Genomic DNA, 72,089 nt, shown 5'->3' on the forward strand with positions numbered 1-72,089 from the left:
CGAGTGGATGGGACACCGCGAGTTTTAGAAAAAAACTCGCTTCCATGGTTTGGTGAATTCGACATCTCGTATGTACCCTTTGTTGCACGGAGCGTTCAATCGGGTAGATGGAGCATGAATTCCCAAAGGGTTATGTCCATATGTAGAACACATATGGGTTTCAGAAAAGTGAGAAAAAATTCAATCAGGAAGTAGGATCGAGCAAACAATACGAAAAACTGGTCGAAATTAGAACGCATATTTCTGGCTCGGTATTGGGGGGAATTGGCGCCAGCAATCAGAGACTGGCGCCAGCTTTTAACTGTAGCGCCTGGAACCAATACTGGCGTTTGGCGCTACGGCTAAAATGCTGACGCCAAGCTCTGGCCTCTTGCGCTACTTCCCACATGCCTCAGCAGCTTTCTGTGCTCGATAAAATTTTCCAGTTTCGCGCGGTGTTATTTCGGTCCTAGTTGTGAAAGATATTTCTCAAATTTCCTACGCGTAAAATCCTATGTTTTTAACTCATTACGGATGGTCTTTCCTATGAGATCTTTTTTATGCATATGACAATAATGTTAATCAAAATTACGCACATGAAATACTTAGAACTTTTTGAGTCTCATCCACTCATTCTAAATCATTGCCGAAACAAATTCAGGAATTAAAATAGAAATCCTCCCCAGCAGAGTCGCCAAAAACTGTAGGGAATAAATTCAAGCGTTAACCCCATGCTTGAACCCCACTGTGATCATACACTAAAGTACGGTGGCGTCCAAAAGGGAAGAAGATAGAGCAAAAGAGTCGACAACAAGTTTTAGGAACTTGTAAACCGTTCACAGGGTGAAGGTTACACCCCTTAACAATCCAAGAGATCGTCAACTCCATAAGGTCTAGAACCAAATAAGGGTTCGGGGATGAAGGTACAAATCCAACCTAAAAGAGATTGAACCTGCCCTAATAATAGGCCTCTACTTTATTCTGATCGTATTCATGTGCGCTTTCTAATTAACATACAATCAATAGGATTAACCCAAAACCTGTTTATCTATGTTGGTTGAATTTAAATGCACAAATAAATCTATTATTGGCGATCACTTGAATTATAATCATATTAACCCTAAACAAGATTATTAATTATCTCATTAAGCGTGATTACAAGTATAGATTCCCTTTAAACATGCATAAAAGGTGTGATCAAGCAATAAATATAAATAAGCATCAAGCAACATAATAAATAATAAATAATGATCATGACAATAAAATTATAATCATCATAATAACAATATATTAATCATAATAATAATCATGTTCATGTTAATATTAAAGCATAATAAAAATAGCAAGACCCTAGGCATGATACTAACAAGATTAATAACCAACCCTAGTATGTCACTAAACAATAAAAATCAAAGCTTTAACCCTAACATGATACTAACAATCATAAATATTAGGAAGATCATAGGAAGCATCGCAGGAATCATATTTAATATAAAAATTACCCTAGAAATGATACTAGGAATCATAATAACAATTTAAACATGATTTCTACATCATAATATCAATTAATCAATTAAAATACTTACTTTGATGCCTCGTACGTCATTCTAATAACAAAATACACGCGTTAGTAAATTTAAGGAAAATAATAATCAAAACAATTAAATTAAATAATTGAAATAGAGATTTGGGACCAAACCCTCAGAAATTAAAACCTTTCACGTCTAGGGCGAAGGCAACTTTGAATATGGCTAGGCGTATCTAAGTCTTGAGGATGCGGAATTTTGTATTTGAGAAAAGGCTAGATTAGAAAAAGAGAGAGAGAGAGAGAATAATCAAGAAAATCTTGATGAGAGTTGGTGAATGAAAACGGTGTTTTTACGACGTTATTTATAGAGAAAATCAGCCAAAAAGATAAAATTAACAAAATAGAGCATTGGCGCAACTGAAACAGAGCTGGCGTTAACATTAGGCTATTGGCGCCAAGCGCCAAAACTAACGCCAGGCGCCAATGCTGGCGCCAGGCACTACAACTGGCGTTTGGTGCTGATTTCAGAAATTCACGCGTTTTTGTTTTTATCATAACTTTTGATCCGAAATTTCAAATAGGGCATATAATATGTCGTTAAAAAGCTCTTAAAGTCTACTTTCTAACCTAATTAGAATCAGATTAAAATACTTTGTAGATCAAAAGATATGGCCAAAATAGTGGAAGGGTGTCAGTTTTGGATAAAGTTTCATGTGTCATTCATATCTTTTTCGTTATAACTCGGATTTAACATTATAATATATCATTGGAAAGATAATTTCAAGATCTATCCAACCATATAAAATTTGAATAAATATTATGAGACACGAAAATAAAATCTGAATATATTCCACTTCGTACAAAACAAGGATTCTTAAAAGAAGTAGTTTTATTCAATTTCAAACTCTTTAAAACATAATTATCAATCCTAACTCCATTAGGATTTAAAAGAACCTCCTAGAGTATTATAAAAGACTATAGTCAATCCTAATAGCTTTAGGAATGATAGTTAATAATAGGCCCTCCTCTAGATCATTGGGCCGCATATAAAAACCAAATCGGGCCCAGTTTAGTATTTTGGCCATAACTTCCTCGATATTCATCGGAATTGGGCTTATAATATATCGTTGGAAAGGTCTTTTCAAACCCCATCCAACTACACCATTATCGGATCCTTATGATGGACCAACCAAACTGGATTGACTATTTTCTTAAAATAAGTTTTCAAAAACTGAGAGAAGAGAAAAGAATTAAAACAATCCGCAACACTAAACTTTCCACACTTTCACTTCATTCGATTATGATTCGACGTGAAAGGTACTCATCACTGGGTTTGGTTTTGGGGAGACACAAATGGGTGTCTACACTTCGGTTAAAACAAAATTTGTAATCTCTCAACACACCCCTATACCATGCATAGAGTAAGTCGAGGGTCGAACCACTAGGAATGGTAGGTGAATGCTAATGTCAAAGCTAAGCTATTTCGAAGCAATGAAGATAGGTTTGTCTATTCTACCAATCAAACAATCGAAATGGAATCGAATTTATCAAGCACTAGGGTATGGATCCACATAAACTCGTACTTAATTTAACTAATTAGGATTGGAGATGACTAAGGCAAGTCATGCAAGGGAAAATCAATTAAGTAATCAAGATAATATGGTAGGCTAATCTCCTAGAGGTCAAACTAGCGCCAAATACGAGAGACTCTAACTAGGAAACTTGCAAACCTACTCAATCGACAAATGTAAGCCACAAATCAATTTTCCGTATCAATGCAATGTGAACCTACAATGCAATCTAGTGTGAGAAATTAGGTTGATCACTCCTAAATTAAACACACACATGCACATAATCAATCAACCAATTTAATCACAACATCAACTCCAACAATTTCCCCCAATTAGCATAAATCCATTACTCATATATGCTTCACCATTTCCCTAGAAAGAATACTACTCACTATTCATGAAAATCAATATCTAAAATAAACTAAACGACAAATTCATCATCATCATATTAATAAAAAATAAACCAATTCAAAAGTCAATCAACTTGAACAATTAACAAAGAAATTGAGTTCAATACTAAGTTTGCATTAAAGTAAAGTAATCCATACAAACTTGCTACAATTCAATGGAGAAAACACTTGGAATCATCAATCTTCAATCATCAATCAAGAACTACTCTCTCTACAAACTAGAGTTTCTCTCTCTAAAACACTAACCTAATTCTATTCTAATTTCTGAAAAATTAAACTCCCTCTAAAAATAAAAAGAAAATCTATATATAGTAAAACTAACTAAGAGAAATTAGTTAGATCGTCCCCAAATAAACCCGTACAGGCGCGGCCAACTATAAGAGAAAGCGCAGCCGCGCAAATCTGGGTATGGAACATAGACCCATACAGGCGCGCTCGCGCCCGAGAGAGGCGCGCCCGCGCCACCAGGTCTTGCGGCCCCGCCACAGCTGCGCGCGACCGCGCTTGGGAACCGAGCAGCCTTCTTCCCTATCATGCCGATACTCCTCGTGCGTTCCACATGCCGCTCTTGATAAACATGTTTGTGGGTTCAACACTAGAAATCATGCCCCCATGGGCTTGAATGCAAAACTCAAGGACTTTAGGAACTTACACTTCTCCATGCTTGAGCTTCAAATGGAGAACATTAGACATCCTAATCAATGCCAAACATGGGAAGATGCCTCGGAAAACTTGAATTAACGACCTTAACCTTAAAAATTAAGGAAAACAAGCAAATAAAAGAGAAAATAACAAAATAAACCAAGAAATGCATAAAGAAAGAAATCCAACTAAGAAAATGCAAACTAAAAGAAATAAAGAGTAAAGTAAGGAAAAGCTATGTAAAAGAGCTACAGAATGACATGAAATTCACCATAAAAAGAACCAAATGAGTTCCATAAATGACATTCATCAAATTCCCCCCAGCTAAACTTTTGCTCGTCCTCGAGCAAAACAAAGCAAGAAAGAATAAGGATAAAAGACTTATTAAAAAAGAAAAAGAAAGACATAAGACGAGAATATACACCAAGACTCACTAACGTAGGAATCACGGTTGTTTTTAGCTACAACAAGCCCTTTAAAACCTAAAGTCGCCTATGAGGACGAGTGAGGTCTCTTAAAGGTTTCCTAAGAGCTTAACCTGTAACTCTCCACCAACATACATGAAGAAAACAACAAAAGGAAAGTAAAAGAAAGAAAAACAAAATTGAAACCTTTACGAATTGGACTTTACAAAATGTGAAGGGTTATATAGGTACTACGCAGCGGAAAAAAATGAATCATATTCATACAGTACCTAATCCCAAGATCTAATTCATAACACATAAAGAACATATAATTGTACCTTTGAAGCGTGATTCCACGTGCGATCGAGCAAGAACAATGGGAGATAAAGAACCTCAACCGTGATTCCTCTACTTGTTCCACGGGCACATATTAAGACCTCCACTAATGCTAGTTAGTTCTAATTGAACCATTCAATTAACCTTCTACGGAGAAGAGAGAGCAACAAAACACCACGAACCACCACACGCGCCACCAAGGGTGGCCGGCCGTACGGACGAGGGGAGGAGAGAGATAGCCGTGAGATAGAGAGAGGAATTAGGGTAGTGGATTGGTTGCCTTGATGTCAAAATACACTTTGTGTGAATTATGACTTCTTTCTAGAAACCCTAGGCATGGATCTTATTTATAGATCTCATCTCTAAATAAGAGCTTATGTCAAAAGCCCAAAACCTAATTCCACTCTAACTATGCTAGCCCAATCCATTTCATGATTATTTAATTTCTCATGAGGCCCATTAATGTGCCTCTTACTTGCTTAGCCGAATACCCTTGTTGTGTGACCTCATAGTATCCATTCTAGTAGGCTTTGGACTATTTGACTAGCCCAAAGATCATTGATCATAATCTAGCAACAGATAATGACGACCCAAAAGAACGAACTTATTATCTCCATAGTAGTGATCCTTGATATATTTAGTAATTACACTTATCGAAGACACAATTCCTTCAAAATGATCACATTTCAAATGGATAAACATCTTTCTTATGCAAATAGGGGTATGCACGTTTCAAGATATCCAGGTTGATTGAAACATAGAGTATGCTAAGCATAGAGAACTAGTTATCACAATTCACCTTCATCCCGTTCGATCTTACCGTGTTCTTCCTATAATCTCAAATCACCCTCTAATGAGCACCTCAATAGCTCTTCGAAGGAGCCGGAAACGAACACATTTTTCGGCTACACGACATCTTGACTATACATCCCCTCTCTTTAGGCTTTAACTCATAATGCCCTCCCTTGAAATTTGACTCAAACTCTAGGTCGAAAGGTCTTTCCCAATGGTTGTAACGTAAAAGCAAAAGGTTAGGGGTAGGCTAAAATTTTAAAATTTGGTGGTACACCTAGGTCATGAAGCAACGATTGGCCAAATATCAACACCAAAACCGAGATGTCACCAAAAAAAAATAAACTACCACCCCCAAGCTTATTCAAAGATATATCTAATAGCAACTATACAAAAAGCGTAAACGCTTCTCCCCTAGCTAAAAGGAAGAATTGTCCTCAATGCTTGAAGAGGAAAAGAGTCACATCAAAATATTTTTTGAATTTTCTCATTTTCAATTCTTTTTCAATGTTTATTTTCAATTTTTTCAAAGCAAATGTTTCTTTAACTTAGGACGGCTTTTACAATTTTGTATTTATTAAGTCCTTGCCTTTTTTACACTTAGGACGGCCTTTTCCATCAATCATTTGCCATTATTCACGAAATATTCTCAAAACACAAGCATTCTTATAAAAGGAACCAATAACCCTACTTATATACCACAAACTCCAAAAACATGGCCATATGCTTCACAAATACCAAAAACGGAACAAAAAGAAACAAAAGGCTCAAAATTCTAAAGATGTGGCTTGAAAAGAAGGGAAAAGGCTCAGATGGTTAGCAAGAAGGAAAATGGAAACCCAATGAACTAAAAGAAGAAAATTATCCTAGAAATGAAAAATTATCACCCCAAAAAGATGCCTTTGTGTAGGGAATATTTCAAGCGTTACCCCTAGCTTGAACCCCAGTGTGATCATAAACTAAAGTATGGTGGCGTTTAAAGGGAAAGAAGATAGAGCAAAAGAGTCGCCAACAAGTTTTTTAAGGAACTTGTAAACCGTTCACGAGGTGAAGGTTACACCCCTTAACGATCCAAGAGATCGTTAATTCCAATAGGACTTGAACCATGACTGATAGTTCGGGGATGAAGGTATAAATCCAACCTAAAAGAGATTGAACCTGCCCTAATAATAGGCCTCTACTTTATTCTGATCGAATTCATGTGCGCTTTCTGACTAACATGCAATCAATAGGATTAACCATAAACCTGTTTATCTATGTTGGTTGAATATTAATGCACAAATAAATCTATTATTGGCGATCACTTGAATAATAATCAAATTAACCCTAAATAAGATTAATAATTATCTTATTAAGCGTGATTACAAGTACAAATTCCCTTTAACCATGCATAAAAGGTGTGATCAAGCAATAACAATAAATATCAAGCAACATAATAATAATCAATAATAATAATTAAAATAATCATAATCATCGTAATCATGTTAAAGCATAATAATAGAAAGATCCTAGGCATGATACTAGCAAGATTAATGACAAGCCCTAGCATGTTATTAAACATTAAAAATCAAAGCTTTAACTCTAACATGATACTAGGAAAGACGATAAAAGGCATCATAGAAATCATAATTGTCATATTTGATATCAAAATTATACTTGTTACCCTAAACATGACATTAGGAATCATAATAATAACCTAGACATGATTTCTATATCATAATAAAAATGTAAACAATTAAAGCACTTACTTGGATGCCTCGTATCTCTTTCTAATAACAAAATTCACACGTTAGTAACTACAAGGAAAATAATAAACAACAATTAAATTAAATAATTGAAATAAAGATTTGGGACCATACCCTCAGAAATTAAACCTTTCACGTCTAGGGCGAAGGCAACTTCGAATAAGGCTAGGTGTATCTAGGTCTTGCGAGTGCGGAATTTTGTATTTTGAGAAAAGGCTAGTTTAGAAATAAGAGAGAGAGAATCAAGAATTTCATGATGAGAGTTGGTCAATGAAAACAGAGTTTTTAGAAGGCTATTTATAGAGAAAATCAGCCAAAAAGATAAAAAATCGAAATAGAGTTCTGACGCGCAAAACGAGGTTAGCGCCAGATGCTGACATTAGCGCAAGGCGCCAAGCTTAGCGTCAGGCGCTAATGCTGGCGTTTGGCGCTAACTTAATTATTGACGCGTTTTCTAAAAATCAGATAGAAATTGACCGTACAGGAGGATAAAATCGTATTTTCCTCAAAAACATTCTTTTATTCTGATTAAAACTCTAAAAAGTCAACAAAAGTCAATTTATCAATGCCAATTGAATTAGGAATGAAAAGAACCTTCTAGAAGAATCTAGAAGACTAAAACCATTCCTAATTGCATTAGGAATGATAAATCCATATTAAGCCATCCTCTAGATCATTGGGCCGCATATAAGGCTTAAACTAGGCTTAGTTCAGTAATTTGGCCATAACTTCCTCAATATTCATCGAAATTGGGCTTATAATATATCGTTGGAAAGCTCTTTTCAAGCCCTATCCAGCTACACTACTATTAGACCATATCATGGACCAACCAAACTGGATTGGTTGTTTTCGTAAAATAGGTTTTCAAAAACAGAGAGAAGAGAAAAGAAATTAAAACTATCCGCAACACTAGACTTTCTACACTTTCACTTCATTCGATTACGATTCGACGTGTAAGGTACTCATCAGTAGGTTTGGTTTTGGGGAGACACAAATGGGTGTCTACACTTTGTCATCCCTAGATGGTTCTGTCTCGTGTTTGAGAATTATGAGTCAAGATTCAAGATTAGGTACGCAATAGTCAAGGATCCATGCCACTCATGTAAAATATGTAGAAGGCTTGAAAAATGATAAATCTCACATGGATGTAGCAAAAACTCACTATAGGTGTCAAATTAATCATAGGAAGCAACTACCAACATGCCACAAACAAGTAGAATCCAGTTTCATGCTCCTCCTAGTTCTAACACATGTTACCTTAGCATACATCTATCTTAGAGTCAACCAAGCATATTCTAAAACTATGCATACCCATACTATTTAGGAAGATATTCATTGAAAAGAAAAACTCGGTTGTAAATAGTCCAATTCAAAAGAAAAACAAAAAGTGTCAAATAAAGCCTCAAAACATACTAAAATCCAAACACAAAAGAAAGAAAAATAAAAGATAAGAAGGGAGAAAAAGAAAAACATAGATAAAGGAAAAGAAGGAAAATAAAGAATAGAACGAATATGCATGTTAAACATGTAATTCCCAATCAACAAACAAGTGATCAAATGACAACATCGCCAATGATCCCAAACACTCTAGGTGTTAAAAGCATCCATCCTCGAACCATTAAACTTTTCCTAAAACTAATCCTAAATTATGCATCCAAGAAAATAAAAGGGAAAAAAGAAAATTCAGAAAGATCTCAACAGGTATTCCAAGCAATGCGAAAGAGTAAGAAAGAAAGAAAACGCAAACCGTCAGGATACTCCAAGAGCAAATGCAAGGATAACATACCAAGAGAGAAAAATAAAGCTATATATAGAAAAAAAAATTGTTAATAACGTCCATACGAAATCAAACAGCATGATAGGTGGCAGAAATGATCAGAGAGGCAGAGACGGAGAATCATAGAGCAGAGAGTAAAATCAGCCATTTAGAGAGCAATCAATCACTGGGAAGACAAAAATCAAGAGCTAGATCATCAATATATCATCAGCAGTAGAAATCAACAGACAGATAACAAAACCAAGAAACATCAGCAGAATACTATCGCAGGGAACAGTCAGCAGCGTAAATCATCAGCTAAGAAAAACACCAAGTGTGAGATAAAGCCAAAGTGAACCATAAAAGCAAAGGGGGGACAAAAGAAGCGCAACAGACATAAGAATATTCCCCCAAGCTAAAAATGAGCTACCCCCCAAGATAAAACCAAGCTACAAGCTGGCAAAGAAACAAAAGAACAACACACAAGCATAAAAGGGAGGGTAGCTAATATGGTATCACTCGGCACTATGGTAAGGGGTAGAATGAGCACTCCCCTCACCGACATCAGAAGAAACCATGCTAGAAACATTATCCAGGAGCATAGGGCCCTTACCCTTTAACATCCTCGCCTTCTCGGCTCTATCCCTAGAAAAAAGGTGGGATCAATCATCAAGGACCGGCTCACCCGATATCCCCTAACGGCCAAAAGTCTCAGGAGAGGGAAAAGGGTTAGGGTTCGTCGGATCGTAAGTAAAATCACACCCTCTCGGCCTCTTATAATCGTAAGAGGTTGGGGAGGTCCCCGTAATGGCATGCAACATAGACAATCAATAGTAGAAATAGTAGAAGATATGGTTCTTGTCAAGGATGTACCTCCCGGGGATGAAGAGGGAGCAAGAGGAAGATAAGGATTATGCCGGAGGTTACGCAACGGAGCTCTCTTGAGGGCTTGATCAATCGACACCTTGTTAGGTCTCCATAGAAGAGGGGTGTCCACACATCTAACCATAGCCTCGGGGTGAGGGATGGGGCACCAATCCGTAGTCCTAGTAACCTTCTAAATGTAAAAGTTTGTTTTGGTGGTGTGCTCCAAAAAACGTTAATTTATCATGGGATAGATGCTTAAGAAGTGGTAAGGAGCTTTCTACCTTTTATCATGGATTGGGACAAGCGACTCGAGCATTGCTTTATACTTCTTGTTGAGAGAAAGAATCAAAATGGTAATCATACCCCCTAATTGGATAATTCCGGAGAGATGGACACCATCTCTTGTATCAATGAAACGGTCAAGAAAATGCGTAGTGAAGTCAATGACCGCTACCTCCTCTTCAAATGGCTTATCCACTAGCCATAACCAACTCAACTCCTCTCGACAAATAGTACCAAGGGACTCCTTGGAGAAGAAAGCATATGTAAGAAATCGGCTAATATACCTCAAGGCCGCATGAATAATGACGCCGCTTTTGAATATTGAGGACTATATGAGTCCTCGATAGAAATATGCCTCCACCACTTGAAATCACAATAATTGTTATCACGTTGCAAAGCATCAAATGCCAAATACACAAGTGGGACATCCTCACTAGGAGTTGGAAACTTGAAAACCTCATTAAATTGGGAATGAGGCACCGAATGATCATTGTTGAAAACTTGAAAAGAAATTCTTCGAGAAGTTTCACCTTCCAAATCTTCCTCAAGGACCTCAAGTGAAGAGAGGAATTCGAAAGTAATCCTAGAGTAGGTGGGAGCATGAAGGCTTAAGAATTCCTCTAACCCCAAGTTTCGAGCCAATTTCTCACATCATCTTCGATACCCAACGAAGTAGATGCCGACGAATCATAGAATCTAGTAGAAAAAAGTGTCTGAGTTGAAAGCTTGGAAAATCTCTCCCAATGCTCTTCCTTTATGAGCTTAATTTCATAAGTGTCTTTGATGTGGGAAGGAGGAGGAACCACCTCCCTATAGGTAGAACATCTAGCCCTCTTAGCTCGACGGAGAGGAACCATTCTACACACATAATTGAAAAATTCTCTAGTGAGTAAGGACCATGAGCCACAAGTAACAACACTCCAAACCATCATCAAATACAAACTATGCACATTAACATTTCCGTATCAATATAATCAAACTATAATTCCAATAAAGGTGGTGCCAAAATTACAGTATTGTCAAGCAAAATCATCAAACACAAGTTCATAGAATCACCAAAATTTCATCATTAACACAACAGATGAAGGAGATAGTAGGGAATATGGATACAATAATGAGGCTATAACCAAATCAATCTAAACACTCATGAACAACCAAGGTAGAAAATTTATTATAAGTATTAATAGAAATGAAGAAATCATACCTTAGATTGATGAGAGTTTACAAAGAAATGGACACAAAGCACTAAGAAACAGAATTATGCCAAATTGCAAGCAACAAACCCCAAACCAAAGGGGTACCCAAAAATCCAACTTTAGGAAAGAGAAAATCACAATAAAAGTGTTAGAGTAGGGATTAAGAGTAATAAGCAACTAGATGAAGTAAAAAATTGTGAAATTTCAGTAGTAAAATAATGAAGGAAAATGGTTATGATGCTTGAACAATAACCAAGTGAAAATGAAATGAAAAGAAGTGAGAGAAAAAGAGATAAGGTCGGTGCGTTTAAGGAGCAACAATAGGGGTTGCGCGGCCGCGCCATAGTCGTGCGCGCGCAACGCCCTTCTGGGTACACGATCTTCCGAATCCCTCCTCGTGAGCACATCAGTGAGTACAAGGGAAATGATCATGACGAAGGTTGGGGAAAGCAGTTTCTAAACCCTAATAATGTGGGTTCAACACTAGATTTTCATGAACCCACCTTTTGAACCCACCAAACTTCAATTTTTTAAGCATACTTCCAATTCATCAACTTAAGCACTCTCTCTTCAAAATAGGCACCAAAATTATTGTAAATCCAATAAAAACCACCTAAAGACACAATCAAGAAAAGAAATCAAATGAGAATAGAAACAACAAAAAGAAAACAAAAATCAAGGAAATAGAGAAAATGGTTAGAAACTCGGGTTGCCTCCCGAAAAGCGCTTGTTTAATTTGATTAGCTTGACGTTCTCTATCCTTCAAGGTGGATCAAAAAAAGTCATATCATGAACAACCCCCACAAAAACTCCATCAGGGTAGCGCTTGAGCCTATGACCATTGACATTGAAAGTTCTTGAAAAATCCAAAGGAGATATTTCAACCACATCATTAAGAAAAACCTCTTGAACAACAAAAGGCCCACTCCAACGAGACATTAGCTTCCCGGGAAAAAATATCATCCTAGAATTGTAAAGAATGACCTTGTCTCCAACATTGAACTCCTTCTTCTCAATAAGTTTATCATGCACTTCCTTAGTGCGAGTCTTGTACATGCTTGCACAATCATAATCATCCAATCGAATTTCTTCCAACTCATGGAGATCAAGCCAACATTGCTCACCTGCACTTGCCAAATCGAAATTAATTTTCTTGATAGCACAATGAGTACAATGCTCAAGTTTGACCGGAAGATGACAAGACTTCCCAAAAACCAAGCGGTAAGATGTAGTGCCAATAGGAGTTTTAAAAGCCATTCTATATGCCCACAAGGCTTCATCTAGCTTATCCGACCAATCCTTCCTATTTCTTGCGACCGTCATCTCAAGAATCAATTTGATTTGACGGTTAGACACTTCGACTTGCCCACTAGTTTGAGGGTGATAGGGGAGCCCGAAACGTTGAGTAACTCCATGTTTCTTCTACATCTTGCGGAAGGCGCTATGCACAAAATGAGATCCATTATCACTTATAACAGCCTTTGGGATGCCAAACCGTGGGAAAATTATCTTCTTGAACATCTTCATTACTACCTTATGGTCATTTTGTAGGTGAGGCAATAGCTTCCACCCATTTTGACACATAATCGACGACAACAAGGATATATTGATTCCCATATGAAGTAGGAAAAGGACCCATGAAATCGATTCCTCATACATCAAAAATTTCCAACTCTAGAATGGGTTGTTAGGGCTTTTCGTTTCTCTTTGAAATGTTTCCAGTCCTTTGGCATCGGTCTCAACACTTGACAAACTCCCTAACATTTTTGAAGAGATTTGGCCACCATAGTCCGCATTGGAGCACCTTCGAAGCTGTTTTTGAGACACACATGTGACCCCCACTCGGATCTGAGTGGCACATCTTCAACACACTAGGAAACTCCTTATTTGGAACACATATCCTCAACAACCCATCAACACCCCTTTTATACAAAATCGGTTCATCCCAAACATAATGCCTAATCTCCATTTTGAGCTTCTTTCTTCGATTCTTAGAAAATGAAGGAGGAAATTCCCCACAAGCAAGATAGTTCACCAAATCAGCAAACCATGGGAGTTCCTTCACATCTATAGCATACAAAGAATCATCTAACATTCTATCTTCAATGGGAGACCCATGATCTTGAACTTGTAAATCCTCAAGCCTAGATAGATGATCCGCTACTACATTCTCCGCTCCTTTCTTATCTTTAATTTCAAGGTCAAAAGTTTGAAGCTCTAACACCCAACGAATTAGTCTTGGCTTTGATTCCTTCTTCTGAAAAAGGTATTTTAGGGTCGCATAATCGGTGAACACAATTGTTTTGGACCCTAACAAATAGAAACAAAATTTTTCAAAGGAATGAACAATAGGCAAGAACTCCTTCTCCGTTGTAGTGTAATTACGTTGAGCTCCATTTAGAGTCTTGGACATATAATAAATCACTTGAAGTTTCTTATTAAGTTTTTGACCTAAAAATCCTCCAATAGCCGTATCACTTGCATCATACATCAACTCAAATGACAAATCCCATCTTGGATCTTGAACAATTGGAGTGGAGATTAGAGCTTTCTTCAACTTATTGAATGCCTCTAAACACTTGTCATCGAATACAAACTCGACATCCTTTAGAAGAAGATCATTGAGGGGCTTTAAAATGAGTGAAAAATCTGTAATGAATCTTCTATAGAACCCGACATGGCCCAAAAATGATCTCACACCTTTTACATTAACCGGAGCTGGAAACTTTTCGATAACCTCAATCTTTGCCCTGTCAACCTCTATGCCCTTGTGGGAAATTTTGTGCCCAAGGACTATTCCTTCTTCAACCATGAAATGACATTTTTCCCAATTTAACACCAAGCTCACTTTCTCACATCTTGCCAAACACTTTTTAAGAATTTTGAGGCATGCTTCAAAGGAAACCCCACCTACGGAAAAATCATCCATAAATACCTTCATCTCCTCCTCCAACATATCTCCAAAGATATTCATCATACACCGTTGGAAAGTGGCAAAAGCATTACTAAGGTCGAATGACATTCTCCTATAGTCAAAGGTACCATAAGGACAAGTAAAAGTAGTTTTCTCTTGGTCATCGGGATAAATAAAGATTTGAAAAAATCCCTAGTAAACATCAAGGAAACAATAGTACTTTGGCCTCGTTAGTCTTTCAGTATTTGATCAATGAAAGAAAGGGGGAAGTGATATTTCTTGGTGGATGTGTTTAGACGTCTATAGTTTATACACATCTGCCAACCGGTGACTGTCCTTGTTGGAATAAGCTCATCTTTTTCATTCTTGACGACGGTCATGCCTCCCTTCTTAGGAACGACATGAACGGGTGAGACCCATCTAGATCTTGAGATGGGGAACATGATTCCCGCATCTAGAAGCTTAGTAATCTCTTTCTTTACTACCTCCCCAATTTGGGGATTAAATTTCCATTGTCGTTCAATATAAGGAAGGGCACCCTCCTTAAGGGTTATGTGGTGCGTACATAAAGTGAGGCTTATGCCTTTGAGGTCATCAATGATATAACCCAAAGCATCTTGGTGCTTTCTCAAAACACCGCATAACGCTTGAGCTTGGCTTTCACTCAAAGATGCGCTAACAATCACGGGGTAAGTAGAATATGGGCCAAAGAATTCATACCTAAGGTGTGATGGTAAAGGTTTGAGCTCTACCATAGGAACACCTTTACCTTCCTTGGTCGAAGCTGCTTGCAAAGCCTCTTGGCTTGAAATTTTCATGCAAATTTGCTCATCACTTCCTTCAACACTCCCATCTAACAAGTTCTTAAACACAGCCATGTCCTTTGCTAAGAGCACCTATCTTTCCTTGTTCAACAAAACACACTCAAGAGGATCATTAGTTGTGAGCAAGTGCTCATGCATTGAATGTACAAGATTATCTAAAATTTTAACTCCCATGCAATTCTCATGAGATGAAGAAGGATATTTCATACTTTCATTCAAATAAAATTCAACTCCCTCATCTCCAATTTTAAGTGAAATCTTAGAACTTTTGACATCAATCAAAGCACCCAAAGTAGCAAGAAATGGTCTTCCAAGAATAATAGAAATTTTATAATCCTCATCTATGTCAAGGACCACAAAATCTATCGGAATGATGAACTTTCCTACCCTTAAGGGAACATCCTCTACCTTGCCCCTTGGGATCCTAATTGATCTATTGGCTAATTGCAAGGTAATGTTGGTAGATAAAAGTTCTCCCTTCTCTAGTCTTTGATATACCGAGTATGGCATAACGCTAACACTAGCTCTTAAATCACACAAGGCATTATCAATTTGCATTTTATAAATAGCCCAAGGGATAGAAAAGTTTTCGGGATCCTTCAACTTGTGTGGGATTTTGTTTATTATGATTGCACTACAATTCTCGGTCAAGTTAACCGTTTCCGCCACATCACATGTTCTTTTTCCACTCAAAATCTTCTTAAGGAACTTTGCATAATTTGTCATTTTTTCTATCACAACGGTAAAAGGAAGAGTAAGATGAAGTTGTCTAAGCATCTCTATAAATTTCCCGAATTGCTCGTCTAACTTGTGCCTATTAAACTTTTGGGGATAAGGGAGCTTAGGCTTGTAAACTTCTCTTTATCTCTCTTTCACCTTCTCACCTTGTTCCTTATTGACTTCCTCAACTAGAGTATTCTCATCTCCCTCATTCCCAATTTGGCCATTGCTAGGACTATTTTTAGCATCACTCTTCTTAGAGATTTCACTCTTAAGGATCCTACCACTTCTAGTCACAATAGCATTCATAGGGATCTTAAGATCTAAGCTTGGTGAAGTCAAAGAAGAAAGATTTGTAAATTCCTTAAACTCACTAGCCAATTGAGAAATTTGGGTCTCCAACCCCTTATGGCAAGTTAACATGTCATTGAATTTCTCATTTCTTAGGGTCATGTAGGTGTCCAACAATTTGGCTTGCTTCTCTATGACACCCTCCAAGAAACTCCTAGAGGAAAATGATTGATCATACAAATTATCACTATGCTCTTGGGTATTCGGGATAAATCCAAGTGGGGCAACTCTTTGAACATTCGATTAGAAATTTCCCCTACTTTGATTGTTCCAATTACCTCTACATTTATTTTGGCCACTATCGTGATTATGGTTACCATAACCTTGGTAATAGTCCCCATATCCTTGGCCATGACTTTGACCATTATAACTATGGTTGTTATAGCTACCACAATTCCCTTGGATTCCATGTTTTCTATAACCGCCATTTTGGTTATAATTATCATAGTTCATTTGGTTGTGATAATTCCTACTTAATTCCAACATTCCTTTGAGTATCAAATCTAGGTCCAACATTGTTATTAGCAACTAAGTTCACATATTTATTCTCACTCCCAACATATTCATTACAAGGAACATTAGGGCAAATAGAAGCATCATTGTCATTCATTCCACACAAATCACAAAACCAACATTCTCTAACCATGCAACAAGAAGAAGGAAGATAGTTAGAGGAAGAAGAAGTACCTCTCCCTTAATTTGGGAGGGAAGAATTGGTGCTTGTGAGGTTGCGCTGTCGAGCTTATACTTGATACAAACTACCTCCTTTCCTAAATCCGAAATTTGAGTCGATAAATTATTGATAGCATTGAGTTGTTCCATTGAGCATCCTATTGTACTACTCATGTTTATCGACTCCTTCTCACCATCTTGACATTCCATGTAGTTTCTAACTACATCCTCAATGATACCTACAACCTCTTCCTCGGTCTTATTCATGATTGGGCCTCCGGCTCCGGCATCTAGACTTGCCCCCCTTCAGAACTCAAACCGCCATAAAAAATTAGAATGATTAGGTAAGTGGGGATCCCATGGTGAGGACACTCACGTTGATACTCTTTGTATCTCTCCCATGCTTCATAAAGGCTTTCACTAGATTTTTGCTTGAAACCTTGAATCAAAGCTCTTGCCTCCGCCGTTTTCTTTTGAGGGAAGGAACGGGAAAGGAATTCCTTGGTGACTTCATCCCAAGCTCTCAAAGAATTAGGCTTCACTTCCTTATCTATCAACTCTTGAGCTCTTCAAATTAGAGAAAAAGGAAATAGCTTAAGCCTTATGAATTCTTGAGCTACCCCGTTCACCTTGATTATGTTGTAATATTACTCGAATTCTTTAAGATGATTTAGGGGGCTCTCATTCACTCCTCCATTATATTGCTGCCTTTCAATCAAAGTTACCATTGCAGGTTTGATTTCAAAGTCACTATCCGGGATCAATAATGGAGCAATCCCGCTCTCATCCTAGTACCCAATTCCTTCAATATAACCCTTGGGATATCTCCCATGTTAACTTGCATACACAAACTCAAAGGTAAGTATTAGTAACGTGAAACGGCTACAAATGTAGCCAAATGAGAAAAATCTTTTTGTATTTTAAAATTTTAGTGAAATAGACTCAACAACAATAACAAACATCTACGCCATTCCCCGGTAACAACACCATTTTTTATCTAAGGCAAAGACTAGGTCGTTGAAAACTAATGTACCCTCGGTCAAAACAAAATTTGTAATCTCTCAACACACCCCTATACCAAGCATAGAGTAAGTCGAGGGTCGAACCACTAGGAATAGGAGGTGAATGCTAATGTCAAAGCTAAGTTATTTCGAAGCAATGAAGTGAGGTGTGTCTATTCTACCAATCAAACAATCGAAATGAAATCGAATTTATCAAGCACCAGGGAATGGATCCACATAAACTCGTAATTAATTCAACTAATTGGGATAGGAGATGACAAAGTCAAGTGTTGCGAGGGAAAATCAATTAAGCAATCAAGAGAGTATGGTAGGCTAATCTCCTAGAGGTCAAACTAGCGCCAACTACGAGAGACTCTAGCTAGGAAACTTGCAAACCTACTCAATCGACAAATGTAAGCCACAAATCAATTTTCCGTATGAATGTGAACCTACAATGCAATCTAGTGTGAAAAATTAGGTTGATCACTCCTAAATTAAACACACACATGCACATAATCAATCAACCAATTTAATCACAACATCAACTCCACCAATTACCCCCAATTCGCATAAATCCATTACTCATATATTCTTCACCATTTCCCTAGCAAGAAAACTACTCACTATTCATGGAAATCAATCTCAATACTAAACTAAACGTCAAATTCATCATCATGATATTAATAAAAAATAAACCAATTCAAAAATCAATAAACTTGAACAATTAACAAAGAAATTGAGATCAAAACTAAGATTGCATTAAAGTAAAGAAATTCATACAAACTTGCTTTAATTCAATGGAGAAAACACTTGGAATCATTAATCTTCAATCATCAATCAAGAACTTCTCTCTCTATTAACTAGAGTTTCTCTCTTTAAAAAACTAACCTAATTCTATTCTAATTTCTGAAAAATTGAACTCTCTCTAAAAATAGAGTGAAAATCTATATTTAGTAAAACTAACTAAGAGAAAGTAGTTAGATCATCCCCAAATAAACCCGTACAGGAGCGGCCAACTATAAGAGAGAGCGGGACATCACAAATCTGGGTACGGAACAGAGACCCATATAGGCGCGCCCGCGCCTGGGAACAGGGCAACCTTCTTCCCTATCATGCTGATGTTCCTCGTGCGTTCTACATAATGCTCTTGATAAACATGGGACCTTGCAGTTTCTAAACTCCATGTTTATGGGTTCAACACTAGAAATCATGCCCCCACGGCTTGAATGCACAACTTAAGGACTTTAGGAACTTACACTTCTCCATGCTTGAGCTTCAAATGGAGAACATTAGACATCCTAATAAATGTCAAACTTGGGAAGAGGCCTCGAGAAACTTGGATAACGACCTTAACCTGAAAAATAAAGGAAAACAAGCAAATAAAAGAGAAAATAACAAAATAAACCAAGAAATGTATAAAGAAAGAAATCCAACTAAGAAAATGAAAATAAAAGAAATAAAGAATAAAATAAGGAAAAGCTAAGTAAAAGAGCTATAGAATAACATGAAATTCACCCTAAAAAGAACCGAATGAGTGCCATAAATGTTACTCATTAATATCAAGTCATGTTCCTAGCAAAAGGCACACAAACATTTCTATGAGAGAAAATCTAATCCAAAAAGAAAAGAAAATAAAAGCAATAAAGCACGGGTTACTTATCGAGAAAGGCTTGCTTAAGGTCCAAGCTTGACCGCTCTAGAAAATAATATTGCAACGAACACAAGATCTTGTCAAATGCACTACTACAAATTTGAGAAGATAGTAAGTATGCACATGACAAAATGAAGGTATGCAAAAAGCTTAGTGCACACCTTGCATACCTACGAGGAGAGAGATGCCAAGAGAAAGAAGAAGAATCAAAGGAAATTCAACAAAATAAGAAAAAGAAGAAGAAGAAAAAGAAGAAGAAGGAGGCAAACTCTTCTAAAAATGTTTTTCGGTGGCAACATCACCCTTTTATTTAATGGAATACGAATGAGGGACATGTAAATTATCATAGACAAGAGGGTGCCCCAATAGGCTTATGAATAAAAGAAGGGAGGGACATAGGAATGTAGGGGATATGGTTAAATCTTCTTGAAAAAGGGACATGAGAAGAGGGAATAGGGGCTATGGTCTCACAAATGAACTCTTCCTCACCACCATGCCTCACATCACCAATAAGAGCATGAAAATCAATCATAGAATCCTTAAAAGAAGAACACTCATGATCTTCATCTCCCTCAAACATCCAACTTCCAAGAGGACTAATTAATCCCCTCCATCGCAACAATGAACAACAACTCCCGCAACTTCCTTAAAGCCTAAAGTCTCAAAACCTTGCATATATGAGAGGATGAAAATTCATTTCAAAATCATCTCTCTCCCATGAAGCGTGCTGAATGAACTCATTCAAAAGGCTATGGGTTTTCTTTTGACTCTCAAAGAACTTATGGGACATAACCTCAAACGAATCTAAATACTTATGGAAAGAAGAATCACAATCATGCATAAGAGACTCATCAAGATGGGAAGGATGGTTAGGGTTTTAGAAATTAAGACTTTCTTCACTCTCAACTTCTTCACCATCACTCAAATGCTCGCCAATAAGATCCTCGCACTCTCTTGGTTGCTCAAAATCATCCTCATCATCTTCAACACACATATTAGGTTTAGAATTTTCAAAAACAAGCATCAAAGATGGCAATTGGCTTTCTAGCTCACCACCTCTCTCCTTCTTTCCTCCTCAAAACGATCATCACTCGCTTTCATCATCTCCAATTGACTTCTCATAGAGTTAAGAATTGACTCATTACTAGGCCAAATCTCATTACTAAGCTCAATATGCCTAATTTGAGTTTCAAAAATAACAATAAGAGATTCAAAAGGTGTAGAAGATTGAGGTTCAACAAGAAAAGAAGAAATACAACCAAGATTGAAAGAATCAACATGAAAATCATGAGCATATTTATCACATTGAGGAGTGGGGGGACAATCAAACACATGAGATTCATTATTACGGGAACAAAGCACATCACAAGAAGGCATCGTAAAAAAAATGAAGAAAATTGAAACATACCATTAGCATCAACTTGATTATGCACTTCATCATCATGAACAAAAGAGGAAATAGAGTTGAAATCATTTGTCCTAGGTTCACTCATGGGATTATTTGACAATTCATGGGAATTCATGCTATATAAGAAAAATTAAGACATTGCACATCAACATTAGAATCATGATTACTCTAATCATATACATCCCAAGCAAACCAAACATACAAATCCCAAGCATCTTGAATTAACAATGCTCTAAATTCACCATTATGCGTGTATTCAACTTCATTCCTATTTTTCACATTCAAACCAAAATAACAAATCTCACCAGCTTCCCAAAGATTACAACAATAGTCTAAAAATCCCTTAAGTCTATTGAAATATTCACAAAAAGACTTATTATATCATATTGAGGAAATGAGAGACATGCCATTTTATTTTAACAAAAAAAACAAAAATAAAATAAAAGAAAAGTATATACAAAGACCTAGACTTGAGCAATAAAAAACACTCAAACATACACACCGTTCCCTGGCAACGACGCCATTTTGATGAGGAGAAAAGACTAGGTCGTTGACTAATCCTCCCTAAGTAAAACTAAATTTATAAACACTGAACAAACCTACATACAAGTATAGAGGTAATTCAAGGGTCGAACCCAAAGGAACTGTAATGTTCAAGCACTTTCATTTTGGGCGCCGAAGGTAGGTGGAAGTCGAAGGTGAAGAAGGAACACTACAACTAACAAACAAACAACGAAGGAAATAAATACTAGGAATGTGGATCAACAAGTAATCATAACAATTGCATGAACTTGGGACAAACTTGCCAATCAATGGTTGTGAAGACTAATGATAAGAGCAATCAATTGGAATCAAAGCGATATCTCCTTGTCATTTAGCTAGATGTTTCCTCGAATAACAAAGTAAGAGAATCACAATACAAACCAATCAATAATTGCAATTCCTAAATCAATTGTTCGTGTCATTAGCAAATACAATGCAATGTAGGATAATTCTCAAGGCCTAATCAAAGTATACACATGAAAACTTCCATTAATCACTTTAATCTAAACAATCAATCAACACAATTTCCAAATTAATCACAATGAATCAATCAAACAAGTATCACCCCATTCCTAGCGAAACAACTACTCAATAATCATCATCTATAAAAAATAATCTTAATAAATCAAGAATCAACAAAATATCAAGAACAATTATACTAATCAAGATCAAACATCAAAATTAAACCAAACAAGCATAAAATTAAACAAAGCAATAAAATGAGATAGTGTAAGAAATGCCCATTGATAATAGAGAAGATCTTCAATACAATTGTCACCCTTGTATTATCAATCTCTCACATCACCATTAAAATTCCTCACTTTCTCTCTCTAAATTTACTCCTGAACTAACCCTTAAACTAGAAAGAGAAACTCTCAACTGAGCTAAAATTATGTCTCAAACCTCCTACAAAAATCGGGTAAAGAAGGTATTTATAAAGGTGCGGAAAAGAGATCGAGCGAAGCCGGAAAGTAGGGGACGAGTGCCCGCGCGGGTAGAGTCGCGCTCCCGCGCCCGCGCTAATGGGCTGCACGCCGGCTCAAAACTGGGTTTCTTTCGACTTTCTTTGCCGCTATGGGCGCTCGATAATGAGCCAATGATCTCGGATGATGCATGATGATAGAGGCAGTAGCTAGGAGCTCTTTTGTGGGTTTGACACCACTTCTTCATGGGAGTACGGCTCGAGAGCGTAAGAACTAGAACTTGGAGCATCAACTTCCTTGCATCTTGAGCTTCCTCAATGTTATGAGCCTACTACACAAGCATCTTCCAATCTTATAACCAGAACAAGAAGAACAAGCAAGGATGGGAGAAAATCCAAGAGTGGTGTTGAAGGAATTGGGGATTTTGGGTTCATATAGATTTGAAAGTGGGATTGCTACACCTACAACACCGGTGAATGACTTCAAAATAAGGCCGACAATGATCACTTTGATAGAGAGGCGACAATTTAGTGGGGCTAAACATGAAAGACCGCTAAACAATCTAAAAGAGTTTGAAAAATATTGCAACACTATCAAAGTTAATGGAATTTCCCGCGCTTTTTCCCTTTTCTCTCATAGGGCGTGCCTTGGAATGGTTAGAAAAGTGTAGACACCCAAATGTGTCTCCCCAAAACCAAACCCAGTGATGAATACCTTTCAAGTCAATTTATTATCGAACAAAGTGAAAGTGTGAAAAGTGTATTGATGAGGATGTTATTATTAAAATTTTTCTCTTTCTTTTTTCAAAGATATTTCTTTTCTTACTCTATTTATAAAAAATAGCCCGTCCAATTTGGTTTGTCCACGATAAGGGTCCAATAATAGTGTAGTTGATTGGGCTCGAAAAGTGCTTTCCAACGATATATTATAAGCCCAATTTCGATGAATTATAAGAAAGTTATGGATTAAATTAAATTAGGCCTAATGATTTTAAACGTGGCCCAATGATCTAGAGGAGGGCCTATTAATTATTATTCCTAAAGTGATTAGGATTGATTTCAATATTATAGGAATATCTAGAAGGTTTTATTTAATTCTAATAAGGTACTTAGGATGTCTTTTGTTAGGGTCCTAATTGAAATTGATGTCACAAAGCCTATCCCTAATTTGGTATTTATATAAAGCCCTTCAAAGGAAATGTTGGAGCTTAAGGTAGTGTATGAGTAGGCTCCACCCTTTTTCTCTAAGTGCAATAAGATTATCCATGACTACTTTTCCAAGCCTGTGCCTGCGGGTTCTAAGCAGCCTCAGCCTAAGCAACCTGATGCTGCAGCACCTAAATAGAAGCAAGTCTGGGTTCCTAAGCCTAGTCAAGTTCCTACTTATGTTGTTGTTGCTACTGATGTTTCTGTTCATGGGCAGCCTGTAATCACCGTAAATGTTCATACTTCCCAGAACAACTCTGATGAGGGATGGAGAGTAGTTGGAAGAAAGACAAAACGTCAGCAAACAAGAGTTAATCAGCCTGTTGCTACTTCTAATGTTTTTATTACTTTATTTGCAAGTGAGACAGAGGGTGCAAGTGGTTTCATTGTTAATCCAAGAGGGAGTGAGGTTAATCCCCCTCTAGTTCCATGATTATCTTTATCTGTAATGTTAGAGGCCTAAATGAGCCTAGTATGGTGGCTTTTGTAAAGAAGTTGCTTCATTCTCATTCAGTTAATTTTGTTGGGTTTCTTGAAACTATAGTCAAATTTAAAAATGTCCATAGTTTTCAAACGAAGTTTGGTCCTGCTTGGTCTTGGACTTGCAATTATGACTGTTCTCCTAAAGGGAGGATTTGGATTGGTTGGAATGCAGATAGAGTTATTGTCAATGTTTTGAAGGTTCATGAGCAATTCATTCATTGCACTGTCCTTAATAAGGACCTTTCTACTCAAATTCAGCTCACTATTACCTATGGTCTTTCACTCTATCCATGATAGGCTTCCCATGTGGGAGGGTATAAAAAATATCTTTATTTAGCATTCTCCTTGGCTATGTTCTGGTGATTTTAACTCTGTTCTTAGTTCCTCGGACAGGCTTCATGGTAATGATATTACTGAGTATGAGACTAGGGATTTTTAGAGTTTTATTGATGATTTTGCTCTCACCGAGATAAAGAGCAAGAGAGCTTTCTATTCTTGGTGAAATAAGGCTCACTCTGGTCCTAGAACTCTTTCTAGGATTGATAAAGTCTTTGGTAATCAAGCTTGGTTGGACTCCCATGGTCTACCTGGCTCCTTCCTTATCATATCATAATCTAGTTCTTCTAGATATTTGTCCTGCTTCTACAGGAAAGGGTAGGCCCTTTAGATTCTTGAGCTGTATAGCTGAGCACTGTGATTTTCTTGATACTGTTTCCCAAGCCTGGTGTTCTGGTGGTTCTGTCTGGCAGAAACTAAAAATTGTGAAATCTAGTATCAAGTCCCTGAATAACAAGCATTTTAGTAATAATGGTGAGAAAATTGATCAAGCTCATGTTACCCTTGCTGAGATTCAGAATTTAAATGCTTAGTATACTGATGACTTGGAGTGATATATTAGAGAATCTGATGCTATTAAGGTTGTCAAGCACTGTAATGTTCTCAGTTGTGAAAACTAGGAAAGCAAGGAATATAATTGATTCTATCTTTGATTCTAATCAGGTGTTTCTTAAGGATACTGATGCTATTTCTCAAGAGATAATTTCTTTCTATAAGTCCCTTTTAGGGACTAAGGCTTCTTGGCTTCCTTCTTTTGACCTTGTTACTATGAGAAGAGCTAAGCAGCATAGTATTGATGCTCAGATTTACCTTATTCAGCCTGTTTGTCATGCTGAAATTGATGATGCTCTTAATGGTATTAATAACACTAAGGCTCCTGGTATTGATTGGCTTTAACTCCTTTTTCTTGAAGAGAGCTTGGCATATTGTGAAAGATGATATCTATTCTAGTGTTGTTGATTTATTTACTAAGGGAACTTTTCCTAAGCAATGGAACTGTACAACTTTTACTCTTGTTCCTAAAGTCCCTAATGCTTCTCATGTAAAGGATTTTAGGCCTATAGCTTGTTGTACTGTTGTTTATAAGCTTATCTCGAAGATTATCACTACTATACTTGCTATTGTTATTGGTGAGGTCATTAATGATGCTCAAGCAGGTTTCATTCTAGGCAAGCATATTCGAGATAACATCCTCATTGCAATTGAGTTGATCAAGGGTTATGATCACAAATTTATTTCCCTTAGATGTATGGTCAAGGTGGATCTAAAGAAACCTTGTGACTTAATTGAATGAGGATTCTTGATTGCTGTTATGCAGGAGCTTGGTTAAGACAAGGTGATCCTATGTCTCCTTTCCTTTATGCTATAAGCATTGAGTACCTTTCCAGATGCCTTTATGAGCTTAGGCTAGCTCCAGATTTCAATTTCCATCCTAGATATGAAAAACTAAGCGTAACTCACATGATGTTTGTTGATGATTTATTAATGTTTTCTAGAGCTGATAGTATTTCTGTTAATCTTCTCTTTCAAGATTTTTCTAAATTCTCAGAAGCTTTAGGCTTTTCTACTAATCTTTATAAAAGTGAATTCTACTTTGGTGGGATTTCTGCTGAAGTTGAGACTGAGCTTAGAGAGCTTCTAGGAGTCTCTCAAGGATATATTCCTTTTAGATATCTTGGAGTCCCCCTTTCTTCTAAGAAGCTTACAATTGCCCAATGTAGGCCTCTAGTGGAGAAAGTGACTACAAGGATTCAAGGGTTGATGGATAAACACGTCTTATGCTGAGAGACTCCAATTGGTTAAAAGTGTTTTGTTTGGAATTCATACTTATTAGGCTTAAATTTTCATTTTTCCAAAGAAAATTTTAAAAGAGATTGAGGATAGGTTGAGATGTTTTCTTTGGACTGGCTCCTCTGCTCTTGCGAGGAAATCTTTGGTTGCTTGGAACTATGTTTGCCTTCCTGAGGTTTGTGGTCGCTGGAATTTTCTTTCCCTCCCTGAGTGGAACAAAGCTGTTGTCACTAAATTGCATTAGGATATTACTCACAAGGTTGATAATAATGTTTGGGTGAAATAGGTGCATATTTACTATTTCAAGCATAGAGACTGTTGGACTACCCCTATCCCTACTAAGTCTTCTTGGTTTTTGAAGAAAATTTTGAGTTGCAGAGACATTGTGAATGATCAAGGGGGATGTGATGCCTTAATTCAAGGCAATAAAATGAAAATTAGGAAGCTTTATGCTGCTATCAGACCTCAAGTCCGTAAGGTTCCTGGAAAAGGGTTGTTTGCCACAATTTGGCAACCCCTAAGAATGTGTTTATCCTGTGGTTATCCATGTCAAACAAACTAGTCACAAAGGATAGATTGATGCTAATGCACATCTTATGTGATCCTAAGTGCTTTCTTTGCTTGAAAGATAATGAGAGTGTAAAGCATTTGTTCTTTGAGTGTGAATATTCAAGGCAAGTTTGGAGCAAAATTCTAAGCATCTTGCAGATTACTAAACCTGTTTAGAGTTTTGATGATGAAATTGAGTGGTTAAAGAGAATCTGTAGAAGTTCTAGAGTAAAAAAAAAGGTGATCCAAGTTGCTTTCACTGAAACAGTTTACAATATTTGGATCTTGAGGAATTCTGTTTTGTTTACTAGGAGATGTAAGTCTGTTGAAGCTGCAGCTAGGGATATCATCTTCCACACTGCCTGCAGATGCCCTGCTGGTAACAAGTATTTGATTATATAATAGTCTGATGTCTGCTAGTTTGTCTGTTTTTCTTCTCTGTAGTTATTTCTGGGTTTGATAGTTTCTATTTTGGCAGTCTTAGTGCTTTACTAGTTTTTGCAGTTTTGCCTTTTTGTATTTTTGGTGTTTTTACCCTGCTGTCTAGCCCTTCTGCTTGTTCTCTGCAATTGATTTAAGGGGGGACTTGTTGGGTCATTTGTTTGTGCTGTTTTCTTTTTGCTAGATGTTCTGTCTTTTGTTTGCAGTTGCAGGCCTGCCTGCTATGTTGTTTCTTTGCTGTTGGTATCTGTTCTGGTCCTGGCTTCCAAAACCCTTCCTAGAAGGTGGCTGTGAGTCCAGGTTGTTGACGCAGGTTGAGACTAGGTCGTTGAAACTAACCCCTACCCAAGGCCAAACAAAATTTGTAAACACTCAACACACCCCTACACAAGTATAATGGTAAGTTGAGGGTCGAACCCATAGGAATGGTGGGCGATTATCTATTTTTTATGGTTAAGCTATTCCGAATTGTAATGATTGGGTGTGAATGTTATGCTGGGACAAAGAAGACTAATAAACAAGAAGAAATCAAGTCTAATAAACACTAGGGCTAGGATCCACATGTAATCATAACGGATTCAACTAATTGGGAGGTCAAATTGACTAAGTCAAGCAATGTGAGTGAAAATCAATCATGAAACCAAAAGAGCATATCAAGTTATTCTCCTAGAGGTCTAACTAGCGTCAACTATGATATACTCTAGCTAGGAAACATCACAAGACGCCTTAGTCGTGTAAATGCAAGCCACAAATCAATGGTCCGCATCAATGTGAACTTACAATGCAATCTAGTACAACAATCAAAGTTAGCTACTCTTTAATTAACCACACACATGCACATGATCATCAAACAATTTAATCACATAGTTAACTCCACCAATTTTCCCCAATTAGCTTTAATCCATTACTCATACATGCTTCACCATTACCCTAACATGCTATCTACTCACTAACCATTGAAATTAAGATCAAAACAACACTAAGCAACAAATTCATCATGATCAAATCAAACAAGCTAAAATCAAACACAAATCAATCAATCTTCAATCAAACTTGAACATTCAACAAACAATTGAAATCAAACTAAAGATCAAACTAAATATTTCATTAAAGAAAAGGAAATCTTACAAACTTGATCAAAGATCTAAAGAAATGGAGAAAGCTTCAATCATCAACAATCCACTATGAAATTCTCTCTCTAAAAACCTAGAGTTTCTCTCTCTAAAAATCTCTCTAATTTGATCAAAAACTAATTCTAATTATATTCTAATCCTTCTCTCTCTAAAAATAGAAGGAAAGACTATATATAAGAATGATACAAAAGAAGAAGTAGTTAGATCGTCCTAAAAGAAATCCCGGAAGGTGCGGTCGCATCAAGGGATAGGCGCGGCTGCGGGAAAAAGAGTACGGAACTGGGGCAAGAAGAGGTGCGCCTGCACCACCATATGGTGTGCCCGGACCATCCTGGTGCGCGGTCGCACTTGAAAGCAGGACACTTCCTCTCATTCTCCGTCCAAGCTCACCCTCGTGGGCTCGTCTTTATGATGATGATGAACACCAAGGAAGGCTGTCTTGAAGGGGCCATTTTGGTGGGTTCATGGCAAAGATGACGCCCCCACCGCATACCTGCACCGATCTCTTGACTCGCCCTTTGCGTTCCTTCACACTTGAAGCTCCGAAAGGCGAACATGAGGCATCCAAATTGATGAGAAATATGAGAGGAAGGCTCGAGAATCCTTGGAAACACGATCATAACCTAAAAACAAACGAAAAAAAACAAATAAAAAGGAAAAAGAACAAATAAACAAAGAATTGCACAAAACAAGGAAACTAACTATGGAAAGCACAAACTAACCAAATAAAGAACAAAATTAAGGAAAGCTAAGGAAAAGGGCTATAAAATAGTATGAAAATCATCCTAAAAGAGGTGAAATGAGTGCCATAAATGACACTCATCAAATTACCCCAAGCTAAACTTTTGCTCGTCCTCGAGCAAAACAAAGCAAGAAAGAATAAGGATGAAAGACTTATTCAAAAGAAAAAAAAAACCCAAAATGAGAATATACACTAAGACTCACTGTCGTAGGAATCACGGTTGCTTTTTGCTACAACAAGCCATTTTAAACCCCTAGATCGCCCTAGAGGACAAGTAACGCTCTCGTAAGGGTATCCTAAGAGTTTACCCATAACTCTCCCCCAACATCCAAGAGGAAAAACCATGAAAAGAAAAGAAAAAGGGAAAAAGGGAAAATAAAACCTTTGCAAAATGGACTTACAAAGAGACTACAATGCAAATGAATGTAAATCTTTCTCAAGTAGTCAAGGTACGCACGTTCCAAGATATCCAAGGTTGATTGAAACATAAGGTATCCTAAGCATAGGAACTAGACATCAAAATCCACGTTCATCCCAATCGATCTTACCGCGTTCTCCTCACTAGTCTCAAATCTCCCCTTAGCGAGCATCCCAATGATTCCTCGAAGGAACCGGAAAAAGAGATTTATTTAGGCTACTCGACATCTTGACTATGCATCCCCTTTCCTCAGGCAATAACTCATGATTCTCTCCCCCGAATAATGACTCAACTTCTAGGTCAAAAGGGCTTTTCCAAAGGTTGTAACATAAGGGCATAAAGGGTGAAGGTAGGCTAAAATTTTAAATTTGGTGGTTTTCCTAAAAGTGAAGCAAAAAACGGGCCCTTTCTTAGAATCACAATCAAGTAATCACCAATCCAAACAAAAATACGTACACCCCCAAGCTTATTCAAAGGTATACTCACAAGAATATGTACAAAAGGCGTAAATTCCTCTCCCCTAAGATTAAATGAATCATTATCCTCAATGCTTAGAAGGAGAAAAGAATACATCAAAATATTTTTGAAATTTTCACTTTTTCAATTTTTATTGTTTTTTTATATGCTTTGTCCTTGCCTTTTTCCAACTTAGGACGGCTTTTTAAATATTGCACTTATTTGTCCATGCCTTTTATAATGTAGGACGGCTTTTACTCATACTCATTTTCCATTATTCACAAAGAAGATATAATCATAAGCTTGCATCAAGGGAACCACATATCCCAACTATATCACCACAAACTTCTTCAAGAATGATCAATTGCTTCACAAAAACAAGAAAAGAAAGAAAATGAAACAAAAGGCCAAAGATCTAAAGATGTGGCTTGAATAGAAGGAAATAGGCTCAAATGGTTGCAAGAAGGCAAATGTAAACCCAAAAACAAATATTAAACAAACTATCCTAAAAGTGAAAAATACCACCCTGAAAAAGGTTCCTTTGTCCTCCCTAGATAGCTCGGTCTCGGGTATAAGAATCATAAATCAAGCTTTATAGATTAGGTTTGCAATAGTCAAGGGTCCACGCCGCTCATACAAAATAGGTTGAAGGCTTGAAAAACGATGAACCTCACATGGATGTAGCAAAAACTCACTAGTGGTGTCAAATCGACTATAGGGAGCAACTACCAAGCATGCCACAAACAAGTAGAATCCGGCTTCATGATCCTCCTAGTTCAAACCGACTATCCTAGCATACACCTATCATAGAGTCAACCAAACATAGTCTCAAACTGTGCATACCTTTACTACCTAGGAAGAAAGTCATGCAAAAGACAAAGTCAAATGTACAAAGTCCAACTCATAAGGAAAACAAAAATAGTGAAAAATAAGCCTCAAAATCAAACCACAAACCAAAACGAGGACAACGGAAAATAAAAGAAAAGAAAAATAAGAAAAACGAAAAAGAAAAGGAAAGTCATAGATAAAGGAAGAATAGGAGAAATGGAGAAAATAACTAGAAAGCAAGTTAAACACATATATCTCAATCGACATACAAGTGATCGAATGTCATTATCGTCATCGATCTCAAACACATTACGTGTTAACAAGCAATCAACCTTGAACCGTTCAACTTCCCCTAAACTAAACCTAATCTATGCATCCAAAGAAAAATAAAGAGGAAAATTAGAATGGTCTCACCGGGCTATCTATGCTTAGCATAATAAAGAAAGGCGATAGAATGAACCACCTTCGTTACATTCCAAGATCGTAAGCATCTTCATAGAGCCATGTGAGAACAAGAAAAGCAAAAGAAGCTATAAACAAAGAAAATGGTTAGTAACTTCAAAACCAAAAAGAGAAAAAAAAGGAAGCTACAAAGTAACACTAAGTAACCAACTAAACTAATAACTAATTAAAAGACACTAGACTACAAAATATGGATTCAAAGGGATTTGGATCCAAAGGTTTTGGATAAATGAAATTTGATGACCTATGGAAGAAGGTTGGTGCGGTTTTGAGGGAATGAGGGTGATGGGGGTAGAAGGTAGAAGGAGGAAATAAGGGGAAATGAAAGAAGAAAGAAGGAAGGAGAAGATAAGGGGGCATGGCAGTGGGTGCGGCCATTGGTGGGTACACAAATAATGATGATGATAAACACCAACATAGGCAGTAGAAAAACCCCTATTTAGTTAGTTTAAAATCCCAAAATAATAATAGCACCATATGAACCCACCGAAAACAAACTTCCTTCAACTTTTAAAGCTCAAAATTCCCTATCTTACCTCACTAAAAATCTTACCCTTTTACCACAAATTTTGATGATATCGAGTGTAATCACATCAAAAACCGCAAAACACCTTATCATTCCTCATGCTCACCTGATGAAGTCCAATCCCAAGATTCCAACCTATAAATCCAAACAAGTAGAAAAGTGAAAGAAAATAAAGTAAAAGAAGGGAAAATAGGAAAATTCAAAATCAAAAAGAAAAGTTAGAGATCTCCTGGTTGCCTCCCGGGAAGCTCTTGCTTATGGTCCTAAGCTCGACCCTTTCTCCAAATCATGGAGGGTCAAAGAAAACCTTCTTCAAAGTGGCGGAAAGAGCAAATTTCTCCTCAACTTCTAGCAACTTCTCGTTGTTGCTTGATGAGACATCATTCAATAACTCCTCAAAAGCAAGCTTCTCTTTCCATAATCTCATTCTCTTTCTCTTTTTCCTAGAAGCTCGTGCTCTTTTCTTTGCATTGTTCTTCTTTGTAAATGGTTTCACACCATCCCCACTCTTGGGGTCATCGTCCTCCTCTTGAGGGTAGAGCTCAAACCAATGAGGAATGTCAATTTCCTCCTCGTCCATAAGCTTGGGAAGCTTAGTTTTCTTTTCATTAACATTCTTGCAATCACAACTCAAAAGCACATCATCACAATTCTCAAGAACATCGTTATTTGAAGAATCAATCATGCATACATTATCAATGGGGTGAGGGGAATTAACACACATAATCCCTTTCATAAAAGACAAAGACTCATGCATTGGTTTTAGCTCAAAACTTTCCTCATTCTTACCAACTCTAAAGGTAATACGAAGTCCTTTCACATCTATTAAGGCTCCCGAGGTGGCTAAGAAAGGTCTTCCTAAGATGATAAGGATTTGATCATCTTCCGCAATCTCAAGCACAATGAAATCAACGGGAATGGTGAACTCTCCTATCTTGAGAGGAACATCCTCAACTCTCCCCTTTGGAAACTTAATAGACCGATCGGCCAATTGAAGGGTCATGTTGGATGGAAGGAGCTCACCTAGCTTAAGTTTCTTAAAAACGAAAGATCACAAAGAGCATTTTGGAACAATTTTCCTTTGATTTTGCAAGGTACGGAGAAATTTCCTGGATCTTTCAACTTTTGGGGTAAGTCATTATGAATAAAGGCACTACAACACTCCCCCAAATTCACCAGTTCCACCATATTGCAATCTCTCTTACCGCTCAAAATTTCATTAAGAAACTTAGCATAGTTTGACGACATTTGTTCTACCACATCGGTGAAAGGAAGAGTAAGATGAAGTTGCTTAAGCATCTCGATGAATTTCCCAAATTGCTCATCCAATTTATACCTATTGTGATTTTGGGGGTAAGGAAGTCTAGTTTTGTAAAGCTCATATTTATTCCGCTCTTTCTCCTTAGGCTTATCATTGGAATCCTCACTCATCTTCCTAGGCTCTTCATGCTTATTCCCTTCACTCGAATCATTCTCCTTTTCACTCTCCTTACTCTTCCTAGGAACACTCTCTTTAAGGACCTTATCACTCCTAGTGGTCATAGCACACATCGGTTCCCTAGAGTCAACTTCTTGTGAGGGTAAAGAAAGAGGACTAGCACAATCTATCAAAGGGATGGCTAGTTCATTGATTTGGTTCTCAAGCATCTTTCCATGAGTAAATATGACCTCAAACATTTTGTTACAAGACAATGTGAATTCATTCAACTTCTCGGATTGAGCCATCATGAAATTCTCTAGCTTATTCAATTGGGATTGTTGAGCATAGAAATCATCACCTTGGCTTTGAGTCGTTGGAGTAATTTGGGGTGGGGTACCTCTTTGAACATCATTTTGAAAATCTCCCCTAATTTGATTACTCCAATTACCCTTACCATGATTTTGGCCAGAATTTTGATTATGGTTACCATAACCTTGGTTATGATCCCCATATTCTTAGCCATGGCTTTGATCATTACAACAAAAGTTATTATGGTTACCACAAAATTCTTGGGTCACATGGTTACCATAACCACTATTTTGGTTATAATTATCATAGCTCCCATGATTGTGATAATTCCTATTCCTAACATTCTTTCGAGCATTAAATCTAGGTCCAAAATCATTATTATCAACACAATTCACATGCACATTCTCATATCCATCATATCTATCACAAGGAACATTGGGGCAATTAGAAACATTATAATCATTCTTTCCACATAAATCATAAACCAAGCATTCTCTTATCATGCAACAAGAAGAAAAAAGGGGGTTGCATTAGGAAGATGTAACTCTCTCATTAAATTAGGAGGGAAGACTAGAAGCATGTGAAGGACTCTCGAGCTTGGCCTTGAGAGAAATTACCTCCTTTACTAACTCCGAGACCAATGTGGACAAATTGTTGACGACATTAGATTGATCGATTGAGCCACTTGTGCTTGTCGATTCCCTCTCTACATCATGCCAATCCATGTAATTCATTACCACATCATCTATTACATCCACAACCTCTTCTTCCGTTTTGTTCATAATCGGCCCTCCGGCTCCGGCATCAAGGCTCGATCTACCTTGAGAACTCAAACCACCATAGAAAATTTGTATGACTTGATAGGTGGGAATTCCGTGGTGAGGGCATTCCCTTTGGTAATCCTTGTACCTCTCCCATGCTTCATAGAGATTCTCTCTTGGCAATTGCTTGAAACTTTGGATTAAGGCACTAGCCTCCGCCGTTTTCTTTGGTGGGTAGAAGCGAGACAAGAAAGATTTTGTGACTTCATCCCACGTCCTAAAGGACCTTGGCTTTACCTCCTTGTCCAACCACTCTAAAGCTCTTACAATAAGAGAGAAGGGAAACAACTTGAGTCTTATATATTCTTGAGCAACTCCGTCTACCATAATTGTATTACAATACTTCTCAAAATCCTTGAGATGGTTGAGAGGATTTTCACTTGTTGTACCACCATATTGTTTCCTCTCAATCAAGATGACCGTAGCCGGTTTTATTTCAAAATCACCATCCGGGATCAATAATGGAGCGATCCCGCTCTCATACTTGTAAGCGCCCGGCGTGCCCAACTCCTTGAACGTCACTCTATGAGCTTCTCCCATGTTCACTTGCAACAAATCTCAAACAAAATTATTAGTAGCACGGCTACAAGTGTAGCCCAAAGGAAAATCTTTTTGTGTTTTTGAATTAAGTGGAATAGACTCAACAACAATATACAATCACAACACCATTCCCCGGCAACGGCACCATTTTGACGCGGGTTGAGACTAGGTCGTTGAAACTAACCCCTACCCGAGGCCAAACAAAAATTTTAAACACTCAACACACCCCTACACAAGTATAATGGTAAGTTGAGGGTCGAAACCAAAGGAATGGTGGGCGATTATCTATTATCTATGTTTAAGCTATTCTGAATTGTAATGATTGGGTGTGAATGTTATGCTAGGACCAAGACGACTAATAAACAAGAAGAAATCAAATGTAATAAAAACTAGGGCTAGGATCCACATGTAATCATAACGGATTCAACTAATTGGGAGGTCAAATCAATCATGCAACCAAAAGAGCATATCAAGCTATTGTCCTAGAGGTCTAACTAGCGCCAACTACGATAAACTCTAGCTAGGAAACATCCCAAGACACCTGAATAATGTAAATGCAAGCCACAAATCAAGGGTCCGTATCAATGTGAACTTACAATGCAATCTAGTGCAACAATCAAAGTTAGCTACTCTTTAATTAATCACACACATGCACATGGTCATCAACAATTTAATCACATAGTCAACTCCATCAATTTTCCCCAATTAGCTTTAATCCATTACTCATACATGCTTCACCATTACCCTAGCAAGCTATCTACTCACTAGCCATCGAAATCAAGATCAAAACAACACTAAGCAAAAAATTCATCATGATCAAATCAAACAAGCTAAAATCAAACACAAACCAATCAAACATGAACATTCAACAAACAATTGAAATCAAACTAAAGATCAAACTAAAGATTGCATTAAAGAAAAGGAAATCTTAAAAACTTGATCAAAGATAAAAGGAAATGGAGAAAGCTTCAATCATCAACAATCCACTATGAAATTCTCTCTCTAAAAACCTAGAGTTTCTCTCTCTAAAAATCTCTCTAATTTGATCAAAAACTAATTCTAATTCTATTCTAATCCTTCTCTCTCTAAAAATAGAAGGAAAGACTATATATAAGAAAGATACAAAAGAAGAAGTAGTTAGATCGTCCCAAAAGAAACCCCGGAAGGTGCGGTCGCATCAAGGAAGAGGCGCGGCCGCGGGAAAAAGGGTACGGAACAGGGGCAATAAGAAAAACAACCGCACCTGAAAGCAGGGCACTTCCTCTCTTTCTTCGTCCAAGCTCATCCTCGTGGGCTCGTCTTTATGATGATGATGAACACCATGGAAGGCAGTCTTGAAAGGGCCATTTTGGTGGGTTCATGGCAAAGATGACGCCCGCACCGCATACGTGCACTGATCTCTTGACTCGCCCTTTGTATTCCTTCAAACTTGAAGCTCCGAAAGGCAAACATGAGGCATCCAAATGGATGAGAAATATGAGAGGAAGGATCGAGAATCCTTGGAAACACGATCATAACCTCAAAACAAACAAAAACAAACAAATAAAAGGGAAAAAGAACAAATAAACAAAGAAATGCACAAAACAAGGAAGCGAACTATGGAAAGCACAAGCTAACGAAATAAAGAACAAAACTAAGGAAAAGCTAAGGAAAAGGGCTATAAAATAGTATGAAAATCATCCTAAAAGAGGCCAAATGAGTGCCAAAAATGACACTCATCAGTTGTGTTCCTAGTTCTCCCTAGAACCCTTCCTATAAGGTGGCTAGGCTTGAATTTGGAACTGTTGTTTGGTGGGTTTTTGGCATGTTGTTTTTCAGGTCCAGTGGTGTTTTGGTGTTAGTTATAACTTAGCCTTTTTAAGTTGTAACTCTGTCTCTTTGGTAATAAAATCTCTATTTACCAAAAGAAAAAAAAATAAATAAATAAAAAATTCTAACAAGATTAGGATTGATAATTACATTTTTAAAAGATGTTTTATTTTGAATAAAATATATTTTTTTTTATCACAAATCTGATTTTAAATCTTCTTAGACATGGAATTACCTGTTAACCCGTTTAAAAGATGATTACGCGTACGAAAGCTCGTTGTACTTATGAATCAGCGCGAGACGAAAGAGTGGTCGCCTGGCATTGACAATTATCGCCTGGCGCTGCAGTTGTTGCCTAATGACGAGCTTGTCGTTTGGTGCTGAATCCTGTAGTTGGCGACATGAGGTATTTTATTCCAAATATGATTTCCTTTTATCCCATGCTATGTTTCTTATAAATAGGGGTCGTTTTATTCACAATCATCATTCACAGCCATCATCTCTCTTTCTCTCTCTAAAAGCTAGAAGCTTTCTCTCTCTCTCTATTCTTTTTAAAAACCTTCCCTCTAACAAAATTCCTCAGTCATTAGTCCTAGACACACATATCCAAGTTCAAAGTTGCCTTCGCCCTAGACGTGAAAGGTTTGATATTTCTGAGGGTTTAGTCCCAAATCTCTATCTCTATTATTTAATTTTATTGTTTATTTATTATTATCCATGAAGTTACTAACGTGTGTATTTTGCTATTAGAAAGAGGTAAGAGGCATCTTGTTTAGGTTAGTTTGATTATAATTCTAGTGATCGCCAATAGTAGTTTTTTTTGTGCATTAATATTCAACCAACATAGATTAAATAGGTTTAGGGTAAATCTATTGATGGTATGTTAGTCAAAAAGCACACATGAATACGAGAAGAATAAAGTAGAAACCTATTATTAGGGCAAGTTCAATCTCTTTTAGATTGGATTTGTACCTTCATCCTCGAACTTCTAGCTATGGTTAGTTCCAGACCTATTGAAGTTAACGATCTCCTAGATCGTTAAGGGGTGTAACCTTCACCCTGTGAACGGTTTACAAGTTTGTAAAACTTGTTGGCGACTCTTTTACTCTAGCTTCTTTCCCTTTGGACGCCACCATGCTTATGTGTATAAACACAGTGGGGCTCAAATGTGGGATGGCTTGAAATATTCCCTATAGTGCTTTAGCGACTCAACTGTGGAGGATTTCTATTTTAATTCCTAAACTTTATTTTGGCAATGATTTAGAAGAGTGGATGAGACTCGAAAAGTTCTAAGTATTTCATGTGCGTAATTTTTATTGACATAATTCGCATAAGCATAAAAAGTTTTGCATTGGAAAGACCATCCATAATGCGTAAAAAACATAGGATTTTTACACGTAGGAATCTAGGGAAATATCTTTCACAACTAAAGTCGAAATAACGCTATGAAAAAAACTGGAAAATGCAAGAACAAAAAGCTGCCGAGGCATGTAGGAATTAGCGCTGAGAAAACAGCGTTAGCGCCTAACGATTGCGCTTTCGCCTGGAGACAATATTTTCGTTTGGCACCAATTCCAGCGTCTGGTGACAGACACTATTTTCTCGCGCCGACTTCTTCCAATACCGAGCCAGAAATCTACCTTCTAGTTTTGACTTGTTTTCTAGTAATGTTTGCTCGATTTTACTTCCTGATTGAGTTTTTTCCTTTTTTTCTAAAACCCATGTGTTCTACATATGGCCATAACCCTCTAAGGATTCACGCTCCATCTACCTAATCGAAGGCTCCTGGAAATGAAGGGTACATCCGAGTCTGTTGAATTCACCAAACCATAGAAGCGAGCTTAACTCGCAGGGTCCCATCAACTCGCGCCAACGCTTCAAAAGATAAGGCTTCCGCACGGTGCATTTAGACTCATAACAATGGACCCTCTTTAACTAACCCATATACTGAACTTTAGAGAACTAGAGCCATGGTTACGTTGCAAACTCATTGCATCATATAGTGACTATATGACTACTTGTTCATTATTTGTTGTGCATATTTTATATATATGATTCCCTAACCGTTTGTTTGACTTGTGAATGATTTACATAAAGTAATTAATGACTAAAGGACTTTGTTAATTTAATTAATTAATTAATAAATGATTAAAGTCAAAATAAATTGATTGAACTTGACTTAGTAAGACTTTTAGGCTTGTTCCTTTTAAGAAAAGTACTACAAATAGTTCCAGATCAATGTTTTAATAATGGCGTAGAGATTTAGACTCTGGTGCCATGCGCTAGAGATTAGCGCCAGACGACGATCTTGTCGTCTGGCAGTGACCCTTAGTGTCTGGCGACACTTATGTCATCAGACAACAGCTTATATTTTTGTTCGAGTCTTCACGACGAGTCTAACTAATAATTTGCTAAAACAGTTAAATCGATTTATTAATGACAGTAATCATGTTCAGTCCTTTATTGAGTCTAGGCACATAGTCTCATGGTCTCACACAAGAGTCAAAGTATGTCACTCACATTCTCCATTAAAGCACACACATAATATGTCACATTTTGACCATGTCTAGAGAGTCTTATATGAGCGTATTTTCCGTCATTTTTTTAGGGGGGTAAGTAATACATTAATCCTCCAATTAAACCATACTTGTTTAAACCCTTCCTCAAAATACACCCTATTTTTTCTTTTTTGTTTATTAAAATCAATAAAGTCAAAGTCAAATTTGAGTCAAGTCATTAAAACAAATAAATGGTTTAATTTACAAGCTTGGTGAAGAAGGGAAGGGTGATTAATCAAAGACAATACATTAGTTCAAATACTCCTTTTTGACAAACCCATCACTCGGAAAAACCAAGAAGATCATGGCCTCTCAAGAAGAAGTTAATGAACTCAAGAAGGACGTGGCCAACCTAACTGAATTGATGAAGAGTATAGCTCTTCAAGTCAATGACCTTGTGAGGCAACAACAAATGGAGCTCATGCAAGAAAGCTTGAGCAAAATATCCAATGACTATAGATTCCAAGGCATTAGCTCACAAGGAGTCTTAGTGGACAAGGAACTTCTTCCGTAGAAGTTAAATACCAGTGACATTTCTATGTTCAAGGCAACATATAATCCTTACTTCCACTTAAGAGAGTTCGAGACAATAATGAATATTAATGGGATAGATAAGAAAATTTTTCATACACAGTTTTCTTTATCATTCGAAACTGTTTGTCAACAATGGTTCTTTTCTCTTAACAAAGAGAAAACCTGTACTTGGGATGCCATTGTAAACGCTTTCATTGATAGGTACAAGTGTAATTTTCAAGTTGAAACTGATCATAGGGAACTTGAGATACTTCAACAAAAAGAGAATGAAGGTCTTAATTTTTTCTTTAATGAGTAGAGGGAAACCTCTGCTAAGATGATTGAGGTACCTACAGAAAAGGAATCTGTGAGATTGTTTATAAAGAAACTCCAAGAAAAATATTTTAAATATCTCAAGTATCAAAGAAACTTGAATATTTTTAAGCTCTTCTATGACATTCGGATTAGTATTGAAGACGACCTTGCAAAGCAAAAACCTGTTAACACTAACTCCAATAGTGGCTCGAAAGGAAAGAAGAACGACAATCCTTCTTCTTCCAAAACCACCCACTCAAATAATGTTAGCACCTTTAATCTTAATGAAGTCCTCGCTATGAATAATCAAGGACAGAAGAAACCATTCAGGAGAAACTTTACTCCTATTTGTATGAGTTATGACATAACATTTGACCGTCTTCTGCAAAAGGTCTTATAACTCGTATTGGACCATTTGGGGATCCACCAGGTGAATAGTGAACGGCTAATTGGAACCCCAATGCACACTACAAACACCATCAAGGTAGGGGCCATCTTACTGAGAATTGTTGGAAGCTAAAGGAAGTCATCCAAGACTTGATTGACAATAATAAACTCCCACTGCCTCTTGCAAGCAAGAAGCCAAGCATCAACAATGCACCACTTTTTGACTCCTTGGCTATCTCTGATGAGGAAAGTTGTGGTGATCCTTTATCTTTAATCAAGCCAGTTGAAAAAACTCATGCCTTTGAAGAAGAAGAAGAAGAAGAATTATTCTTCGATGCCATGAGTGAACTGTCCCCAATGCAACAACCTCCCACTAAAGAATATATGTTTCTCCTTGTATATTTGGTAGAGAAATTGGTAGGCATGTGTAGAAGAGTTCTTGAACGCACACAACAAGAACAAAATAAACATGTCAACAAAGAAGTAACACCTACAAAGACTACCATGAAGAAACCATTCTCTCTTACAGTAGTCGAAACACCCAAAAATAGCCATAAGCCCTACACTCTTATTGGGACAACCTATGTGAATACGATCAAAATGCTCTCCTAGAGTGGCAATATTAAACCTCTTGAACCGAGACCATTTGAATCAACAAAGAGGACGGATAGGTTCTACTTTTTATATCATTAGTCTGGGGGGCATACAATAGAATACTATTTTATATTTAAGGATTTAATTCAAAAACTTATTGATGATAAAAAGATATTCCAAATTCCACAAGAAAAATATGCTACCATTAATGGAGTTTGGGATAGTGACGATAGGACGTCTACCTCAAGGATATGGAAGAGACCTCACTTTCCAAAATATATCCAGTGGACGACATTTGGGATAAAGAAGATTCACCCATAGATGTCCTCACAAGATCCGGGAGAATGCAACCTCCCATTACCGTGCAACAACCTATTCCTACTACTCAGCAAGTTCCAATACCCATCGTAAAAGACAACGATGTTGTCAAGCAATTAAAGAAAACTAAGGTTGATACGAATGTATGGAAACTCTTAGCTATATCCCATCAACATAGGTTGATAGTTATGAATGCTTTGAACAAAATAAGAATAGATTCTGAAAACACTCTTGAGAGGTTGGCTAACTTTCTCACGAGTGATCTTCCTAGTCCCATCAATTTGATCACCTTTTCTGACAAGGACTTACCTCTAAAGGGTGATAAAAATAACAAAGCATTAAATCTCACAATAATCTACAAGAGGATGAATGTCCCAATGACTCTTGTAGATAATGGATCAACGATTAATGTCTGTCCACCCCGAACTGCAAGAATGTTAGGGATGAAAGATGAAGACTTGTCTCCGTCTACACAGGGAATAAAAGCCTATGACAACACTCTCTACCAAGCTCTTGGGACTATCACCATGAATGTAACGGCAAGAGTCATAGAACATGCTACTACTTTTCAAGTGGTAGATATTAAAGCATATTTCAACCTATTGTTAGGACGCCCTTGGCTGGTCGTCCCTTTATCAGCAAGTGAAGTCTATTTTTTGAGAAATCCCTGTCACAATTGATGCTTCACCAATGAGAATTAAGGCTATCGAGAATCCATCATAAATGTGGAGCACGATAAAGATGAAGAAGACTTGTGGGGCTTTAACGAAGAGGTCTCCTTAATTATGGAGGATGAAAGGACCCCTGTTCACTATGACCTCCACTCTAACATGACGGTAAACACTCTCCTCAAGAAACAGCGACACTTTCCTGGAATGACCCTCGGAAAGAAGAAAGGGATAGCAAAGCAAATGGGACTATCTGGCCTCCCTAAATTGGACACTTTTAGGCTTGGTTTTGAACCGACTCCGAAAGATCTTAAGTGAGCTCGGGAAAAGGCAAATGTGCGTAGGAACGCTTGTACCCAAAAGAAAGAAATTCCAATGGATCATTATCCTCTTACTATAAAGGGGAAATTCATAAAAGAAGGAAAGGATTATCCATGCTATGAATTTCCTGAACCCTTTGTCAAGAATGGGATAAAACAACCTGGGTTTGAAATATTTTTGGATTGTAACTTTCTAGATGATGTCCCAACTCCCATCCATAAGGAGAAAGAACCCCCATGCTTTAACTTTAATGTCATGGGACTTCTCTTTGGGTATGAAAAAATGAGCCAACTTATATCAAGGACAATTCCTTGCTCATTCAAACGGTACTCCAGAGTAATAACTTTGATCCTTCCAAACTTATCACTCCAGTAGAGGGTCTAGTTCAAGGATGGCAAAAGATTGTGAAACTAACCACTCCAAGTGGAAGAAAGATCTCCATAACAACAGGACAATGACCAATATTCGAAGAATCGTTTGAGTCAGAGTCAGAGTCAGAGTCTTCCCCTATCTAGTCTTCTAAGTCCTTAGTCATAGCACCTTTTCCTAGTTCTTCTTTAGTACCTTCTCCTAGAATAGTTAATAATCAAGTCCCAACGGACATAACTTTAATTGATGTAATGGTTTCCGAATTCAACAACATGTCCTCTTTCGCTTACTCCTCGTGTCACTCTTTAACCCAAGATGATGAGCACTGCTTAACTAACAATGAAAGTGATAAAGAAATAATTAAAGCAATGGAAACACTTGAAAATAAAACACAAGATTTTCAGGATACTAAAACGGTTGACATCTCAAAAGATCCAACCATTAAAAGAGGAGTTAAAATCGGACTAACACTTATTAAAGATGAAAGAACCGATTTTATTAATCTATTAAAAGAATTTATCGATGTATCGCTTGGTCATATGAAGATATGCCAGGCATTAATAGAGAAATATCTCAACACATAATTCAACTAATTCTAGGAATGAAACCTGTAAAACAGAAGTTACGTCGAATGAAACCCGGCATAGCCCTTAAAATAAAAGAAGAAGTACAAAAACAGATAACAGCAGGTTTTATCAAGGCATCCAAATACCCCGAATTGGTTGCAAATGTAGTCCCAGTTCCGAAGAAGGATGGAAGGGTACGAATGTGTGTCGACTATCGAGATCTTAATAAGGCAAGTTCAAAGGACGAGTTCCCTTTACCACACATCAATATTCTAGTAGATAATACAGCAAACCACGCACTTCTCTTATTTATGAATGGATATGTAGGGTACAATCAGTTCTCATGGCAGAAGAAGACATGGAGAAAACAACATTCATAACACCTTGGTGCACTTACTGTTACACGGTGATGCCATTCGGGTTGAAAAATGTGGGTGCCACTTACCTACGAGCAGTAACTGCTTTATTCCATGACATGATGCACAAGAAAGTCAAAGTCTATGTAGATGACATGACTGTGAAATCAAAGGATCGTCCAGGGCATTCGGTAGCCCTAAGAAAATTCTTTGAAAGGTTAAGAAAATACAACATGAGGTTGAACTCATCTAAGTGTGCTTTAGGAGTCACCTCGGGAAAACTCTTGGGATACGTCATTAGCTCTAGAGGAATAGAGATAGACCCAACCAATATCAAAGCAATCATGTAAATGCCACCGCCCAAAACTAAAAGCGAATTCGAGGATTCATTGGCCAGTTGCAATACATAAGTAGGTTCATATCTAAATTGACAACAATATGTGAACCAATTTCAAGAAGCTTAAAAAGAATTTTCCAGTAATACAGGACGATCAGTGTCAAAAAGCCTTTGAGAAGATTAAAGCCTATCTTGTTAACCCTCCTGTATTAGCACCAGCACTCCTAGGAATCCATCTTATGTTATACTTAACAATCACCAAATAGACAATGGGGGCTATGCTCGCATAAGAAGTACAAGGAAAGGAGAACACCATCTACTATCTAAGTAAAAAGATGCTCGAGTTTGAAATACGTTATACACCACTTGAGAAATTGTGTCTCGCACTAGTGTGGGCCACGAACAAGTTAAGAAATTTCATGTTCGTGCATACAATCTTTGTAGTATCTCTGTTGGATCCACTCAAGTTTCTTTTCGAGAAATCTACACTGAATTGGCGAATATCAAGATGGATAGTCAACTTAGCCCTATTCGATGTAAGATTTATGCCCCAAAAGGCTTTTAAAGGATCCTTGGTTTCAGATTTCTTAGCAGATTTCCCAATAGAAGATTCCACGCCTATACACGAGAATGATTTTCCAGATGAAGAATTGATGGTCATAGAAGATGATACTTGGACTATCTACTTCGATGGAGCCTCAAACCAAAAGGGATGTGGTGTAGGAGTACTATTGGTATCACCTAAAAAAGAACATGTTCCAATCTCCATACAGCTATATTTCGACGTTACCAACAACGCTGCAGAATATGAAGCCTGCGTGGTAGGCGTCAAAACAGCATTGGCATTGGGAGTAAAGAAACTTCGAATTTTTGGGGATTCTTCGTTGATCATCAATCAAATTTCCATGAGATGGAAAGTAAGGAGTGAAAGCCCTTGCCAAACGTACCTAGAAACACTCATAAACCAACTAGAAAAGGTAGAGTACACGTCTCTACATAGAGAGGAAAATCAATTTGTTGATGCCTTGGAAAAACTAGCCTCAATGGCTAGGATTCCTACGAAAATTGAGAAAATGCCCTTAGATGGGTTATCGCCCCACTTTGTTACAAAAGTAGAGCAAAGATGATAGAAAATTACAAAGACTTTCCTAAGAAACTCCACTTTTCTCTGTGGGGTTATCGCACGTCAATTCGCTTATCAACAGGAAATAAGCCATTTTCAGTATATGGGATGGATGTCGTACAACCTGTAGAGCTAAAAATACCTTTACTACGCATTGTGTTGGAAAGTAAACTTGATGAAGTAGAATGGACTAGAGCAAGTTATGAAGAGATAATTCTACTTGATGAAAAGCTACTAGAGGCTCTACATCATACTCAATGTTATCAAACTCGTATGGCTAGACACTTCAACAAGAAAGTCAAGACAAGAAATATTAAAGTAGGAGACTTGGGGTTAAAAGCATTAAGGAAAAATATTTTAGACCCAAGAGGCAAGTTTTTACCCAATTGGTCTGGACCATATATTGTCAAAACTAATCTATCAGGAAGTGCTGCAAAACTAACTGATATGGATGGCAATGAATTCTCAAACATGACAAATCTTGACCAACTCAAGAAGTACTATCCATAATTACTTGAGTAGGACACTATAGAGAGCTATGTTTGGTCTGATTCCTTAAGAAATGATACGTAGGCAACCTTTATAGGGTGCGGCCACTTTAATTTTTACAAACCTCGCATCCCTGCAAATTAACTCAGACCAGTTAACTTGAAAGTTCGCAAACGCATCCTAGAAAAGTTGTCGCATGACGACATATGTAAGTCTCGGTCGACAACAGCAGCGTCTGGCGACAAGGATAGTGCCAGGCGACGAACAACATCATCTAACGACGAAAACAACATCAGGCGACGAACATTAGCGTATGGCAACAGACCCAAATTGCGACGCAAATTTTTTCTGCATTAAACTGGGAAAATTTCAGTGTATTTCAAAAAAATTTGACTTCCGTACTCGAATAATTTTCAGAAAAATAATTAAGTGTTTACATTGCTTTAATGGAAATTATAATGTAAATGTTGATTTAATTTAAAAAGCTAAAAATTACATTAGTAAAATAAAGTAAAATTACATTATTGATGGAATTTAAATAAAAGCTTAAAAAATAAATTAACTTAAAAATAGAATTTTCTAATAAATAGAAAGTAAAGCAATGCTCTAATCTATCTTTGCTCTCTTCCAATTTTTTTCAGCTTCTTCTTCTTCATCCATCACTTTTTCTAGTAAGAATCCTTTAGAGGATCTGCGTTCAATTTTGGTGTCAATAGTTTCTCCTTTAGCCATAACACCGTGTTTCTTCTTTACCGATATTTTCTCTTCCGTAGAGTCAGGTTTCCTTTTCTCTTTGCCTTTAGTAGTGTTTTTTTTCTCAGGCATGATAAGAGTTTTAAATTCAACTTTTTCATCTAAACGATCCTTAACAGGAGCTATCTTGTCTCCCAGACGATTCTTCACATTAGTTTTATTTTGAATTCTCTTCTTGTCCTTTTTAGGCCTTATCAAGTAGCCAATGCTTCACATCCTTGGACAATGAAGAAGGAACCTTTTGGGTAACAACTTCCCATAAAGGCCTAGCACTCCAATAAGCATCAAACCTCTCTACTTCTTGTGACACAGGAAATTCATAAGGACGACAAAGGTCTCTAGATGGAATGGTTTGAGGAAGACCATATTGTCTTTTTACCCTACAAGGGTAATAAAAAGTCATCTTGGATAAGCTAGGAAGACGATAGAAGGGTTTCTTGTTGACACCAACCATCTTCTCAATTTTCCACCATGGGATGATCCATTTGATAGCAAATCACATAAGGCGAATATTTTGCTCCACTCCCGGTGACCCATCTTTATGGAAAAGCGTTTCTTTCGCCTAACAAAGCAATTTGGAGTATATTTTTCAATGTTATCAGGAAAGAGCTAACTAATTCTAGCCTCTACATTAGCCACATTTGCAAAAAAACAAAACATGCAAATAATTAGTCTTACTATACAAAAATATATGTTTTTGATTTATATAATTAAAAATATTATTTTTCTACTTGTAATAAAATTAGAAAGCCTTGAAAAGGTGCTTTTTGACTTTTCTTTAATTCCTCCAAACTAAGCATGGTTTCTCCAACAATTAATGGCATTGGATTCCTCCCTGATTCAATTTGTTCCATCACAGACACTAAAATTGCTTGACCCTCACAATTATTGCCACTAGTGAGGAGATGTTGGCTAAACATGCAAAAGAGAAAAACTCTCCACCTATAAACATGAAAAGACTTAGAATATGGTCTATCAAAGTAGTGGTGTGCAAATTATTTAAGATTTACTACAGTTCCATCTATAATATTTGTTAGATCCCTGTCTTTAAGATTAAAGAAATACTCAAAATCTTTATAATAATATTTGCTCAGATTAGGAATTACCTCAAGATCTATGGAAGGAAAGCCTAGAATAGCACCAAATTCTTCCGATAAAGGACTAATTTCGTCATAACCTAGTCTAAAGCAATGGGTGTCTGGATCCCAATACTCTAAGGCGGTATGAATAAAATCTATATCTATGTTTACCCCTTTAATACCATAAATACCTCCCACATGAAAGATTTAAGCTCTTTTCTCTCCCTAGCAGTCAAATATTGGCACCAGTCACGAGTAAAATCACTAAATTTTTTAGATATGATTTCTTAAAGAGAATTAAAGCTTTAACTATTATTTTAATCTGTCGAAATATACAAATATCAGCAGGTTTGAGGGCTATTTAGGCACAAAACTAGGACAACTTTTTTTCCCGAATGGATTCGAAGAAAAAAGGTGCATCGCCAGACGATAGGAACAGCGTCTGGAGACGAGACTTGTCGCTTGGCGACGAGGTCAACGTTTTGCGACGACGTCAGCGTTTGGCGACAGAGAGTCGGATCAACGTCATCTCTTCGCGCTATACAAATCATTTGTTTTTTTTTATTACGACTCGCTTTTGTACATTGACTTTACATTTTATTGACCTCTTTCAAACACTCTTCGATTAATTTAAGCTTAATTAATTTTAGCCTTATTTTATTCAAAATTTTAGATTTCATTTTTTTTTTCTTTTTGTGGGAGAAAGTCGAATACCCTCCATTGATAATAAAAATGACAGAAATTTATTGCGTAAAAATTAGTCACAATTTTTTCACACACTCACATCATATAAAATGAAAAATAAAATACAAAGGTAAAATAAGCATAATAAGTTTGTATATACAATGTAGAAGTCATATAATACAAGTATACAAAGTCCTACAAGTCAAATAAAATAAATACAGGTATAACTACGGTGCTAGAGGACACAAATGGGGAGGCACTCGCAAAGTATCAAAGAACAAAGTAGATCGTGGAGTATGTCCCTCACCGGCTCTAGGATCGCCGACAGCCGGGATCGAAAAAGTAGGGCCAGCCTATCCAGGCTCACCCTGATGCTGAATAGCCAATGGCTGAGGCAACGACGACTGTTGCGACGACGACCTCTTACATCCCACCACCCCCTAAAGGAGTCGATGGCACGCCTCCTTGGCCTGCTAGCCTAGCATATGCACCCTCAGATGAAGAGCCTAAACCCTCCGGTATCTCAGTTGGAGCCTAAAGGAGTCGATGACACGCCTCCTTGGCCTGCTAGCCTAGCATATGCACCCTCAGACGAAGAGCCTAAACCCTCCGGTATCTCAGTTGGATCCGTCTCTGATCGGCCACCCTCACCCCTTGAAGAGGTATGACGACGCCTCAAGTCGAATTCAGACCTCTCTCTCCTAGCCTTAGGACTCGCCCGAGTGTGCGGAGGAGGAATAGGATGTTCTTGTAAAAATGAATTATGTCGGATGCTAAATGAGTAAATATAAATCATGAGATAAGGGTAAAAGAGTACACGTGTCTCAGGATTGTGGGCACGTGACTACATAGGTGCAACATCGTCTCTTCACTCTTTATACAAGGGGTGGACGACACCCTAACTGTCTGGTAAGCTAGTAAGAGCACTAACTACCGTATTTGCTTCCAATCAAGAACTGCATGTTCCTGAATGCTTCGGTGTGCCTGTGGCATGAGCTAATGCCTAAAGAAAAGTAATTCTCTACCTTTTAGTTCCGAGAGGTAGATCTCGCAATGCTGGGATTGAAGTTAAATTTTACGCAACACCTACGCCATACAATTTTAAGTTGTATGATACGCCTTGCATTTTTACGCTGCATGATGACGCCTTCCTTTTTGCTGTGGACGTGAAAAAAGAAGAAAAGCCGGACATTTATAACGTCAGTACAGTAATATTGAAAACCTGTTTATGGGAGCTTTTACGTAAAGCACCACCACGGAACGTCTTAAGACACTTTTACGAAAAACGTTTAAAACGTACGCTTAGGAAAGGCATAAAGCATAGTGTGCATGCAAAATGATGCAAAAAACTATCAAAGAATAAATAAAACTACAAAATACAAAGCAATTTAAAAAGATTTTGATAATTTGCATTCCATTACGTCAAATAACAAGCAAAAATCGTTGGAAAATATTCAAGCGGATCAAAATCTTGATACCGATCATTTTAGTGACCAGTATCCGTGCGCAACTCAGTGGGTTGCACTGGCTACGCGCGCACATCGTTTTGAGTTGCGATGGTTTGTGACGCACAACTGTTTCAGTTGCGCGCGACATTTAAATCAGCAAAAAGAAATCGTTTAGCGCCATTTTCATTTCACACTCTTCTTCTTCTTCCTTTTCCATTTTCATCCATCTCTCTCTCTTAAAAGCTCGGTTTTTTGCAATTTCGAAGCCAAAGGAATTAGATCTCACCCTTAATTCAAATTTTCCATTTAAATTTGTTTGTTTTTGGCGGAATTTGGGTGCTTTTCGAATCAGTAAACCCCAATTTTCGAATTTGGGGGGTTTTTGACTCAAACCATTATTCTTGAAACTGTGATTTCCATGTTATTGTGCTATGTTTAAGGAGTGTTTTGCAACAAATTTAATGAAAATGGCTAAGTATTGAACCTTGTCTGAGCATTTATTTGTTTGAGTACGTTGTTTGCTCTTTCCTTCCCTGGACGTTGAATTTTTTACAAACATAAGAACGAAGAAGAATGGACGTCATTAATCGGTCGTAGGGTTCCCAACATACGCTTTGTGATGCCTGGGTTGAACATAAGTAGTGTTTAGGGTAATTTTACCCCGCCACGTGGTCTAATCAGAGGATGACACGTGTCAGCCTCAGGATGGCCCAAAGTGGACCAATCTCTACTTGACACGTGTCACTCCAGAAATTAAGGGAAAAAGGCGGCCTTCAGGCCCAAATCCCGAGAAAGCCGCAAAGCGGCGCAACCCACCAATGATTAGGGTACAGTGACCTAATCAGGGGCACAAATCCTAAAGACCCTATGAATAGGGAGATGTCCCTCTTTTTGAGGGCACGTTTTACCATTTATTACATTTTACTCTTTGATAGAGACATCCTGAGCTTGGAATCCGAGCAGAACCCCACCTAAATTTCTGCAACTTTTTCTCCCTTCAAGTTTCTAACTTGTGCGTCGGAGGCGGAGCACCACCCAACTGGTGTCTCCACTTGTTTTGCAGGTACAGCTCACTCCGGATCAGTCTTCGTGTTGTAACTCTCCCGAGGGACAAAAACACCCAAAACAAGTAGTATGGTTGGTAATAGTTTTAATTGTCCCTATATTAGTCTTTTAGGCCTATCTAGTACTACTTACATTTTTCCTTGTATAGTGATGAAATAATACGTAATGAAACAAGTTATCCCCCCTCAAGATTGTGATGCCCCTAAAGATGTGATTTTTTAACCTGAACAGATCTCTCGTTGGATGGAATATTGGTCAAGTCTCCCTAGATGGGTAGTACAAAGTCCAACTACGAGTATTGTCTTATCCTCCTTCTACAAGGGTTGGATGAATGCGGCAAACAGGGGTGAGCTAAACAAGCGCTCGATCAAAAAATCAAGTTGCCTCGGCTCGCAATCGACCAAAACCTTTGATGCATTCGGCCACCACTACTCCTTCTAGTGGCCAAAACAAAGGAGTGAGAAGAAAATTAGACTTCGCATCTCCTAAGGCTCGTTCAAAGGAACCTAAGAGAAAGGCTCATCCAAAACATGCGCAACAAGTGGTGAAGGTTAAAGAACCTTCACCAAATACTCGCAAGAAGACCCCAACAATTGTCAAAGGAAAAGGAAGACAAGTTGCAAAGACCCCAATCCCTAAATTGAAGAACAATGTTTGGGTTAAAAATAAGAGTGAAGGAGAAAGCTCTAAGGTTACTGAAACTACTCCTCCGTCTACTGTGACAATTAAAGATATAGTAAAACCTTAGTGTGTTACACAATATGTCATTAGTTTAATTCGAATAAAGTGTAATCACTACTATTTTTTTAATTTATTATCTAGTTCAACAATGCCTCTAGTTTTTTTTTTTAATTTCAAACAGAATAAAATGAGCTTTATTGTATATTTTTTTATATGACCGAATCATAAAGATTGCCTACGTATTCGTATTACGAAATCAGGTCTTTGCATAGTTCTTTGCAATGTTTGTATTATGTTTTGTTTTTTAATTTTTTTCTCCAACCTCTTATGTAGAAATTGAATGAATAAATTAATTAAACTTTGTTTAATAATTTAAATCAAAGCCTAATTTTTTATTTTCCAAGTATATATTATTTTTGAGAAACGCCCTCTTTTTTATCGCAAGTAAAAATCGCAATTTTATTCTCGCACAAAAATTCTGGGTTTATCATCAGGTGATGCGTGCAACGTCTAAGGTTGCGCGAGCCTGTCGCACGCAACTGATTTTGTTGCACGTGACATTCGCGCGCAACTGATTTTTTTGCGCGTGACATTCGCGCGCAATTGTTTTAGTTGCTCGTGACATTCGCGCGCAACTGTTTTAGTTGCGCGCGACACCTATGCTACGAGTGTTAAAAAAAATATTTTGCATGATTACCCCCCAAGTGAGAAGAGTTGTTCGTGGTGTTTGAAAAAATCCGAACACTTGAATGGTATATGTTTTGTTTTTAATTTACCCCCCACGTGTTATGAGCTTTACCGTGTTATTTGGTAAAGTGCGTAACACTTAGAATCTTTTAATTGAATGCTAAAGAAAATGATTTATTTAATAAATGAACGATTTTATCCGGGTTTCATAGGTAATATTTTTTAAGTCGGTCAATTGTTTATTAGTTAGCGAATTTCATCACCTCCCATATCCATTAATCTAAAAGCTCCTCATGATAGAATTTCAATTATGCGGTAGAGCCCTATCCAATTAGGTTTGAATTTCCCTCTTGGATCAGTTGGTGGGCCTCTTACCTCTTTCAGTACAAAGTCACCTTCTTTGATATTTCTAGGTCGTACCATTTTGTTAATATGTCGCGTAATGCGTCATTGGCAGACTTGTACATGATTCAAAGCTCTTAATCGTCGTTCATTAAGGAATAACAGCTCTACATACCTAACTCTTACCCATTAAGCTTCCGGTAGCTTACTTTCGAGTACGATGCGTAGGGATGGTATTTCCAGTTTGACGCGGGTGCATGGAACTTAGTGGAAGAAGTGGAAGACGTGCCACGTGTCGTGACACGAAGTCAGGCCAAGCTCCTTGGAGGTCACCTTTCGGGGCTAACCATCATCACACTTGAAGACAAGAAGCTTATCAATATATGATGCAACTGCTTCATTCAGCCATATCACTTTCTTTACAAGAAATTTTAAGGTGATTCAAGTTGGAGGTAAAAGTAGAGTTTAAGATCTTTCCAACGTCTGGTCACATGCCAAATTTGAGCAAGAAACGAAGAAGTTATGAACATTTGAAGTTGAGCTGTCAAGGAGAAGAAGAGTTCGACCGAACCAAAGCTGGTTCTCCTGAACTTCCAGGCAGTTTCAGACCTGATTTTTGCATCTTTGAAGGAGTGGCCGAACTCCAAAAGTTTGACCGAACCTACCCACAAGTTCGACCGAACTTACCCTAAGTTCGGCTGAACCTTTTCCCGTTTTTTGTCAGTTTATGCATACTATTTAAGTTGTTTTTAAGACGTTTTGCAAAAAATTAATGTTGAACTTTGCTTGATTTTGTGATCAAAGAGACTTTCTCTCTCTACCATAATCTTTGTGATTATATTGCTTTCTTTGTGATTGCTATCTTGTAATCTTTGTGGTTATACCTTAATACTAGCTTTACTTGGTGTTGGGTTTGATTAAGACCCCTATTTCATTTATCTTTGTGGTTTTGAGATAGGTTTATCCTTATTTATTGATTGGACTTTTTGTTACTTGACTTCTCCTCCCTTTTTCTTGAGTTTTCTTGGTTATTTCATATCACAGTTTGACTGGTTGAACTGCATCCATTACAAAAACTAAGGAGTATGGAGTTACTCCTATTGATGTTCGTATGGACGTTCTATAACCCCATAGAGCGAAGTGTAGTTTATTCTGCCAGTCTTTATAATTTTCTGCCATTTTCTTAATGATGACTGTTATGTTTTTATTTTTCGATTCTACAGATCCATTCATTTGAGGCCTATATGGGGATGAATATTGGTGTTTTACTTTATAACGAGTTAAGAGGGTCTCAATTTCAGCTTTGAATTAAGATCCATGATCACTAATTAGTTTGTGTGGAACTCCATATCTACAACATATGTTTCTTTCGAGAAACTTTGCAACATGTTTAGAAGTGATATTCACGTAAGAAGCGGCCTCAATCCACTTAATAAATTAATCGATGGCTACTAATAAGTACTCGTGCCCTCTTGCTCCCGTGGGAGATATTTTTCCAATTATGTCAATTCCCCAAGTCGAAAAAGGCCAAGGGGAAGTGAGATTATATAGTTCGGATGGTGAAAGGTGTTGTAAGTTAGCGAACATGGACATTTTTAAACATATTGTATGCAATCATGTTCCATAGTGGACCAATATTACCCTTGTCGTGAAATTATTTTAGCAAGCATTTTACCATTCATGTGAGGACCACAAACACCTTTCTGGGTATTCTTCATAAGGCATGTGGATTCTAGTTGGTCTATACACAATAAGCATTGACAATTAGGCCCTTTTTTGCATAATTGACCATATAATAGACCATATTGGGCCTTAAGTGTTCGTAGGGCTCGTTGGTCTTTCAATGAAGTATTTTCAAGATATGTGCCATGGGTAATTGTAGGGAATATTTCAAGCGTTACCCCAAACTTGAACCCCACTGTGATCATACACTTAAGCATGGTGGCGTCCAAAGGGAAGGAAGCTAGAGCAAAAGAATCGCCAACAAGTTTTAGGAACTCGTGAAACGTTCACAGGGAGAAGGTTACACCCCTTAACGATCCATGAGATCGTTAACACCAATAGGTCTGGAACCATGACTGGTAGTTCGGGGATGATGGTACAAATCCAATCTAAAAGAGAAAGAACATTCCCTAATAATAGGCCTCTACTTTATTCTTCTCGTATTCATGTGCTTTTTCTAACTAACATGCAATCAATAGGTTTACCCTAAACCTGTTTAATCTATGTTGGTTGAATATTTATTGCACAAATAAAACTATTATTGGCGATCGCTTGAATTATAATCATATTAACCCAAATAAGATTATTAATTATCTTATTAAGCGTGATTACAAGTACAAAATCCCTTTAAACATGCATAAAAGGCATGATCAAGCAATAACAATAAACGTATATCAAGCAACATAATAATAATCATAACAATAATAATTGTAACAACCGTAATCATAAATCATAATTATCATAATCATGTTAAAGCATAATAATAGCAAGATCCTAGGCATGATACTAACAAGATTAATAACAAATCCTAGCATGTCACTAAACAATAAAAATCAAAGCTTTAGCCCTAACATGAGACTAACATGCTATTAGGAAAGAGAATAGGAAGCATCATAGAAATCATAACTGACATAAGGAACTTATTATTGTCACCCTAAACATCATACTAAGAAAAGCGTCCTAACATGATACTAGGAATCAAAATAACAATCTAAGCATGATTTATATATCATAATATAAATAAAACAATTAAATCACTTACTTGGATGCCTCATATCTCTTACTAGAATGACAAAATACACACTTTAGTAACTTCAAGGATAATATTAAAATCAAAGAATTAAATTAAATAATTGAAAGAGAGATTTGGGACCAAACCCTCATAAATCAAACCTTTTACGTCTAGGGCGAAGGCAACTTCAAATTAGGCTAGGCGTGTCTAGATCTTGTGAATGCGGAATTATGTTTGTAAAAGGCTAGTTGAGAAAAGAGAGAGAGAGTATCAAAGGGAGTTGGTGATTAAAAACGGAGGCTTAAGGAGGCTATTTATAACAAAAATCAGCCGGAATATGATGAAAAAGAATTAGAGTTTCGAAAAGAATAAAACACGTTGCTGTCGCCACACATGCCCCTATCGCCAGGTGACAAACGTGTCGCAACAGCGCCAGGCCTATCGCCAGGCGACAGACGTGTCACCTGTCGCTAGGTGACAACCTGTAGTACGGCGCTGCAGACAGTTTTTCCATACGTTTTCATATTTTGATAAAATTTAAGCGTATGAGGGGTAAAACTGTAATTTCCTTTAAAACTCTTCTTTAATTCTTAATAAAACTCTTAAAACTCAATTATCAATGCTAATCATATTAGGATTCAAAAGAACCTTCTAGAAGATTCTAGAAGACTATAATCAATCCTAATTGCATTAGGAATGATAAATCATAATAGGCCCTCTTCTAGATCATTGGGTCGTATATAAAGATCAAATCGGGCCCAGTTTAGTAATTTGGCCATAACTTCCTCATTATTCATCGGAATTGGGCTTATAATATATCGTTGGGAAGCTCTTTTTGAGTTCAATACAACTACACTATTATTGGACCCTTTCCATGGACCAAACTAATCTGGATTGGCTATTTTCATAAAATAGGTTTTCGAAAACAAAGAGAAAAAAAAGAATTAAAAATTAACCGCAACACTAGACTTTCCACACTTTCACTTCAATCGATTATGATTCAACGTGAAAGGTACTCATAACCAAGTTTGGTTTTGGGGAGACACAAATGGGTGTCTACAGAAGCCCCCACTTTGACTGAGTTTGGAGAAACACAAGTTTTGAAAACAAAAGTCAAAGTATTGATAGGGACGGAGAATGATTCATAACGTTCTGCGATCCTAAATCATTCTTGTAACACCGATATCTGCAAACTAGCGTTAGTTAAAACAGATAAGAGAGTCAAGAAACGCATATCTTGCACCGTCGAGCACACGTCTCTGAGGGTAACCAATTTGTTACATTTGCTATTGTGACAACCTTCCACAAGCTAGGGAACGCCATCTTGCTACTTTGATTTTGATATGTCCACGCGTCTCTTAACAAAGGGCTTTGAATGATATGCCCACGCGTCTCTGAGCAAAGAGCTTTTTTTGACGATCTGCCTCAAGCTAGGGGATACCGTCTGAAGACTGATACGCCTGTAACTGCCTCCAATTCTGTTGTGATAGTATTCAGCAAGCTAGAGAACCCTATCGAAGATTGTTTCGCCTGAAATGACCTTCTAGCGCTTTGTGATTATCTTCTGCAAGCCATCCTCTTTTGTTGTGACAATACTCTAAAGAGTATCACCAAAGACCAACATCTGTCGATCCTTTAAAGTTCTCTTGAACTTTGCTTTTGCTATGCCAGTGCGTTGGCATTTTTGCTGCTTGTGAATCAGTATGTCGGTGCTTCTGAATTGTGAACCAGTATGTCGATGCTTCGATTTTTTTGTGAACCCTTATGTCGGTGCCTTTGCACTAAGCCAATGTTTAGGCGCTTTAAGCTAAGTGAGACGACCATTTATCAGGTCGATCACTTACTGCGATTGTAAACGAGTCGATTACTAAATCATTTCGTGTTGCTTATAGGGGCTAACAGGCATACCAAGGAACCCAAAATTGTTGTATGAGGTCGAAATAACCATTCTAAGAGGCTTCGCGTTCTGTCGCCGCTACAACGTCAATGGCGTCGCGATTTTTCCCCGTCGCTCAGCGACAGAGTTGTCGTGCGGCGCTGGTGTCGGGATTTCTGCATAAATCCCCTTCTTCCCTTATTTCGCTGCTACTGCTCTTATTTCGTTTGAGTTCCGCCAGGAAACTTCAAATTACTCATTCTCGCTCGTTTCTCAACCAAATTCGCTCAAATTTGTTGTAAATCCAAGCTTTGTTCATCTAGTTTGCTGATCTATGTAAGTTTTTCCCAAACTCACTCGAATTTTGACGAGTTTTGCGCATGTTCATTCACAAATTTCTTGAAAATTCGAAACTAATATTGCTAAATTTGCTTTGTTTGTCAAATTTTATGCCTGAAATTGCTTGATTATGTATATATATTGTCTTGGGAGTATTTTGAGACTTGTTTGACTAAATTTGGTGGAGAAACGAACGATTCACCATTGTAGAACCTCTTAAGGTCGGGAAAACAATGTGGCTCATTCTTGATGTTTTGCTAGCAATTCTTGTCCAATTTGTCACAAAAATTGTCATAATATTGTAAGAAATTGTTTGGTTGCTTGAAAAATGCCATATATGCTTGAATTGAAATTGTGCTCTGTTTTAGTACTACGTACTCTATTTTGCGTAGATAGTATCATGCGGCTAGGCGAACCTTAGATACTATAGAACCTTAATTTTTGCCAATTTTGCACAATTTAGTATTGCTAGACAACGAGGTTTCGGTTCCCGATCCCGAGACACACGACAGGGGCATGAGCCTGTTCAGGAGGACGCCGACCCGTCCACTTCTCTCGGTCCCTTCTCTGAGTGGGACGAGTAGACGTTGTTTTCTGCCTTCGAGCAACATATTTCAGAAACGGTGCATCGCGAAATTGTTAGTGGTAGGACACGTAGCCATGGCTTGGGCAATGACACCCTAGGCAAGCTATACGACAAGTATTTCAGCGGCGATGAGGGGATGCGCCTTCTTTGGCAGTCTTGTGGGCTGACTGCTCTGTTTTGGGCCACGCAGGCCATGTGCTCATTTGACGCGAGCCACCACATGGGTCGTGCTTTGGTGGAGTTCTTCTGGGACACCATCAACACTTTTCACTTTCCCTTGGGTGAGATGACTGTCACCCCGGCCGACTTCAGTCTCATCTCGGCACTGGAGTTTAGCTCGATGGTGCTGCCATTTGACAGCTCCATTAGTGTTTTTTTCTCCTGTGGTTGATGAGATGTTGGGTTCGATTGCTGTTTGGGCCCGTGCTGAGGTGGATCCATTACGATTCAGCTCAAGGTGCATTCGCCGGTTGACTCTGGTGATGACTTTCAAGGATAATGCAACCACTCGAAAGCAGTGGGTGCGCATCTTTGCACTTATTTTTGCTATTAGGGACATTTTCCCCTGACAAGGATAGTCGAGTACTGCTTTACTACCTTCCTATTGTCCACAATCTTCAGCTGATTGGGACTTACGATTGGGCCAGCATGGCCTATGCTGATTTTCTGCGAAGATTGCGAGACTCCTGTCAACATCGGTCTTACAAAGGAGATATCGCTCTCTCTGGCTTCTAGAGAGTCGTAGAGGTATACTTTATCTCTTAAAAGTTACCTCTAAACTCTTATTAGCACTTGCTGATTTCTTTTTATCTTTGTAGATCTAGTTCTACGAGCACCTTCCTTCGCTAGCGCCGGAGAGACCATCTCCACGCAGTTCCCTATTGGCGCCTATTGGGGAGGTTGCTCAGTAACCATGCGACTATTGTCCGTGTTCGAGAGCTGATCCTCTCGGTATGTTCTTTTGCATAGTTGATATCTTTCTATCGCTTTTGGTAGAGCTTTATCTCATAGACATTCTTTGCAGGAGCCTGATGTATTATACCGGCCATGGGGCGATTTGGCTATTCCTGCGCTGGCTGCAAAGTACACTACTGAGCGTCGCTACTTTCAGGGGACGTATGAGGCGGTGGTGTACCTAGGAGAGAGAGTTGCTATTCAGCACTCCTCAGAGAGTTTTTTCGTCCCTGCTCCTCCGCCACACCACATGTTTCATGACGCAATGTTGCTCAACTTGTCGGAGAGGTCACCTACTGGTACCCCTTGGCGATCTCATACTAGCTTGGGGCGATGCTACGAGGAGGATCTGCTGCCGTTGTTAGCTCCGACCCCTGTTCTGTCTGAGGAGGCAGCTGTGTGATTTTTATCTTTTATCTTTTGCTAAGTAGCCCCCAAGTGGTATTTTATTCACTTTGGTTTACTTTTTGCACGACCGTGCCTACTGAGTTCGTTCCCCCTCGTATGTTCATCCACTATCAGGGGATATATGGGCCTATTGAGGAGATGATCCCTCCGGCTCCTGAGGATCACCGTTTTGTTGAGCGATCTATCCCTTGTCACCAAACTTGGGTGAGTTATTTACTTGTTATTTGTTTATATCTGTCTTGTATTGTTACTAACTTTATTGCTTTCAAAGTTCACGCGCGAGGTGGTTACGGCGATGGCAAGGTGCATAAATGCCTTTCGGAGCCAGCTAATGCGGATGAGGAACGTGGCTTCTTGTCGCCGCGACGACACTGTTCGGGAGGTAGCTTTTCTTCTTTATCATTGTTTATATTTCTATTTTCTTTTCTTCTTACTTGATTTCTTTTTGCAGGGATAACCTATTCCTTCCCATACTCGGATGAGAACTGAGGTTCGGAGAGAGCTGGCTAGGTCTAGCTCGAGGCGTCGACGCACTACCTTTGGTGGTCAAAGTGGTCGATCTAATGCTGCACGGACCTAGGCGGTGGAGGGCTCGCGCTCTTCATCTTAGAGTGCCCAGGTTGGGCCGATGGGCCAGGGAGAGGTGACTTCAGCTCCGAGAGATGGTGGGAGGTACGAGGTCGGCTCGTCGTCGCAGCAGCCTCCGTAGCCTCAGCCTTTGCTGATTCATCACCAGGGCGACCTTCGGTGGACTGGTCCTGAGTTGAGTTTCCTCTCTCCTAGTGAGACCGGAGCTGGTGGGGAGCATACTCCACGATCTGCGCAGTTCTTCGATATGATGAACATTCCTCATCATCTGCGTCCTCAAGCGCCGTAGTTGTACATGTGTTTGTTTATTCTGACTTTTATAGGACTTTCCTGACCGACTCATTTTTTATATACATTTGTTAGACAAATTTTGAATATACAGACTATTATCTATTATGACTGTATTATCTTTGTATTTATTTTTCATTTTTATGTGCATATGTGTATGTGCAAAAAATTGTGATTAATTTTGCGAAAAAATTTCCGTCATTTATATTACTAATGGAGGGTATCCGACTTTCTCCCCAAAAATAAAAAATAAAAATTAAATTGGACTTAAAACAAACCTAAATTTAATTAAGTTTGAATAAATCCAAGAAGAAAAATAGAAGGGAAATATATTAAATTAATATATGTGGGATATTTGAACAAAGGGAAAAATAGTAAAGTCTTTGTACGAATTCAAATCATATCCAGAAAAATGCGGTTTGCATAGCATGTTGAGAAAAGCGCTGCAGCGCCGCGTGTCGTCACGCGTTTAGCTCTGTCGCCGAGCGCTGCTGCTGCCGCCAGGCGACAGGCTTGTCGTTCGGCGCTGTAATGCGCTGATTCCGAGTCCTTTCTAGAGTCAAAATGCATCGATTTTGTAAATAAATAGCCCCCTAATCTGCCGATTTTCTGTATAATTCAAACAGATTAATTATAATCTTAGTTTCTCAACAAATAATCATGTCTTTAGTTACTAAGAGTTTTAGCAATTTCACTCGTGAATGGTGTCGGTCTTTAACTGCTAAAGAGAGAAAAGAACTCGAATTTTTTCACATGGGAGGTATTTATGGTGTTAAGGGGGAAGATCTTGATATAGATTTTATTCATACCGCCTTAGAAAACTGGGATATAGATGCACATTGCTTTAGACAAGGGTGTGATGAAATTAGCCCTTTATCAGAAGAATTTGGTGCCATCCTAAACTTTCTTTCATTAGATCTTGCGATAATCCCTAGAATAAATGAATATTATTATAAAGATGTTGAGCGCTTCTTTAATTTAAGAGTGTAGGGAATATTTCGAGCATTACACCAAACTTGAACCCCACTGTGTTCATACACTAAAGTACGGTGGTGTCCAAAGGGAAAGAAGATAGAGCAAAAGAGTCGCCAACAAGTTTTAGGAACTTGTAAACCGTTCACAGGGTGAAAGTTACACCCCTTAACGATCCAGGAGATCGTCAACTCCAATAGGTCTGGAACCATGACTGGTAATTCGGGGATGAAGGTACAAATCCAACCTAAAAGAGATTGAACCTGCCCTAATAATAGGCCTCTACTTTATTCTGATCGTATTCATGTGTGCTTTCTGACTAACATGCAATCAATAGGATTACACTAAACCTGTTTATCTATGTTGGTTGAATATTGCACAAACAAATCTATTATTGGCGATCATTTGAATTATAATCAAATTAACCATAAATAAGATTAATAATTATCTTATTAAGTGTGATTACAAATACAAATTCCCTTTAAACATGCATAAACGGCGTGATCAAGCAATAACAATAAAAATATAATCAAGCAACATAATAATGATAAAAATCATAAATAATAATTATAATCAATCATAAGCATAATCATGAATCAAGTTAAAGCATAATAATAGCAAGATCATAGGCATGATACTAACAAGATTAATAACAAACCCTAGCATGTCACTAAACAATAAAAATCAAAGCTTTAACCCTAACATGATACTAAAATAAATATTGGGAAGAGAATAGGAAGCATGATAATAATCATAATTGTCATATTTGATATAAGCAAATCACCCTAAACATGATACTAGGAATTATTGTTGTCATTCAGAACATCAAATTAAGGAAAGCATCCTAACATGATACTAGGAATCATAATAACAACCTAGATATGATTTCTATATCATAATAACAATAAACCAATTAAATCACTTACTTGGATGCCTCGTACCTCATTCTAATAACAAAATACACACATTAGTAACTTCAAGGAAAATAATAAATCAAACAATTATATTAAATAATTGAAAGAGAGATTTGAGACCAAACCCTCATAAATTAAAACCTTTCACGTCTAGGGCGAAGGCAACTTCGAACTTGGCTAGGTGTTTCTAGTGCTAATGTATGAGGAATTGTGTTTGTAAATGGCTAGGCTAGAAAGAGAGAGAGAATCAAGAAATTCTTGATGATAGTTGTTGATTGAAAAAGGGGATATATGACCACTATTTATAGAAAAAAAGAGAGTGGAAGAATAAGAAAAGGATCCGAATTCGAATCGAAATAAAACTCGATGGACAACAGCTTTTGCGGATTTTGTTTTTATCATATCTTTTGATCCAGAAGTCCAAATAAGGCATATAATATGTCGTTGGAAAGCTCTTGAAGTCTACTTTTCAACCCAATTTGAATCAGACAATTGGTCTTGGCTGCACTCTAGTGCAGCCAAGATAGCTACAACAAGTAAGGCCCAAAACGCGCGGCCTAAATAAAAAATGAACATTTAGTTAAAAAATATGAACATAAAAAAAGAAATGAACATTTAATAACAAAAAATGAACACGTAAAAAAATGAACATTTAATACTAAAACATTTACATGTTATAAGGAAATGATCATTTATTAAAAATGAATCTGATTATCATATAATCATAAATTTGCTAGACCACGACCTTAAAAATGAACATTTAGTTCGAAAAATGAACAGATAAAAAAAATATTCAGTGATAAAAATGAACACGTAAAAAAATGAGCATTCAGTAATAAAAAGTGAACATGTCAAAAAAAAAAAAAAAAAAAAGAAGAAATGAACCTTTATCATACAACTATAAAATTGGTATCATATACATCGAAAATTCTCCAACTTAATGGCAAATTCATCGCAATATCATATACTTCTTCATCACTTCTTACTTGTTTCTTCACTAATTCAGAGTCTTTGTCTTCTACAAATACAATTAATCTGTACTCACTAAAATATAACAAATAATCAAAATTCATAATCATCACAACATACGTTCATAATAATTATTTAGAATGTTCATAATATATTATCATCAATACAACAGTTAAAAATATAAATAATTATCACTCTATATGTCATTTGTGTTCGTAATTTAATGAATAACGAAACATATATATTCATAATAAATTGTTCAGATTTTCAACGCTAAATGTTAAGATAATTTAACTTTCAACATATTATAATTTACTTTCAACCTAATAAAATGAACATTTAGTATTAAAAAATAAACACTTCTAAAATGAACATGTAACAAAAAGTTATGAACATATAGGATATTAAAATGAACATGATTTTCATAAAGGTTCAAATTTATTGTATATAATTATTAATGAAAAATAAAAATAAAATAAATTATTGAAATATGTTAATTTTTATGTATTTAATATTCATTTTCGGTGTACTAAATGCCCATTTTGTAAAAGATGTTCATTTTTAAATTCCTACGTGTTCATTTTTTTTTACAAAAATTATATTCAAGATCGATTTTAATTATTGAAACTCTAAAAAATTGAATATACACCTTAAATCTAATACTTATTCATCATAGAGAAATTAATTATTGACTTGTAACATGATTAGAAATCAAAAGAAAAAAATCAAAAGAAAAAGAGAGAGAGAGAAAGAGAGAGAGAGGGGGGGGGGACAGAGAGAAAATAACTACAAATTAAGCAATACAATTGATATTAATTAACAATTAAGCAATTTAATTGATATTCATCACAAACTCATAATAGTTTCAAACAATCAAACAATAAATCATTATGCATGATCAACGAAATTATACAAAATACAATTACAAATTAATAAAATCTAACCTCCATTGTTTTCTTTGACCTTCAACTTTCTCTCTCCTCCATTTTTTTTCTTTCCTCTTTGATAAAGCCAAATGATTGAATCTGAAACTCATAGATTTAGAAAGAAAGAAGTATACCAATTAAAACACGAATTAGTAACTCAAAAATTTATATAAAGAAGAAGAAAACTTTAAAGATTGAAGGGAAATGAGGTAAAGAGGAGAGAGAAAATGTTAAATTGAAAGAAAATTGAAGAGAGAGAAAAATAATAGAACTAAGGAAGAAGAAGAAAGAGAATTAAGATATAAGGAAGAAAAAAAAACGTATGTTCATTTTAACGTACTATATGTTCACATTTAATGGTCTTGCAGCTAGCTTGGCTGCCCTAGAATGCAGCCAAGAATTTGCAAGATTAAAATATTTTGTAAATAAAAAGATATGGCCGAAATAGTGAGACGGTGTCAGTTTTGGATAGAGTTTCATATCTCATTCATATCTTTTTCGTTATAGTTCGGATTTAATATTATAATATATCATTAGAAAGATAATTTCAAGATCTATCCAACCATACAAGATTTGGATAAATATTATGAGGCACGAAAATAATATCTGACTGTCTTTAAACATCTTCAAATTCGAATAGAATTAGAATTTAAGAAAAAGGAAAGTTTTTATTTAACTCAAATTCTTTAATCTTATCTTTTCAAAAAGGATAATTAAGATCTTTTAGAAACTTATAGAAGCTTATAATTAATCCTAATTAGTTTAGGAATTGGATTAGACCTTTGGATCCTCCACATGATCATTGGGTCATAGGTAAAATTCGGTTTGAGCTCAGTATAGTATTTTGGCCATAACTTCCTCATTATTCATTGGAATAGGGCTTATAATATATCGTTGGAAAGGTCTTTTCAAGCTCCATCCAACTACACCATTATTGGACCCATATCATTGACCAAACTAAACTGGAATGCACATTTTTCAAAAATAGGGTAAGAAAAGAAATATTTTCAAAAACAGAAAAAAAAAAAGATATTTTAATGAAAACATCCTCATCACTAGACTTTTCACTCATTCACTTTATTCGATAACCAAATGACGTGAAAGGCGTTCATCATTGGGTTTGGTTTTGGGGAGACACATTTGGGTTTTACAAAGAGATAGAGATCTAACAAATATTGTAGATGGTAGTGTAGTTAATTTAAAAGAATTGGCACGCCACTTCTTTGGTAGACCTTATTCTGAATCTTTTCATGTTTATAGTAGAAGGGCTTTTCTCTTTTGCATGCTTAATCAATATCTTCTCACTAGTGGTAGAACTAATGAGGGTCAAGCAATTATATTAACTGTTTTGGAGCAAATTGAATCTGGAAGAAATCCAATGCCATTAATTGTTGGAGAGACTATGCTTAGTCTTGATGAATTGAAGAAAAATACAAAAGCACCTTTTCAGAGCTCTCCAATTTTATTACAGGTAGAAAAATAATATTATTAATTACAGAAATCAAAAACATATTTTTGTATAGTAATACTAATTTATTTGCATTGAATTATTTTGCAGATATGGCTAATGGAGAGATTAGAATTAATTAGTCCTCTTGACTATATTGAAAAATATACTCCAAATTGCTTTGTGAGGAGAAAGAAACGCTTCTCTAAGATGGGGCGCCATGAGTGGAATAAAGTCTTTGCCTTTGGCAACTTTGGTATCAAGTGGGTCGTCCCCTGGTGGAAAATAGAGAAGATGGTTAGCGTTAACAAGGAACCCTTTCTACCGTCTTCCAAACCTAACCAAGATGACTTTTTATTATCCCTGCAGGGTAAAAAGGCAGTATGGTCTACTTCAAACAATTTCTTCTGGGGATCTCCATCGTCCCTATGAATTCCCTGTTTCACAAGAAGTAGAAAAATTTGACACATATTGGAGTGCAAGGCCTTTATGGGAAGTGATTACCTAAAAGGTTCCTCCTTCTTTGCCCAATGATGTGAAGAGATGGCTGCTTAATAAGCATACAAAGGACATGAAGAAAAATCAGAGTAGAACTAATGTGAAGAAACGTCTAGGTGACAAAGTGAATCCTGTTAAGGAACGCTTGGGTGAAAAGATTGAATTCAAAACACCTGTGATGCCTAAGAAGAAAGATTCTACAAAGGATAAAGGGAAAAGAAAAGCTGACATTTTAGAAAAGAAGGTTTGGATAGAAAAGAAACATGGAGTCCTAGCTAAGGGAGAAACCGTTTACTCAAAAATTGAATGTAGGTCCTCTAAAGGATGCCTACTAGCTAAAGTCATGGATGATGAAGAGGATGCAGATAAAAATTGAAAATGGGCAAAGAAAGAGAGGAAAGACTAAAGTATTGCTTAACTTTAAATTTATTAGACTAGTTTAAATTTAAAGTTAATTTGTTTTATTAAGCTTTCATTTAAATTCTATCAATAATGTAATTTTTATACTATTTTATCAATGAAATCTTTTTAATAAACTTCTCTAAATTTAATTTATTAAAGCAATGAAAAAAAATTAAATTATTTTATTTTTCCAGAATTTTTTTTGAGTACGGGAGTCGAAATTTTTCTGAAAAACATCGAAATTTGCTAAGATATTCCTAGAAAAATGGCGCTGCCGTTTTACAGCTGTCGCCAGGCATTTCTGTCTGTCGTCGAGCAACTGGGACTGTCGCTTTGCGCTGCAGTCTGTCGGTCGGCGATAGATCTCCATTTGTGGCGCTACTATTCAGTCGAATTTCTATTACTTCTGGGATGCGAGGTTTGTGAAAATTAGAGTGGCCGCACCCTGTAAAGGGTTGCCTACGTATCCTTTTCTAAGGAATCAGGCCAAACGTAGCTCTCTTGAGTGTTTTACTCAAGTAATTATGGGTAGTACTTTTTAAGTTGGTCAAGGTTGTCATGTTTGAGAACTCATTGCCATCCATGTCTGTTAGTTTTGTTGCACCTCCTGATAGGATGGTTTTGACAATATAAGGCCCGGACCAATTAGGCCCATATTTGCCTCTTGGATCCAAAACATTTTTCCTTAATGCTTTTAACACCAAGTCTCCTACTTTGATGTTGCTTGTCTTGACCTTCTTATTAAAATGCCTAGCCATACGGGTTTGACAAGATTGGGTATGATGTAGAGCTTCTAGTCGCTTTTCATCAAGTAAAATTAGCTCTTCATACCTTTCTCTAGTCCATTCGACTTCATCGAGTTTACTTTATAATGCAATGCGTGGAGATGGTATCTCTAGATCTACAGGTTGTACGACATCCATTCCATATACCAAGGAGAATGGCGTATTTATTGTTGATGTGCGAATTGACGTGTGATAACCTCAAAGTGCAAAATGGAGTTTGTCAGGCCAATCCTTGTAATTTTCTGTCATTTTCTCGATAATAGTCTTTAGATTTTTATTAGCTGCCTCAACTACTCCATTTACTTGACGTCTATAAGGGGTAGAATGATGGTGTTGAATGCCATATTTTTGTAACAATTCTTCACATTCAGCTTGAAAGTGAGTTCCATTGTCACTTATCATCTCATGTGGGACTCCGTATCGACAAATAATATTCCTTTTGATAAAGAGTGCTACATGTTTTGCAGTGAGTTTAGCATATGATTATGCTTCAACCCACTTTGTGAGGTAATCAATTGCTACTAAGATGTATTCGTAAGCTCCTGTCCCATGAGGGGTAATTTTACCAATAATATCAATTCCCCATGTAGGGAATGTCCATCATGGAGTGTAGGTGTAAATTAGAGATGGAGGAACATGTTGTAAATTGGCATAAATTTGGCACTTAGGGCATCTTTTTACATATTGATGACAATCCCTATTCATGGTAGTTTAATAGTACCCTTCTCGCATTATCTTTTGGACTAGCATTTTGCCATTAACATGGCTTCCACAAATGCCTTCGTGGACTATTCTCATAGCTCTTTGGGAATCCTTTTTCCCTACACATAAGAGAGCTCGACCATTAGGTACCCTTTTATGTAACTCATTGTCTATGAGTACGTATTGGGAAGCCAAGAGTCTTAATGCTCGTTTTTCTCTTTTATCAGCATGAGGAGGATATTCTCCTCTAGTGACGTTATATCCGTATACCACGGTTCTTCTTCTTCTTCTTCATCATCTTGGATCACTTCATCATCTTCTATGTCTTGAATGTAAGCCGGTTTATGCCTTTTTTCTATGGTTAAAGGCATTTGCTCGATTTCTGTAGGAATCCGAACCATTGAGTCTAGTCTTGCCAAGGCATCAACAAATTGGTTTTCTTTTCTAGGTAGATAGGTGTATTCTACCTTTTCCAGCTGGTTGGTGAGAGTTTCCAGATAAGTTTGGTAAGGAGCTAGACTTTCACTCCTTACTTTCCATCTTTTGGATATTTAGTTGATTATCAACGAAGAGTCTCCGAATATTCACAATTTCTTCACTCCCAATGCCAAAGCTGTTTCAAGGCCTACCATGCATGCTTCGTATTCGGCAGCGTTGTTGGTAACATCAAAATCTAGCTTTATAGATATTGGAACGTGCTCTTCTTTACGCGATATTAATAGTACTCCAACGCCACATCCCTTTTGTTTTGAGACTCCATCGAAGTATAAAGTCCAAGTATCATCTTCTGTGACCATCAAGTCTTTGTCCGGAAATTCATTGACATGTATTAGCGTCAAATATTCTATTGGGAAATCCGCTAGGAAGTCCGAGACCACAAATCCTTTGATAGCCTTTTGAGGCATGAATCTTACATTAAACTGGGCTAAATTGACTATCCACCTTGATATGCGCCCATTGAGTGTAGACTTTTCAAATAGATATTTAAGTGGATCCATTCAAGAAACTATAAAGACTGCGTGCACAAGCATGTAATGTCTTAGCTTGGTTGTGGCCCACACCAATGCGAGGGACAATTTCTCAAGCACTTTGTAGCGTACTTCATATTCGAGCATCTTTTTGCTTAGGTAGTAGATTGCATTTTCTTTACCTTCTACTTCTTGTGCAAGCATAGCCCCCATTGTCTCCTTGGTGACTATTAAGTACAACCTAAGAGGAATCCTTGGGAGTGCTGGCGCTAATACGAGAGGATTTGTGAGATAGGCTTTGATCTTTTCAAAGGCTTTTTTACACTCGTCATCCCACATTACTGGCACATTCTTATTGAGTTTCTTGAATATTGGTTCGCATGTCGTTGTTAGCTTCGATATGAACCTACTTATATATTACAACCGGCCAATAAACCCTCAAATTTGTTTCTCGGTTTTAGGCGGTGGCATTGACATGATCGCCTTGATCTTGGTAGGGTCTATCTCTATTCCTCTAGAGCTTATGACATACCCCAAGAGCTTGCCTTAGGTGACTCTAAAAGCGCACTTAGATGGGTTCAACCTCATGTTGTATTTTCTTAGCCTTTTGAAGAATTTTCTTAAGGCTACTTGATGTCCTGCGCGATCTTTTGATTTTACAATCATATCGTCTACATATACTGTTTAGGGTATTCATACCCTAGACACGTGGACCAATGAGAGGAAGCCATGTGTCGAGCTCAGGATGGCCCATGTGGCTCAACCTCCTCTTGACACTTGGCGCCCTCAGATATGCCTCTGAAATGGCGGCCTTCAAGGGCCCAAATCCCAAGAAGCGCCGTAAAACGGCGCAGCCCACTAAAATCTAGGTCAAGTGACCTAGATGGGGGCACATTCTCCAACGACCCTATTAATAGGGAGATATTTCCCCATTTTGGGGACACATTCAATCACTTATTACACCTGCATTCTCTCACATCAGAGAAAAACCTGAGCTTGGAATCCGTGCAGATACCCACCTAAATTTCCGTTCTCTTTATTCCCTTTCAAGTTACTAATTTGATCGTCGGAGGCGGAGCTCCACCCACCCGGAGTCTCCGTTATTTTGCAGGTACAGCTCAGCTAGATCAGACTTTGTGACGTAACTCTCCCAAAGGACAAAAACATCCAAAACATTTGGCGCCGTCTGTAGGGAGAGTACCTCGAAGATGGTTCAAGAGTCTATACCACCCCCTAACCGTCTGGGCGATGACCCAGAAGTCTTTACAGACCAGGAGGATGAGGATCCTCAGGTCGAAACCTTTACAGCCGATGATGGCTCGCTCAGAATCAAGAGCATCCAGCCTAGAGATATTCTGGAGCGGGGTGCCTCCCAGGCGGGTATAAGTCGACCCCCTGGGAAGCCGGAAGGGGAAACCCATACGGCCGCTGGATCAGCACCTGTCACCCGAGACGAACTCATGAGGTTCATGACAAGTTTTAAGGGTGAAATTAAAGAGCTGATCACCCAGAGCCGAGCTGTCCCAAGTAAAGGTTAGTCGACCAAGAAGACTCCTCTAGAAAAGGGGAAGTCAGTCAGAGAACGACAGCCCACTCCTCATCCAAAGGAGAAGGCAGCCGGGACTATTGATTGGTCGAAAATTCTTCTCCCTAAGAAGAATACCAACAACACCCGCTGGACTCAGCAGCCGGTGAGAAGTAAAAAATCAACTCTTGATGCCCGGGAGATTATCAACTGGAAGAAAAATCAACAGTTGTCTGAATCGGCTTCTACATCGAATTTTCCAGACAGCTTTAACAGTACTTTGGCGGGGAATGCACCTTCCTTGCATGAGAGTCAGACAGGTGGTAATACCGTCCACTCTGGCCCTCAGATGATCGGGGCTGCACCATATGTACCTTCTCAAGTCTATGGTCAGTACCTACCTTACTATATGCAGCCGGCTCTCTTCAGGGGTCAAGCGGCATACCACAATATTCAGCCATGGACTAGCAACTTCGTCTGCCCCGCCTGGGTGAACAATCTTCTGCGTTCACCCGGGAGATAACCGAGGCGGCCCAGCTGGCCAAGGTTAAGAATGTATTGGTTGGTACCTATTGTTTCGGGGTTTTCTGATGTCCTGCGGGAGAGTTACAATTCCGAGACTAGAACCGGACGCCTGTACCTGCAAAACAACGGAGACTCCTGGTGGTGGGAGCTCCGCCTCCAACGGTCAAGTTAGTACTTGATTAAGGAGTAATTAATGCGAAAAGTAAAGTGATTGGGTCTCTCCAGGTAAGAGTGTTTAATGTAGGTAATCTGCTTTGTTAGCGTGATCAGCCTGTTATCTCTGTGTAATCTCCGTAATCCCCCCTTAATGAGGATTAAGGGAGGTATTTATAACCTTGGGAAACGTGTCAATCCTAGGTTTAGGTTAACTTAGGGCTGATTGGGCTTCCCTCGGAAGTTGGGCCTGGGTGGCCGGTTTCTCCATTAGGCATGGAGTATGCCACGTGTCATGACATAATAGGTCCTAGGTGGACGAATAAGCGCGTGCCACGTGGCAAGCCCTGACAGTTCCAACTGGGGGGACACTTGGCAGGACCTGATTGGCCCACGTGGCGCATTCCGAATGGTGGGAGCAAAATCCCCTAATCATTTGCCCCTCACAGGTGGCACGTGACTGGTCACGTGTTACCTGTGACAGGTGTCGAACTGTAACAGGCGACGGCCTGCTACAGGTGTCACTCGGCGAAGGGCCGAGAGATTCTCCCGCCCAAATTTTGAATTCTGGAAGTGACCCCTCGCCTTCTCACTTCGCCTATATAAAGGAGTGTTGACTTCAGTCATTTTCACACTTGAGAACTTTGTGAGTGAACATTCGGACCCCTGAACTTGCTCTGACATTTTGGACTTTTCTGCCTACCGCCTGCTGTGACAAGCCGACTGCAAAGGATTTTCAAAACTTCATCAATCAACACTCGTTCAGGTAACTGTCGATTCTCTTACTCTTAATTTTCTTTTTATTTTATTCTTTTTTTTTGAAATGGCACCACGGAAGCACACGACACGACCTAGGTTAGTGATCAGTCGGTCACCGGGGACGGCTGAATCTAGGACTAGGAGTGTCGCCTGCCCTTTTCCGGACCCATCTTTGCCCTTTATACAAAGTTCGACTGTATCTGTGTCTATGGAGAGCATGATGGCCAGAACAAAAAAGACTGCCAGGATCTCAAATTCAGACGGCTCCTCCCGCAGGGTGCCAATTAGTGAAACATCTGACCAGGCGCCAGATGTGGAAGTGAAACAAAGCGGC

The 72,089-nt window shown here is 37.7% G+C and overlaps 4 protein-coding genes across 4 annotated transcripts; 1 reads left to right on the plus strand and 3 right to left on the minus strand.

Moving 5' to 3' along the window:
- Positions 1-12,270: 12,270 nt before the first annotated feature.
- LOC110711269 lies at positions 12,271-12,831 on the minus strand. The gene has a single exon (XM_021889649.1). The coding sequence runs from the start codon at positions 12,829-12,831 to the stop codon at positions 12,271-12,273; it is 561 nt and encodes a 186-aa protein (XP_021745341.1).
- A 2,487-nt stretch (positions 12,832-15,318) lies between these two features.
- On the minus strand, positions 15,319-16,275 carry LOC110711271. The gene is made up of 2 exons (XM_021889650.1): positions 16,131-16,275; positions 15,319-15,977 (listed from the first exon to the last, which is right to left on the minus strand). Exons 1-2 carry the CDS (start codon positions 16,273-16,275, stop codon positions 15,319-15,321), a joined length of 804 nt encoding a protein of 267 aa, XP_021745342.1.
- Positions 16,276-25,079: 8,804 nt separating this feature from the next.
- Positions 25,080-26,324, plus strand: LOC110711272. Its single transcript, XM_021889651.1, has 3 exons — positions 25,080-25,419; positions 25,565-25,756; positions 25,858-26,324. The coding sequence occupies exons 1-3, from the start codon at positions 25,080-25,082 to the stop codon at positions 26,322-26,324; spliced, it is 999 nt and encodes a 332-aa protein (XP_021745343.1).
- A 5,847-nt stretch (positions 26,325-32,171) lies between these two features.
- Positions 32,172-34,975, minus strand: LOC110711273. Its single transcript, XM_021889652.1, has 4 exons — positions 34,232-34,975; positions 33,892-34,078; positions 33,062-33,798; positions 32,172-32,921 (listed from the first exon to the last, which is right to left on the minus strand). Exons 1-4 carry the CDS (start codon positions 34,973-34,975, stop codon positions 32,172-32,174), a joined length of 2,418 nt encoding a protein of 805 aa, XP_021745344.1.
- Between the last annotated feature and the right edge of the window lie 37,114 nt (positions 34,976-72,089).

This window comes from Chenopodium quinoa, unplaced genomic scaffold (assembly GCF_001683475.1).
Source record: "Chenopodium quinoa cultivar QQ74 unplaced genomic scaffold, ASM168347v1, whole genome shotgun sequence".
Taxonomy (NCBI): domain Eukaryota; kingdom Viridiplantae; phylum Streptophyta; class Magnoliopsida; order Caryophyllales; family Amaranthaceae; genus Chenopodium; species Chenopodium quinoa.

Excerpts from the sequence above, each read along its gene's own strand:
- LOC110711269 (XM_021889649.1), bottom strand. The coding sequence starts at position 12,831 with ATGACGGTCGCAAGAAATAGGAAGGATTGGTCGGATAAGCTAGATGAA.
- LOC110711271 (XM_021889650.1), bottom strand. The coding sequence starts at position 16,275 with ATGAATGCTATTGTGACTAGAAGTGGTAGGATCCTTAAGAGTGAAATC. Across the intron at positions 15,978-16,130 it reads GGAAGTCAATAAGGAACAAG|AAAAAATGACAAATTATGCA; the intron begins GTGAGAAGGTGA and ends CCGTTGTGATAG.
- LOC110711272 (XM_021889651.1), top strand. The coding sequence starts at position 25,080 with ATGACTTGGAGTGATATATTAGAGAATCTGATGCTATTAAGGTTGTCA. Across the intron at positions 25,420-25,564 it reads TAATAACACTAAGGCTCCTG|TCCCTAATGCTTCTCATGTA; the intron begins GTATTGATTGGC and ends TTGTTCCTAAAG. Across the intron at positions 25,757-25,857 it reads TGCAATTGAGTTGATCAAGG|GAGCTTGGTTAAGACAAGGT; the intron begins GTTATGATCACA and ends GCTGTTATGCAG.
- LOC110711273 (XM_021889652.1), bottom strand. The coding sequence starts at position 34,975 with ATGGGAGAAGCTCATAGAGTGACGTTCAAGGAGTTGGGCACGCCGGGC. Across the intron at positions 34,079-34,231 it reads TCTCGGAGTTAGTAAAGGAG|AATGATTATAATGTTTCTAA; the intron begins GTAATTTCTCTC and ends TTATGTGGAAAG. Across the intron at positions 33,799-33,891 it reads TAACCAAAATAGTGGTTATG|GTTATGGTAACCATAATCAA; the intron begins GTAACCATGTGA and ends ATCATAACCAAG.